Raw genomic sequence first — 64803 nt, forward strand, 5'->3', positions numbered from 1 at the left:
TTTCATGACATGATTAACACTGGTTAAAAATTATCAATTTTAGTGATGGTTATGTGGAACAAAAAGAAGTTAGACCTCTTGGAGCAGAGAAAATACATATTCTGACAGACACTGAAAGGAACTTGTTTGGTAGACAACATGTAAATCAAGTTTCAAAGTATCATCGAGTGGAGACAAATATTGGAGTTATATATAGTGAAGAATATAAAAGAACACAAAACAGAAATTCCTATTCCATCATGTACATTGATGAACAACAAAACAAATTATTTGGAAGTGTTAATTTTTTTGTAAAATCAGATGATAACCTTTTTGCTGTTGTGAACAGTTTTTCTCTCACAGAAAACTCGCTTTTAAACTTTAGTCAGCTTAATGCCAATGAATTGAAAAAATATAGGTCCAAAAATCTATGTTTTCAGTTAAAGCAACTATGCCAGCAGCAAAATGAATACTTGGAACTTGTTGATGTAGCTAATATAAGGTTTAAATGTGTATTAATAGATTGTCAGATGCATAAAAAGTTTATTTCAATGCCACCAAACATTTTAGAACATAATTAAGAGAAGATCAATGTGAGATGCATATAAAGTTAATTTTAATGCCGACAAACATTTTAGATCATACTTGATTAAGAGATGATCAACATATTAAGTGTTTTTATCTTAATGATATTAAATCATGACTATTTACTGAATTTCAGTTTATGCATATTTTTCTTGCTTTAATGGGATTTGTAACTTTTAAAATTAAGATACATTAATGATGAAAGAATCATTATAGGTCTACCTGAGTATAGTTTTTTTTTTACTTAAGTTTTTTAATCATAACTAGCATATGATATTTATAAAAACTATTAAAATTGGTAAGATCAGAATTATTTTAATTTCTTTCAAATTTCTAAACTTTATCATTTTTAGATATGTAAAAAAAAATCTGGGATTACAATTTCCCAGTTCACCGGGATTCCGGAAATTCCCGGTTTAATGATTTTTCCCGGTGTATGGAATCCCACATCAAAACCTGAATCCCGCAAAATCCCGCCCGGGATATGCAATCCCGGTGGGATCCCAGGAATATCCCGTTGGGATCCCGCTCATATTTTCTCTTGGGTTATTATTGTATTTTGTGTTATTATATGTGGTAATTGATGAAGATTTTCAGTGTATTTCTTAGGAAGCTCTCCACTGTTGTACAAATGCCTAAATATCTTAAATCTTGAATTAAATACATATTAAGAGGATATTGAATGAGTGTAATTGTTTAATACTAAATTTATTCAACAAGTTAAATAAAATAATATTATGTGAGCCTCTGGTGAGCATACTATTATTTTATTCAACAAGCTCAATAAATTTAGTATTGAATCTACACAAATAAAATGTTCTATAAAATAAGAACAGTAAACTGTTAAAAAGTTGTTTTTCATTGACGTGCCTATAGTGTAACGCTAACATTAGCGCACTAAATTTAATGCTATGTTTATATATAGCGCAAATGACGTCACATCAAACTGTTTTATCATGCAACTGCTATGGTAACTGCTCGATAACACTTGCCCGATAATTATTTTTGATATCACGTCAGTAGCCTGATATCAAAAATTAGCCCCGCCCAATATAACGGACTTTTTTCAATTGCTTATATTCGAGCATTTTCATCAGCATGTGAATTCTACAATGTAATCTCATACCCTTACAAGTCTTGAATCAATATGCGAAATTTATTTATTATTTGGATTTCAATTACGAATAAATTAGATAGCGAATAATTTTAGCACCAACTTAATGAAGTGACGTCATAATTTATATTGCAAATGACATCATCGATGTTCACGTCATACTATACATGTAATCATAACAAACAGGCTGACGATTTTCTTTGAGAACTTGTAAATGTTTACTTTATTTCGCCGGATTATTATTTAATAAGTGAACAAATTGTTTCGTTAAAAAAATAAGACGTAGTCTATGTTTGTGTAGCTTGTGTTTGATTGCCGATTTCACTTTTCTTTGATTGACATTATCGTGAACTTTTGAATTTGACAATTCAAGACAAAAATTGCAGTAAAGTTTAGTTTATGTGATTCTAAGCGGATTTTTGGATCGATGTTTAAATTAAAGGTAAGAATGTTATCGTATTAGGCATACATTCTGTTGTATCTTTTATCCGAGTCGAAAGAAAAAATGGCCGCCAATTACAAATTCTAAGTGTCAGGGGCGGAGGAATTTGTTTTCAAGAATTATTTCTTTGAACAAAAAATCCCCTTTTTTTAAACGAAATTCGCTATATAAAAGTAGATTATTTTGTTATTTTGACAGTTATTATGTGTTACATGATAAATAAAAAAACATGCTACTGTCTTTTGATATCAATGTTATCAGACTCGGCTGATATGGGCAGAAAGGGCTCGGCAAGCCTCGCCCTTTCTAGCCCATAACAGCCTCGCCTGATAAAATTGATATCAAAAGACAGTAGCATGTTATTCTCTATATTTCACACTAGTGTAATTTCATTTTTATTAAATAGCTTTATTACAATCCTGTGCTGGGGTTTATGTGATAAAGAATGATTATGCTAAAATATGTGAATTAAAATTGATCCAATTTTTTAATGTTAAAATTTGAAATTGATGTGCATGCACTGGCTTACGCCGAGCCTATATATGTATTTACCATACTCTAGTTTGTTTTATTGCAGTATAATAACTGAAATGTACATTGTGTACATGTATGTGACCAAATTTAATTAATGTTAAACAATTGACTTAATGTTTCCCCATGCAAATTTGTTCAACTTTTGCAATTATGAGCAAAAAAATGTTGAATAATTGACTTTATGTTTTTAGTGCAAATTTTGTATGATTTGTGCATGTTTGACCAAAATAATGTTGATCAATTAACTTCATGTTTCTTGTGCAAATTTTGTGTTATTAATGTGATCAAAATAATGCTGATCAATTTACTTTATATTACTTGTGCAAATTTTAGATGATTTTTGCATGTATGACCAAAATAATGCTGATCAATTGATTTCATGTTTTTCGTGCAAATTTTGTATGATTTGTGGTCCATGTATGACTGAAATAATGCTGATCAGTTTCAAACATGTTTCTTGTGCAAATTTGTGCAAACATTTAATATGCATGTGTTTATCAATTTTGTAAATATTTTTGTTTCTCTGTTGCATGTTTTATCATGTTGTGAGCTTGACTGTCTGTTGGGATATCTCACCTGTATTGTGTACAGTATTGTCTCTATTTAACGCCCCTGGGGGCTTAAATTCTTTCAAAGGAGGGGGGGGGGGGGGGGCGCTTAATTAGAACTACAAAAATCTGCTTTAAATTATGTATATCCAAGATATAATTCAATTATAAAAATCATTATTCATTATTATGATCTAATATATAATATACAGGATTATATTTTTAATAATTTACGGTTTAATATAACGCAATTCATATATAAGCCAATTACACAGTTGATAATATTGTTTTTGTGCCCCCACTTTAGTGGCGCGCATTTAGATTTACCTTGTCCGTCCGTCCTTCTGTCTGTCCGTCCGTTCACTTTTGTGTCGCACATCATAAACTCAAAAAGTATTTGACCTAGAGTCATGAAACTTTACAGGAATGTTGATCAGCATGTGTTGTTGTGCACCTGGGTATTTTCGTCAGGATATTTATAGGATTTTTAGAGTTATTGCCCTTGACTTAGTAAAATTTTGCAATTTTCAACTTGTGTCGCATGTAACTCAAAAAGTATTTGACCTAGAGTCATGAAACTTCACAGGAATATTGATCAGCATGTGCAGTTGTGGATTTATTTAGTATTTTTAGAGTTATTGCCCTTGACTTGCAATTTTCAACTTGTGTCACAAGTTACTCAAAAAGGATTTGACATAGAGTCATTAAACCTTATGGGCAGGTTGCTCAGCATATTTAGATTTGCACCTGGAGTTTCACTTGTGGATTTATCCAGTATTTGTAGAGTTATTTCCCTTGACTTAGTAAAAAGATTGACAGAACAGTGGTGCGGTGGGGGCACCCGTGTCCTATGGACACATTTCTAGTTTTTTTCTGTCTGCACTGTACACATTTTTTAGTCTTACTGATGGATTCTGCTGTATTACCATCTGCAATTGAGAAGACATTGCCATAATTTATAACAAAACATTGTGTTGAAAAACACTTTTAAATGCACTCTCCTTTTGAATTACAGCAATCATACATTCTTAAACACTTATTTTCATCCTGAATGCAATGTCATTTTTGTGTCGCCTTCAAAAGGCGACATATAGGGGTTACTTTTGTCGGCGGTGTCGGCGGCGTCTGTGTCGTTGTCGGCGTCCCCTAAAGCTTGTCCGGAGCATAACTCAGTCACTATAAGTCTGGTTGACTTCAAACTTGGTATGCATGCTTCTTTCAATAACCCGAAGTGCAGTGCACAAGGACCGGTACTCTGCAGTTCTTAATTTTTTAGTTATTGCCCTTTGTTAATTTTCATACTTTAATTTTGTCCGGGCCATTTCTCTTCAACTAAAAAAGCTATGGACTTGAAACTTCATAGGATGATAGATCTCATTAAGAAGAAGTGCAGTGCACAAGAATCGGTACTCTGCACTTCCTAATTTTTGAGTTATTGCCCTTTGTTAATTTTCATACTTTATTTTTGTCCAGGCCATTTCTCCTAAAGTATAAAAGCTATGGACATGAAACTTCATAGGATGATAGATCTCATTAAAAAGAAGTGCAATGCCCAAGAACTGGTACTCTGCATTTTTTATTTTTTGATTATTGCCCTTTGTTAATTTTCATACTTTATTTTTGTCCAGGCCATTTCTCATAAATTATAAAAGCTTTAGACTTGAAACTAATTATCTTATTGATAAGAAGTGCAGTGCACAGAAACTGCTGCTCTGCATTTCTTATTTTTTGAGTTATTGCCCTTTGTTGATTTTCAAATTTCATTTTTGTCCTGGCCATTTGTCCTAAACTATATTGTTCACAAGGCGACACATCCGACTCGCGGAGTTCTAGTTCATGAATGGTTTTCAAAGCTATTAAGTTGTCACTTTTCATGAATCATCAGAATGGTTGCAAAAATGTATGGTTTTCATTTTTCATGAATAGTTTCAAAGATATTTGGTTGTCACTTTTCATGAATGTTTTTCATAGGTATTAGGTAGTCACTTTTCTTGAATGGTTACAAAGATATTTGGTTGTCACTTTTCCTGAATGGTTTCAATTTCATGAATAATTATGCATGTATAATTCTAATAATGCATGTGTCACTTTTATGATACTTTCATGATTTACAAAGTCACTCTTCGTGTATTATTTATATATGTAATAGTCTCTCTTATCATGAATTTTTTTCAGATATATGTACATTTTGTATCCTTTTTAAAATAGATGAATTTACTGAATTAGCACAGGTCACTCTTCATAAACGGTTATAACAATATAATTTTCTGTCCCTTTTCATGAATAAATGGAAAGGGCACAAGTATCAGTAGCTTCCTGAATGTGTGTGTCACTTTTCATGAATGTATTTAAGAAATATGGAACTTGTCACTTTTCCTGACTTATAACATAGATGTAAAATGGCACTCTTTATTAACGATTTTAAAGAACCAATATTGTGTCACTTTTCATGAAGTGTTTCAAAGAAATATTGCTGTCACTTCCATGATTGATTTTCATGAATGTTTCTTAAAAACATTAGTCATGAATGATTTTTCTAAATGTGTGTCACATTTCTTGAATGATGATAAAGATGAATGTGTCACTTTTCAAATGGACATTTTATTTTTGTTCACAGTTCACCGCTCTGTACCTGTGGCAAGGACAGAGGTTTGGGAAGAAGAGCCAAGTTCTGCTAGACTTCGATGGCATCGCGCCTATATCCCTCGCTATTATAGTTCTACACCAATTAGTTACAGGTAATAAATGTATATTTATATTATAATTTATTATAACTTTCATGCTGTAGAAATATACAGATATAAAATGTGTGTCGAGTGGTCTTCAAATCTTAATCTTGAAATTTCTGAATTTCTTAAATAGAATTGTCCAGCTTGAGGTTATTACTATAAACTTGAGGTTAAGAATTAATTTTCTTATAATCTTGAGGTTAGTAATAATTGCCTTATAAACTTGAGGTAAGTATTAATTGCCTTATAAACTTGAGGTTAAGTATTAACTTTCTTATCAACTTGGGGTTAAGTATTGATTTTCTTATAAACTTGAGGTTCAGTATTGATTGCCTCATAAACTTGAGGTTAGTTATGAATTGCTATATAAACTTGATGATAAGTACTAATTTTCTTATAAAATAGAGGTTTAATATTGATTGCCATATAAACTTGAGGTAAAGTATTTATTGCCATTAACATTGAGGGTTAAGTATTAACTGCCTTATAAACTTGACATTATGTATTTAATGTCTAATAAACTTGAGGTTAAGTATTGATTTTCGTATAAACTTGAGGTTAAGTATTGATGGCCCTATAAACTTAAGATTAAGAATTGATTGAATTTTACATTATATGACAGGTCTTGAGAAGTTCTTCCCAAAACATTTTATATTTTCTTATAATTGGCTTCTCAAAAAGCTTGCTTATGGTTATAAAATTCTACCTACATAGACAACTGTGTCCCAGTGTTTGACGATAACAATATATGAATTATATGCACTAGTTACTACAGTTAGTTCAATCCTGGCTGAGTTTTATTTATCTGTCTGAGTTTTGTATGCTACCAAACAAAATACACATATGTGCATAGCATGTCAAATATATGATAGCTAAATTACTGTAGACATTTCTAGCAAATGTTGGTAATAAATGTTTCTTGTCTCAAAAGTGATATTTCTCTGTGAAACCTTGGCATTATATATGATATATGAGAGTGAAATATTAAAGCTGCATGCCTCCAGATGAACCAAAATATTTCAAGAAAATCAAACTTGACATAAAATGTTTGTTATACGTTCCGTTTGCAATGAATAAAGTATTTTCTTTGTTCATTTCACAATATTTCACTTGTTAATACATTTTCAAAATTTTTGTGAAAACTATATCAGGAATTTGAACTTTAAAGCAAACTATCCATATGTTAAGATTAGAAATACTTTTTGTTGAGTTATTTTTAAAGAAATATTCTATGTTTAAAAAGCTTTTTCTTTACATTATATAATATAAAGTAAAATGTTTTAATTTAAAAGATGTATGTATGTATATATATATATATATATATATATATATATATATATATATATATATATATATATATATATATATATATATATAATTTAGAAATGTTCTTTTTTAAGAAAAATTTTTTTTAGAAAAAAAATTCTATATTTAGAAAATATTCTAATTTTAGAAAATGTATTTTCTAGAAATGTTCTGTTAATAGTAATGTTCTATTTTTTTAGAGTTGAAATGCAGGAAGCAGGGGAAATTGACACAGAATGGAAGTCAGTTGCCACAGATATAAGGACATCAGACTACACAGTGAAGAATATTAGTCCCCGCAAGGACTATAGGTTCAGGATCCGAGCTCAGACTGAAAATGGCGACGTCAGTGACCCCACACCACCAATACAGTTTTATAGAACCAGGGGTAAGTTTGTCTTATAAAAGAAGTTTTGTTCATATACACTTAGTACAAAGATGTCTATAAGCTTTATATGGTGAACTATAAAAGTAACTGTGGGCTTATATTTCTCAAGCCACTGGGAAAAATGTAATGAGTGTAAAAGTGGCAGTTTTATTTAAAAAAATATATATTAAAGACGTTTTCTGGAGTTTTCATATAGGCAAAATTAAAACTGTTCAGTAGAATTTCTTTAAACTTGGCATGTTGTTAGAATATGATAACAAAAACATTTTAAGCAACAAAAAATTGGGGTCACCGTTCTCATTTTTGAGTTATCTGCCCTTGAATTGGACTTTTTTGTTAAATTCAAGGACAGATAATTTACAATGAAGGGTAACAATACAATTTATTTTCTTATTTTCATGAAGCTTACCTTCGTTTTAGTTGATATGCAAAATTTCAAGAACAAGTTTAGAGTGGGTAGTTTTTATTCCCACTTCTTCTTTTAACCTGTGCCTTTTTTTAAAAATTTAAAGTACCTCTATTTTCATTGAAAAAAATTAACAGAAACGATGTAAGGAATTGCTTGTTATTATGTATTGTACTCAACAATAAAAAGAAAAACATAATTCAGAAGTAAAAACAAGAATTCATTTAAGTATGTATAAGTTATCTGCCCTTGAAATGACAGCAAATAAGTAGAAAAGTCTGATTCAGGGGCAGATAACTCAAAAACGAGAACGGTGACCCCAATTTTTTTTTCGCTTAAAATCTGTTATCATATTCTAACAACATGCCAAGCTTAAAGGAATTCTATAGAACAGTTTTAATTTTGCCTATATGTCTATATGAAAACTCTCGAAAACATCCTTAAGATAACAAACCACTTTAATGTACATGTAGGATTTTTGATGGGATTATTTTAAAAGCCGGATTATTTATGTTCATAATAATTATTTTATTTGATTGTTTTTCAATATCTAAATTTAAACATAGAATTAATAAAGAGGATATTCTATCTTTTTCAAAAAAAAAGAAAAATAAGAAAATTGTCTTGTTTTCAAACTCAGCTTATTACCGCTTTTATCCTAAGCACTGCCATATTGTGTATGTGTGGGGGGGGGGGGGGGGGGAGGAGAAGGGAATTGGTTGAAGGCCACATTTGACTGATGCATTACCTTCTTGTTTATCACCAGTTATATCATGTTAATTCCTTTGGGTTTTTTTTTTCTGGATTTTCATTGTAATTATATATGTTTTTCAGTACCTCTACTCAAGGACAGTGAGAATGCCCTGGCAGAATTTAAGCCTGTGGAATATAAGGCAATTTTCCTCAAACACCCATACTACGAACAACTTACAAAATATGGTAAGAAATTGTTGGTCTCTGTTTTGTTTTGCAAGGGGGTTGGGGAACTGGTTGAGTGTGTTTTGTTGTAAACAAAAAGTGAATTAAGGGAACAGAGCCGGTGTGTAAAGAGTGAAAAAGGATGAACAATATGATTTGGGATTATGTGGGGGTGATTTTTTGGGAGTATGGATTCAGTGCATTACAAACATAACTGAATGCAATCTTTATAATATTAAACATACATTTTGGAAGTTGAGAAGTAAATAATATTATTTTACTGGACATAAAAGTTTAATTGAAATTGTTTAATTTATGATATATGTAGCATGATGTCACTTAAATGCATAAATCATGTATATAAGAATGTAATATAATACAAGTTGATAGAAAATTTGGTCAGTTATTTAACTTAAAGGAAATTGAAGTCGAAATTAGTTTAATTTCACTTGTTCATGTTATCAAAATATTTGAAAAAAAAATTTCATGATGTTATTATCATATTAGACCTTTAATGTACAAGTAATAATAACTTACAGTGATGAGTACCTGTTATAAACTATTACATAAATCTCAATCAAGTATGGCTCACAAATTTTTTAATATTTGTTGCAATTTTATTATACTATATTATTTTGTAACTAAATTTAGCACACAAGGCAATACATGATGATGCAATGTTTATTTCAGTACCCCCAACAATGCCTATCCACAAACCTGACATGATCATTATAGACCAAGAGACCATCGAGCTGAGTTGGAGACCGGCCATAGTTGCCGAGGCCATCCGAGGACAGTGTAATCTGACCTACACAATTGAGGTAAGGCATAAACCAGTTACAGTCCTAGCATTACGATAATAGTGATTTTCCTATCCCAGCAGTATAGAGTCAGGCTATGCTGTGCATGCATGCAGTCTGAATCTTAGCTTTTTAAAACTTTTGAAACTCGCAGATTCATATTTGCATGACTGTTTCCGTAAAGCATTAGAAACTTGTCATATAGCAATTATAACCTCCGTTGGCCACCATTTTGAGGGTCATTCTAAATATATTATATGCCTAAGATAAAATAAAAACCTTTTAATTCTATCATCCTCATGAAAACTGATAAAAATCTTACATATTCGTGCTATAACAAAAATGGCTTTCATATGTATAAAATATTTTGACAATTCACCTGAATCAGCTATAATGAGTTTTTTCATATTTTGTCAATAATATTATATAGGATATTTGCTTTTGGGTGTTACAAGGCTGTTATAGATATTGATGACAAATTTCTATAAGAACACTGCTTACATGGAGGGCGAAAAATGTTTGCTTCAGAACTTTTACAAACTACTCTAGTAACTCTACCTACTTTTCCAATGTTACACAATCATGACATATCTTGATTTACGTCATATGTAATTTAAAGTAACTATTTTTACAGGTACGATGCCCGCCAAGCTTTGAGTGGAGACAGTTGGTAACGGGATTGAAGGTTTGCAGCCATACGGTACAGAAGCTTCATCCCCGTATAGATTACATCTTCAGGGTTCGAGCCTGGAACGAGTACGGTTGTTCAGATGCTGGCCTACCGGTCTCTCTCTACAGACCAGCAGGTTGGTTTTATAGAATATAATACCTTATTCCGATGTGAATTTTTCAATAGAAGGGTGCCTTTGTGGCTGAGTGGTTAAAGGTCTTTAACTACAAATGACTTGCTCTTCTGCTCTTCACTGCTGTAGGTTTGAATTCCACCACTACACTAGTGTAATATCACATTTACACGAGTCATGTATTTGAAGAAACTTAAGCTGTTACAGTCACCTATTTGTGGGCATTTAAATGGGCATCCCTGTGTTAAGATTTTACATGTAAGTCATCTCAGTAACTACTGAACAGACGCCAGGGGAGGTCTATATTAGAGACATAGGCTACTTTTGTTTCCAGCATCCTAAGGGGTATAACAGGCAAAGGTTTTACTCTAAGAATGAATAGTTTAACATTTTATTGTGGTTAGTTTGACAAGCACCTGTCTATGTTATAATGTAGATTATTTTATATAAGGATCACAAGTTTATTGCAATTGCTTTCAGAAATAGCATCAAGTGGCTTTGTGCAAAATAACTTCTTTTTAATATTGTTATGTTTTTGTTAGTAAATCATCATTTCTGAGAGCCATACCTTCTAGATTAATTAACATTCTGTGTAGTCTGCAGGAGTAGAAATATTTGTGTAGAATGAGAATACTCATGTGTGAGAATAATGATGTTGAAGAAACCTTCATGTTTGAAGGAATACACTCTGAGTAAATACCAGAGATAGAATTTGTCTGTAATAACCATTAGTCATTTTTATAAAGACAAATTTGCTTCTAATTTGTTCAGGTGTAATAAATAGAAGTACAAAGTGCTGTATAATTATACCCCCGCACAACAAAGTTGTAAGGGGGGTATACTGGAATCAGCTTGTCCGTCCGTCCGGCTGTCCGTCCGTCCGGCCGTCCGTCCGTCCGTCCGTCGGTTTTTTCTTGTCCCCCCAATAACTTAAGATTCCTTTGACCCTTAGTCTTCATATTTGGCATGGAGGTTAGTCATGATTAGTAGATGACCCCTATTGATTTTGAGGTCACCAAGTCAAAGGTCAAGGTCACAGAGGCCTTGACTTCAAAAAGCTTGTCCGCCCAATAACTTAAGATTCCTTTGACCTACAGTCGTCATATTTGGCATGGAGGTTAGTCATGATTAGTAGATGACCCCTAATGATTTTGAGGTCACTAGGTCAAAGGTCAAGGTCACAGGGGCCTTGACTTCAAAAAGCTTGTCCGTCCAATAACTTAAGATTCCTTTGACCCACAGTCTTCATATTTGGCATGGAGATTAATCATGATTAGTAGATGACCCCTATTGATTTTGAGGTCACCAGGTCAAAGGTCAAGGTCACAGGGGCCTTGACTTCAAAAAGCTTGTCCGCCCAATAACTTAAGATTCCTTTGACCCTTAGTCTTCATATTTGGCATTGAGGTTAGTCATGATTAGTAGATGACCCCTATTGATTTTAAGGTCACCAGGTCAAAAGTCAAGATCACAGGGGCCTTGACTTCAAAAAGCTTGTCCGCCCTATAACTTAAGATTCCTTTGACCCACAGTCTTCATATTTGGCATGGAGACAAGTCATGATTAGTAGATGACCCCTATTGTTTTTGAGTTCACCAGGTCAAAGGTCAAGGTCACAGAGGCCTTGACTTCAAAAAGCTTGTCCGCCCAATAACTTAAGATTCCTTTGACCCACAGTCTTCATATTTGGAATGGAGGTTAGTCATGATTAGTAGATGACCCCTATTGATTTTGAAGTCACCAGGTCAAAGGTCATGGTCACAGGGGCTTTGACTTCAAATAGTTTATCTGCCCAATTACTTTAGATTCCTTTGACCCACAGTCTTCATATTTGGCATGGATGTTGATCATGATTTGTAGATGACCCCTTTTGATTTTGAGGTCACTGGATCTAAGGTCAAGGTCATAGGGACTTTGACTTCAAAAAGTTTGTCCACCCATTAACTTAAGATTCCTTTGACCCACAGTCTTCATATTTGGCATGGATGTTGATCATGACTATAAGGTGTCCCCTATTGATTTTGAGGTCACTGGGTCAAAGGTCAAGGTCACAGGGACCTTGACAAAAAAAGCTTTTATTCTCAATTGCTAAAGAATGTCCTGTCCGCAATGTATTGATTTTGACATTTTCACATTTGAAGCATGTAGAATACATAACTTAGCAATGCACTGGCTTAGTAACCTCAGATTTGGCAGGGAGGTTGTCCTTGAGCTCTAAATGGCCACTGTTGATTCTGACAAAGTGGTATGCGGGGGTATTCACGCCATGATAGTGGCAGTTCTAGTTATGATTGGTATTATGAAGTATACAGTAAAACCTTGCTAGAGCAACCACTAGCTGGACTTGGCAACAATTATATAGAAAAACCTTGCTAGTGCAACCACTAGCTGGACTTGGCAACAATTATATAGAAAAACCTTGCTAGTGCAACCACTAGCTGGACTGGGCAACAGTTATTCAGTAAAACCTTGCTAGAGCAACCACTAGCTGGACTTGGCAACAATTATATAGTAAAACCTTGCTATAGCAACCACTAGCTGGACTGGGCAACAATTATATAGTAAAACCTTGTTAGTGCAACCTCTAGCTGGACTGGGCAACAGTTAAATAGTAAAACCTTGTTAGTGCAACCTCTAGCTGGACTTGGCAACAGTTATATAGTAAAATCTTGAAAGAACATCCATTTAATCTGAAACCTTTAAAAAAGAACCACTTAAGCTAGACTGTAAAGGTTTGTTAAGACAACATCCATGCAGTAGCACCACAACTCTATATCCACTTTTCTTAAACAAGCATTAGACAGTACAATTTTTAAACAACAACTTTACAAAAATTTTATTATTATGACATTCACAGTAACAGTCATAATGAAAATCTATGTTAGGACAGCCACCATACAGTGAAATCATGTTTAAACATGTACCATACAGTAACAATCCATTAAAATGGCCATGATATAAACCAGCACAGTAAAGCATGTTTTTGGCATTTTTACAATACAGACTTAACCCATCCAAACATCCGTTTGAAATTGTATTAATGAATATGAAACATTGTAAAATAAATTCAATTCAAATATTATGGTTAACACAAATGTTATGTCCATGTTTTTGTGTAAATGCAAATGTTATTCTCATATTATCATGTATATGCAACTTTTATGCCAAAATTATTGTGTATTTGCAAATTTTATGCCCAAAATATTATGATTTAAAAATTAATATGCAAATTTAATGCCAATATTAATGTGTATGTAAATTTTTATGTCTATATTTTGTACACAGTACATACATGCAGAACACACATATAAGATGCATATATTATGTTTTTTCAGTGTATAAAATAGAGGGTGAAGACTTTGATGATGAAGAGTTTGAAAAGGAGTGGGAGAGAAAATATGGAACAAAAGGTTTGTTTACAGCTTGTAATTCTGATGCCTTAAGAAAAAAAATACAGTTAACCCCGTTTTTTCTGACATTTCTAAATTGGTAATTACTTGTTAGTTATCCAGGAAAGCCTGTGTGGTTGACTGACTGATGAGACTTGTCAAAAAAAAAATGTATTAAAATTGTCATAAATACCGGAAAACCATACCAAACAAAATTTTAATATACAATGTATTTATTACTATGTAGGACAAAAAACAAAGAAGAAATCTGTATGAAAAAATAGTATCTATTCTGTCTCATACATTTTTTAAATCACATTTAAGGATATTGAATTTAATGAGACCTGAAAATGAAAACTTGTTAACAGAAATCAAAATATTTTTCTGGCATTTTCATCCAATGGATGCCATGCTTTGAACTAATTAAGATAATGAAGATTGAAAAGTGGTTAATGTTGCTGAATTTGGTGCACTTGTCCTAAACTACTGTGAGTTTGAATCCCGCCAGGGACTCTGATTTGGTCTTTTCATTTTTCCTTTTAACCTTTTCAGCTAGCTTAACAAAGGTTGGTCGGGTTCTACTCTGCTGCCCTCTGTTGCCTGTAATAATGCACAGAGGGTTACTGGTATCTTAAAGACACATAATAATATATGCTTCAGAAACAAATAAATTTTTACTATAGCGCAAAATTATGATGTTTAGGAATGGTAAAATAATGGTTTTAGAGCATGTTAAATGCTTGTAACCTGAAGAAAGTAGGGCTTAAAGTGAAATAAATTGTCATTAAAGAAGCAAAATGGGCCTTTAAGTCTTACTCCATCACTGAAGCTATAAAGTTGCCATATGACCTTCACTATGTAAGTGTGTCTTAAAACAAAACATTTAAACTGTACATACAAGTCATGTTTTTAATTTATGACAACTAATATTTGTTAAGAAAAATTACATTATCTCATGTGAAAAAGAACTTTTCTAATAGAAATATAGAACAAATCTTGCGACATTTTTAAAACAGGGTTAACTGTATTTAGCCAAATCTAAGCATAAGCTGTCTCCTTAATGTAATTATGTCCTTCTTTGCCATTTCCTCCTATTTCATTTTATTATATATCACATTTTGATTTGAATTCTTTTACATAAATTGTTTTAGAATAATGGATATGTAATGACAGAACATTTTGTTTCAAATCTATACAGGTAAATAAGATACATTGTACATTTGTTTGGTCATAATGAACAAAACAGAATTTTGTTGGCAGACTGTTTAATGCGTCAGACTAGTAATCTAAGTATTGCTGGCCATGTAGATTCAAACCCTGTTAGGAGCGAGTCGTTGTTTCCTAGAGCATGAAACTTTTTACATTCATTGCTTAGTACTGGTTGGTTCCAGGAACGGATTCAAAAAGGTCTCAATAAGCTTAAAGCTTCCAACACAGTTACACAAAAAAAATTGTATGAATCTTAAACAATATTAACAGAATTTTGTATGCAGCTAATCTTTACAATATTCTAATAGATGAATTTGATTTTCTTTATAAGTATTAAAGGCATTTCCTAGATTAGTGCCTTTTCTTTACAAAGGCAGTAGATGAAAAATTTGAATTTATTAAGAGCTGAAAATTTTCATAAGGAAAATAATGAATTAAGATCCTCATGATTAGCTGATCTCTCTAAAAATTTCAAATTGTATGTTATAAGGCTTTTGAACATCTGAGTTGAGTTCCTTAAAAGAATGAGGAACCTAAACACAAATACATTAAAATAAAACACTGTCATTACAAATCTTATTTTATTTTATTTTATGAAAACCACCTTTTATTCAACTATTATGTATAAATAAACCAGTATGACCTTTTTTTTATTTTTTTTTTCCTGTTATAATTTAAACATGTATAAATTATTTTTTTCATAGCTACATGTACATGTATTACCCAAAGTTTTCCACAATATCAACAAATTTTATGTTTTTCTGAGTCTTATTTGTTTGTTTTCGACCATGTGTTATACTGTATACAATGTTTGACCTTTTTTTGTGTTTGTGACCTCTTTGTTTTGCATAAATGTTAATTTTTAGATATTGAGAAACTCCTACAAGAAGGTAATTTCAAGAATAGAAGTGTTTTGTTTTACATGAATTAAATAGAAACAGTAATGTCCAAAGGAATTTCATGACCTTTAATATCTTTCAATGATGAATAAATAATAATATATTGCTCTTCAAAAAGTATTATTTATTTTTAAATCTGTTCTATGCCTATGCAGGTAATGCTTTTTAAAAAATAACTAGTACCCTAAATGGTTTAATATTGAGCATATCTAAAACAATGCTATGTAACTTGGCCCTGGAATTTTGAAAAGGATATCTAACATACAGTAAATGCTAAACTTAGCATTCCTAATCAAAAACTTCAAGTTAACCAATCAATATATAAAAGTACTTTTTCAGTTGAATTTTATACAAATATTTATGAAATAAAATATTACATATTTTACATTGAATTTCTTGTGTTTGTAAATAGAATAATTTAAGTGAATAAAGATAAATATGGCAAAAAAACCCTTGGACATTACTGTTTTACTAAGCATATATTGTAATGTGTTGTAAATTGTTTTACTAGCTTTTGCTCTTCAGCCTCGGCAATAGACTACTAAATTCATCTGATCTTCAGTCTTGGCAATAGACTACTAAATTCATCTGATCTTCAGTCTTGGCAATAGACTACTAAATTCATAATTTTGTCAGTCTTGGCAATAGACTACTAAATTCATCTGATATTCAGACTTGGCAGTTGACATCTTAATTCATCAACACTTCAGTCTTTGCAATATATCACTAAATTCATCTGCAGTCTTGGCAAGAGACTACTAAATTCATCTGCACTTCAGTTGCAACAGTAGACTACTAAATTCATCATTTCAACAGAAAGACTAATGAATTCATCATTTTACCATTCCACTAATGAAAAACATTCCACCAATCAGGGGATAGATTTTATTTTTGTCACTCATCAGGATAGTCATAAACGTAAAAGGACATCATCAAAACTAATTATATTAATAGAATAATTAGATCATTATCTGATACTGTAATAATATTAGAATTGTAATATCTTTATTTCCTTTATTTCCATAGAAATGAAATAAAAAAATTGTAGAGAATTAAAAAAATAATACAAAAATATATTTTTTCACTTATATGGTTATAATTTCAAGTGTGTGTAGTAAATTATTTACTCTACTAACTAACTGTTGACAATAGTTTTAAAAGTTTCAATATTTAAATGACAGTGCTGATGATAACATTACATCTATTTATTAATACTTTAAATCAAAACTGTCAGGAGTTATCTTATCTTGATTATGAAATGGATCTTATCTCATAGTCAAAGTCACCCACAATAGTTGCAAACAATTACTTTAGAATTTTAAGGCCAATATGGCTGAATTTTTAAGGTAGCCTGGTTCAAAGCACCTTCTCCTCATAGCTGTCAGTTCGGACCCCTTCAATGTCTTTTGATTCTTTCATGTGTGTCCAGATAAGTTACAGAAAGTAGGTGGTCTAACTCAGTGTGTCTAAATTTATGCACAAAGACGTCTTTCTCCACCAGTAAAGTTAGGAAGTTGCCATGCAACTTTACAGTGCTGATGTGACTTGAGACCTAACAAAACTTGATTAACTACCATCAATATAGAGCCATACAGTCCTCTCTTGAGTGTAGTATGACTTAAATCTTAACTGCCTTAGTCATCGATTGTTATATAACTAAAGGTATCTCTTTCCTGGTACATGTAATAGTTATGTTTTTGTTTTTTTCTTTGTTGTAAAACATGTATGTCAATGTAAATTGATGTGTGTATGAATTAATAAATAACTGTCAATGCAAAATAAAGCTGATATTGATTTACAATATCAATGATTAGATTAATCTTTTATCCTGTGATTTACTGCAGAAATATTAAGACCCACAACATTTTTCTTTAAAACATAGTCAGGGGAGAGAAGACTGAATGTAAATTAAGAGCAAGTTACCAAGAGTTTGCCCCCTTTGAAGAGTTAAGCTGAAGTTTTTGCTATGATTGTCTGCAGTTGCTGTGTTTTTTTTTTACTATAAGAAATTACCTTTAAAGGGATTGACATTTATACAGGTTAGGTTAAATTATGGAGTTACAATGAGTACTTTTAGATTTACCTTTCATGCAGATGTTAAAAGTTTCCTGTGCAAAAATTCATTACAATACTTTTTTGTAAGTGAATAACTTGACTGTTGAGTGATTTTTTTTCTTGCATATTATAACAGTAAATTTCATGCATCTTTATATTGTAAAGTTTAGATGAATAATTAATGTAACTTCAGGAACATTTTAAAAAAATGGAAGAAATATTTTGCTTTTGCATCGGAAGCTATTTTTGTGACATTTGCAGTGTTGTTTTAATTGTTGTGTTTTTCTATATAAAAAAAGAAAAAAGTGTACAATTTATAATTAACACAAAGATCTAAAAAAGTCGTTTTTTTTTCTCTCGTATGAATGTCTTTATTTGTTACTCCTCAGTTGAAAGTCAAAAATAGTTTGTGTTTTTAAAGTTGTAGATTTATTTCAAACAATAAGAATTAAATGTTTGTTTTGTTTTTTCATAGATCATTTTTTAATGTTACCAATAACTGAAAAACTTCTTATATCAGTTTTCTTGACATGATTTTCATTGTTATTATTCTTTTACGATTTACAGTGCCGCCAAAGTTACCAATTGACACTCCGCGGATTATGACTCAGACCAGTGACTCCATTTGGTTCACATGGTTGCCGGCCAGAATACCGGCGTATGCCACACAGACCAACATCAGCTATGTCGTTGAAATCAAGGTACTACCAGAGTTTATTTTGTGTTCTAGAGTCAAAGAGCTAATGCACTTGTCAATTACATGTATGACCACCGCCCTCCAAACCTGAGTAAGTGTTGACAATATAGGGGTAAATGAGTAAAATTTTTTTTCCTCTGAAATTTTTTCAGGAACCTCCTTCAACAGCTTGGCAACGTGATGCGGCAGACCTAGTGGACTGCCAGTATGTAAAAGAGGGTTTGAACCCCAACCAGGAGTACCACATCAGAGTCCGAGCAGAGACCGAGTTTGGACCAAGTGATGCAACCATGCCTATCATCATTAGAGGCAAAGGTCAGAAACAAAACAAAATATTATCTTAATAAATGATTTCAAAAGAAGAAGCCAATTCTTTCTATAAAAGAAATTCTTTTGAATTTTCTACACAATCCTCTAGATAGTACTTATAATGGTGAAGTTTTAGCATGCACATTAATATTTCCAATACTCTTGAAGGGAATAGCTTGAAACTTCACAAACTTATTTGAGAGCACAATCTAATGTCACTGTCTAAGACCCATTATTGTTAATATTATTACACTATTTCCATTTTAAAGTAGTTTTTTTTAGCACTGTCTACTTTGAACATAAATCTATATAATTTTGTTGACTTCTTAGTGATGATATTATTTGAACTGTCCATATTATTTGTATAGCTGATAAGCCATGTTTACAATTTGAACAGTACTGTTCATTTAAAACAATTACAAATGAACTTGTTTCATGCTATTTTTAGATTTGATAATGAAATGTTTTTCTTTACATTAATCATATTTGTAAAAATTCTATTTTTATATTTTCATGACCTCAGGGTCAAGGTCAGGGTCAAGAAGGTCAAGTGTAGAAAGAGAAGAAAGGGGTTTAGAGGACAAAATAGATCTGTCATATCTTGACAATGTGATGGCAGGAGGTAAATGTATTTTTTTTGTTACCTTTGACCTTGAGCATGCAAGGTCAAAGGTAATTTTCTATAACATATCTACAGACAGCTGATTTTTTAGCTTTAGTAAAGATTTTTATGAAAGTGTGAAATTATGCTCATTAACATCAACAAATTTTATCTTAGGATGATTAAATCTTAGAAGCACTTATCATCACCTTAGTGCAATAACTGGTTAACTCGTATTGAATTAAAACAGACTTAACCCGTTAATGCACTAAGGTGACATGATATCTATAACTTATGTATGATGCAGCATATGACAAAAGGGAGAGAAAAAACATGTTTAAAGAGGAAGTGGGCTTGACCTTTACTGCAGATTGTAAAAAAGTCATATCTAATGTCATTACTAAGGTCATAGTCTTCACATGAAGTAGGTATGGCCTTAATTAAAGATTTTTCATTTTCTGTTAATAATATCAAATATTAAAACTACATGTTGTCAGACTATTCTTGTAAGAAAAAAATAAAAAATGTATGATTTTTTTTTTAAGTGCCACCAAGGATGGCCTCTTCCAGACCTCTGAGCTCCAGTGTTGGTCCTGACAAACTTACCCTTACCTGGAGTCCCTGCAGAACACCATCATATGTCAAAGGTTTGAATCTTTTATTTTTTACTTCCAGTTCAGCATACATTAATAAGATATATCTTTGATAACTATTGATAAGATCTCCCTATGGTAAAATCAGAAAATTTTGCAAATGATTAAATTTTCTAATTTTGTGAATTGAAGGTGATTTTTTAAGGTAATACATTGTTGTTAAGTATCTTCCAGTATGAATATAAAATAACTGGAAATAGAAAATTGTAAATTTGTAAATTATAAACCTGGCCAATGAATCCGAAATGTTGAATTCTTGAAATTTTGGCGTCACAAAAATATCTGATCATACAGTATGCAAGGTGAGCAGGGTCATCTATGTAACATACTCTGCTTTGGTTTCCTTTGTATAAATATGTTTTCATTTTGGTGATTTAAATAGTATTATGAAAAAAAAAATTGTACAAAGATTTAATATATTGTATACTTAATAAGGTAAAGTAATTAAGAATGGTAAGTAAGTACCGGTAAACAATAAAACACCAACCATGTTAATACAGAATATTTAATTAATTAGTATATATTTCATTCTCAAATATTAAATGTTTATGCTTGAAAATTTACTTACACATTGTCACAATTTCAGCGTCCAGTGTGATTTACATCATTGAGAAGCGCGAGCCTCCAGGGCATGTCTGGACAGTTCTTGCCAAAGACATCACAGGACACAAGTTTGAGATCACTGGTTTGAACCCTGAACAAGATTACATGTTTAGAGTCAGGGCGAGGAACGAGTTTGGACTGAGTGACCCCACACTTCCTATGACACTCTTTAGAGATAGAGGTAAAAAAAAACACTTTTGATTGTCAGTTTGTAAATAGATCCATGCAGAAATTACCAGGTCTAGACAGATTATATACAATCTTGACTCATTTGATGTGGAGATTTTTGTAAGGTCTATTTTCATAGAGATATCATGATTATATCATAAACAACATGGCTGCTTCAAGTTGTTTTGTTTTTTGGGGTTTTTTTTTCCATCTGTTTCTCGCAATTTTTATTGTTTGAACATACAAAGATAGCCCTTAATATTAAGTTAAATGTGTGCCATAGGGTTGTCCATGGGCATATGGTCAAAAAAATTATGGAAATTTAAAAACCCTTTCCCCTTTACTAAAATTGTGGGTATTTTCCCCCCCAAGTTCCTTTGAATTCCTTTCCCCTGTGGGGTGGGAAACCCCCAGCTAGCTTACGCAAAAATCAGTGATTTCCCAAATCGGGGGGCTCAATTGTGGCCTTTAAAAAATGCACGGGGAAAGGGCCCCCTGAAAGGGCTTCCCCCTACCAAAAAGCCCGGAAAATCGGCATAAAAATGTATAAACCTTGTAATTTTGGGGTTTGTGCAAAAATTTAAAAAATTTAAAAACCAAAAAAAAAATAGTTGGGGTCATGTAAAAGGAAAAAAAATTAATGATTAAAAATATTTTATCATATTGGCTGAAAAAAATTGTTTTTTTTCCCAGACGACTATGTACCTCCAAGGATAAGGAGTCGGTCCGGCTCCAGGGACAGTATCTCAATGCTGGTATCCAAGGTGATGAGGAGAAGTGCTTCTATTGATTACAATATCCAACCAATGGAAGACGACAGAAGCTCGCAGGAAAGAATACGTAAGATGTTTACCATTGTACAAAAGTTAAAGAATTAAGTAGACTGTAAATTAATTCATTTTGCAACTGATTATTTTTTGTTGTGAAACTAGGACCTTGAAAATTTCTCAAATTCATGGTGAAAATAAGTAGACATAGTTTCAAGTGAGACTACAAAGATGTGCCATGGCATAGACAAATCATGATCTTTTTAGACAAGTGGCCTATATTTGGAGGTTACTTTATTCCATTTGTCTATGAAGGTTTATAAAAAAGTGGCCTTTATTTGCAGGGTTATCTTAATTCAAAAAGGTGGTTCTTTAAACACAGGTTTTTACCTTTAAATTTTGGTTTAATTTGGTTTTTGGGAAAAAAGCTCACTTTCCCCATAGGTTGAAAAGGGGAGAAAGCTTTCAATTTTGGTATTCTTAGAATCCCTAAATTTGAAGTCCATGTTTTGGGTTCACAATTTCCCCCCAAGTGAAAATAAATTTGGGAAAAACAAAACAACCTTTAAAAAAAATTTTGGGTTTAAGAAACATTTAACCAAAATTTTTAACACAAAGTTTAAATTTTTAATTTGACTTACCCCCCGGAATTAAGGGGGATTTTTGGGGGTTTTTTCCCGGGTTTTAATTTAAAGGGTTTTAAAAAAAAAAACTTTTACAGTTTACAGGGCTTTTAAATTAAAAACAAAATTGTTAATTTTTTTTGTGACCCCATTTGTGCACCTTGAAGTTTTTAAAGGTAAAAAGTTTGTTTGGACCGGTGATAAGCATGGGAAAAACCCACATTTGCTGAGCTCCAGATAACATCTGTTGTCCTGATTTAGTATTTAAACTCAACCTACACATATTAAATAGATGATAATAAAATCATGAAATTAATCATGAAGACCTTGGTAGTAAAAAAGTTAAAATAAGAGATGTTTTGGGTTCGAGATTATTTTGTTTTAGAGATTACTTTGTTTAAGAGATTAATTTTTTCTTTAATCTTCAGCATGTCAACCTCAGTATATAACAACGACCTTTGACACTCAGTATGGTGTGCTCGGTAAGAAGGGAAAAATACAACTCGAGGTTCGAGGCTACCCTCTTCCCACGGTGCATTGGTACAAAGGCGAGGAGAAAATTGAATATGGTGGTCAGTTTAACGCTTTCGTTACCCCATCCGGTAAGTTGACCTACTTTATTTTTTCAATCTTCAAAAGAAAAAAAAATATTTAAAAAATGAAAAAAAAGAATAAAATTACATTTCCAGATCTTATTACTTACAATTTGACTTTAAATTTGAATTTTGCTATATAAAACTTGTGTTTCAGAAATTTTATAAATGTGAAAAAGAACATCTTTATATTTTCCATCAAATCAAACATCTTTGATGTTTTTTAAAGGGGAATAACTTAAAACTATAAAAAATTTTTTAAGTATTTTCAGGGGAAATTAAACAAAAATTTTAAAGGGATTAATTTTATTTTTATGGGGGTTTGGGGGGGGGACTTTTTTTCCTGGTTTTTTGGGGAAATTAACCTATTCCCAACTAGTAAACTATTTCTGTTTTAGGGGGAAATAACTCTTGAAAATCAAGAAATTTTTGGGGGCTGGACAAATGTAGGAAACCTTTAATGTTATGCCCGAAAATGGGAAATGGGCTGGGTGGGCAAAAGATCACTTTTTGAATTTTGAGGTAGATTGAAACCCGCGTCACGAAAAAAAAACCAAAAAACACGCCGGGAGTTTTGATCAGGATCCCATGGGGTTTCGCTTTTCAAACCCTAGTACCCAAAAGAAGAAATTTATAGGGGAAAGCCCCGGGATCCCGGTCAGAAAGCAAGGATGCGCAGGCTCAATTATGAGGGTTGAGGAAAAAATTAAACGGACTTGATAGATGATTCAAAAGAATACACAGAATATAAATTAGAATCTATCCCTGCATGAACCAAAAAAAAAAAACCCCAAAACACATAAACAAATGTAAATAGCACATTTTGATAAGTTAGGATAAAGACATCATATAATTTTTTTATGGAACATACCAGTATGGTTACATATTACATATATTATATAACTTAGGTAAAGAACTATTGATTCTGAAAGGCAAAATTCTAAATTAATCAATTATTATTTATATTTCCTTCAACTAAATATTGTAAAGTCCTACTGAAAATAGATATATTTAGTAAATTATACACTATGAGTAACATAAACATTATACATTTTTTTTTGCATATCACTTTGAAAATCAAGACATTCCCTGACACAAATAAAATCATTGAATATAAATAGTTTGCATATCCTTTGATTTGTGCTTAAAAATCATTGGGAAAAAAATTTTTTTATTTTTTAAAGAACCACCAAAATGTCCTTGAAAAACCATCAAAAGGGTGTCAGCTTACCCAAAAGGAGAAACCCGCCAAACTATTGTGGGGAGGAAGTCGAACGGTTTCCCCAGCCCCAAACAGTGAAATGGAAAAGGGAAAAACTTTGGGGCCCCCTAGCGGGCTGGCACACAACCAAAAAAATGGTTTTAAAGTACCTCCCCGGGGACGCTTTAAAGGCCCCAAAAAGGGAAATTAAAAAACGAAACGAAAGGGGGGAAAGATTTGGGCTAATTTTCGCGTGTACGGTAGAGAATATGGCCGGGGAAAATCACGGTGACCGGCCAGGGCCAAAAAAGTGGAAAAAAGGTCAAATTTATAAATTTTTTTTATTTGGTTTTAAACCCTTTAAAACCAAAAAATTTGTGTTTAAATTTTTTTAAACAAAACATATTTTGGGTTTTAACATAATTATTCCTTAAAACGATTTGCGAAAAAAAATTTTTTGCAACTTTTTATTAAAACCCCCTTTTTGGAAATTTGGGGTTCCCGGGCCAAACCCGTACTTGTTTTTAAAGAAAAAAAATGGTCCCTTGCCCGACTTTTGCTAGATGCCATTAAAGGTTTTAATTTCATCCCAATTTTTTTAATTTTTATTTTTTAATAAATTTTTTCTCAAAAGATTGGTTAAATTTATTTGGGAAAAAGGGCAATTTAGTTCCCTTTTTAAAAAAGGACTCTTTTGATTGCTTCCCTATTTTACAGAGATTGAAAAAGGTCAAAATATTTTTTTTTTCAGAATTGTTTTATTAATTCATCATTGTGAATTCTCGATACATGTGTAGACAAAATTTTAATTAAATGGATATATTTTTCAAAAAGAAACTTAACTGATGCTTGATTGTGAAAATTTGGAAAAGTTACCTAAGGAACAATTGAAACAATTGAATTATACATCTACATTTGTATTTTGTAATTTATCACATTTGAAGAGTACGAACTTTTGCATCAGATATTTTTTTTGCAATTTTTAGATTCTTTCCCTGAGTCTGAAATTAACATCAGATCAACTCCTATAGATGAGCATTACCATGTCCTTGAGGAGATTGGCAGGTAAATTTCACCTTTTGACTTTGTGGGCATAAAAATATTTTGTGTTATAGATTATAAATGTTTTCTATGATTATTGGTGCTGTAAACTCAACTTATAATGATATACCACTTATAAAGATATACTACTTATAAAGATATACAACTTATAAAGATATACATCTTATAAAGATATACAACTTATAAAGATATACAACTTATAAAGATATACAACTTAAAAAGATATACCACTTATAAAGATATACCGCTTATAATGATGCTGCAGTCCAGACTCTTGTTTTCAAACTTGTTGCCTCTCGGATATTATATGACGATATCAGGATATAACAATGTAAATTTGGTGGTCCCCTGAATATCAATATGAGCAGAGTTTACTGTATATATATTACTTAAAAGAACAAAGAATTTTTGCAAGCTATTGTGATCATTCTGTATTTGAAAACTTTTGTTGGCTAAAAATCAAAAATAGAATTAAGTATTTAAAACCTAACTTAATGGTTTTTTAAGAGAATGACCCTTTCTTACAAAAATGGGTAAGCATTCCACAAAAAGTTGTTTAAGTTTTTTGTTTTTTGATTGGTGGGCTAGAATTGGGAAAAAAACCAAAACACAGAATTAAAAAGTTTAAAAAGAAAAAATTTTGATTCTAAAAATATATTATTTTTGCAAATAACCCGGGGGGGAATATGGGAGTTGTGCGAAGGTTGATTGAGTTCAAAATTTGGAAGAACTAACGGGTGCCCCAACCCTTTAATGGTCCATGAAAAGGGGGGAAAAGCTCCCGAAAAACTTTCAGAAAAGAAGGGTTTTTTAAATGCCTTTGCTCTCCAAAATGGGGGGGGGGGTCTTGGGAAACTTTTTATGATGGGCCCCCCCCTTTGAAACCCCCGGGGAGGGGGCCCCTTTAAAACTTTTTGTCACCTGAAAATGTATCCTTTTATGATGTAATTTTTATGCTGCCATTTTTATCGATGGACTTTGGGCATGTTTTTTCTGTCTATCTCTAGATGTGGAATATAATATTAATTTTTGTGGAAAAATCTTTAGTAACATGATTGTCATGTCCCCATTTTGATGGATGGATTTTGGGTAAACTGTTTTTCTGTCTGCATGTTTGTCCTTGGAATACGTTGACCTTTACGAGAATATCTTAATGTAGATTAAAATTACATGCTTCCAGATGACATGGATGAGTCAAAATATTTCAAAAAAATCAAACTTGAGAAAAATGATTTTAAGAAAAGAGAAAAGTAATAATTTGTATGTTACGTTTCTATCACCACGTTACAATTGTGTGATGCAGTAAGGTCTGATATTTTGCATATTTTGACCTCATTTTGGTTCTTTACATGGATTATTAGTGTTTGCAGTGTGTAAATTACTTTCTTTGTTCACTTCACAGTATTTTACTTTCAAATGTGAAATATGTCCATTATGTAACAAAAGCATAATTTCAGACATAGACACTTGCTTTGATACATGTAATGGGTGAATGTTGATAATTTCAAGACATTTAGAAATAAGTCGAAATTATTGATTTATTTTTTCCAAATGTGTACCCATTATTGAACAACAGATTTTTTTTTCATTCATCAACATCTTTTCTATTGATGACAGCTCATAAAGTAAAGCATTATTAAAATATTTAATTGTTTGGCCCTTAACCATTATAAAGCTTGTCTGAGCCCGAGTTACTGGAGAAAATCATTACAGACGGATCCTGGACAGAGGCTAGGGTAGCGGCTATCATCAGGAAACTATTGGGTATTTCTTAAGGGGGCTTTGCAACTTTAACATTCTAACATTTTGGAAAATTTAAAAAATTTAAGGGGTATAACATGTAAATATAAGAAACCCTTGGGTTAATTAAATTTAAAAAAAAAAAAGTAAAAAATTTCAAGGGCATCCCATGGCAGAAATGGTTTCAGTCTTGGACTTAAACCCCACCTTTTTCCCAAACCTTAAATTTAAACCGGGGGGGGTTCGAAATTCCGGGCAGGGAATTTTTGACAAAAAACATGAAAAAACCTTTTACCTTTAAATCCTTTCCCCCTAGGGCCCCAAATTTCATTGTTTGCCCTGTATGAAACTCTACCTTTAAGGCCACAGGGTCAAAGGGGCAAGGTTTAGCACTGCGGGAAACATGGTGTTGGGTTTCCCAAATAAACAAATTTTTTTAAAATTGAAATTAAATTTAATTCTGACAGGCTTTGGAAAAGGTTTTATGATTATCTTTATGTGATTTTTTTATGACTATAGTTACAACTTTGTTTTGACCTTGAATGACCTTCAAGGTCGGATTTTTTAAAATTCCTATAGGAGGGGTAGATCTACTTTATGTTTTATGAACACATCTTGTTTTTGTTGTAACCCACTTATCTTTTGTTTTAGCCCAGCAACATAAGGATGACGGGAGCAGACCTAGATGATATCAAGTTGCTTGGTTTCGGACTGTCCCGCGTTCTTCAACCGGAGGAAGATATAATGCATAACTACGGCAGCGTGGGATACGCCTCTCCAGAGCAAGTGACCAATGAAACGCTCAAACCCAACACCGATATGTGGTCTGTTGGAGTTCTCTCCTACTTACTGTAAGTTCTAAGTTTTTATTTTTTTAGAACAATTCTTCAACTTAGTGCAATAACTGGTTAACTCCTATTATTAGCAGGACTTAACCCTTTATTGCACTAAGTTGACTAAATTTGTTATATATCAGTTTGTATCCACTGTTACAGAGTTTTTTTTAATGTTAATGCCTTTTTCCATTTATACTGAACCCCTTTTTGGACCCAATCATAGTGCTTAAAATTGAATGAGAAGATTGCTTTGTGAATGCCTCAACCAGAATTTGCACCAATGTAGAAGAAACAGATCTCGTATCTAGTGGGGTCAAGGTTATTGACCTGGTTCAGGGAATCTCAATTCTGGTAGAACTTGGGACCTCATGTTTACAATTCCAATGCTTTACCTTTGTTCTTAAATGACATTTTATATATATATATAAAACATGTATTTAAATTCATGTCTTGTTTCAGCTAAACATTTACCTAGGAGCGAGGTTTTCCTATCTTTGATGGCAACCAGTTTGATTTTTTTTCAATCTCATTATATATACTCATTATATATATTTATCACACACCCGTGCCGATTTTGTGACTCTGTAAATATGGTATTGCACGGCCGTGCATATATTTTGACATGACGTCATTAGCGTTATACAAACATAGTGTAAAGACGCGCTAAATGTTAGCGTTATACTATAGGCGCGTCAATGAAAAATGACTCTTATTTCACTTTAAACGGTCTTTATTTTTGGTATGTGATAAGAGGCTCGCATAATATAATTTTATTCAACTTGTGCAATAAATTTAGTATTGAACTTACACTCATTCAATATCCTCTATATATCATGATCATGGCTTTGAAAGGAATAACAAAAAAGATACTTTTTACTGGCACTGTTTCCACATTGTAGCTTGTAAAATAATAAAAAACACCTTCATTCATAGCAAAAGTACACACATATCTCATAGTCATAAAGCTGTCATAATGATGTCATTTAAAGCCTGTTACTCATCTTACACCAGGTATAAAGATTACATTTTTCTGTTAGAAACTCAAGACTGATATATAAAGTATTGAATGGAATTAAATAACACTTTTATGTATATATGTTTTTATTTTCACAGACTGTCGGGTAACGGACCATTCACAGGTAGCAGTGAGATTGAGATTCTAAAATACATGGCAGAGAGTAGCTGGACATTTGAGGGGCGGGGTTTCGAAAAATTCTCCAAGGAAGGACTTGACTTCATCAGCAAACTGCTTGTTAAAGATCCAAGGTTTGTATATATTTAACTTGGATGTCAGAAGTGGTCTTGGTTTGAATGTAATGTCAACATTTTTGAGTCACAAGAGGTCTTGGCTTGAATATAATGTCAACATTTTTGAGTCTTATTTCTAAACCATTGTATATAATATGACATGATATGCATTTAAAATTTTGGAATATACTATTGATTGAGGATGAAGCATTCTATTTAATAAGAGGTTATTAAAATTTAAAATGTCATAAGTGTTTGTATAAGTGACTTTTATTAGGAAAAATATGCCTCAGTGTTTTTTTAAGAATATGAAGTTTTAAGTCTGTTTTGTGTGTCCGTGGTCAAGTGGTTACCGTCTCTGACTTGGAGCTACTTGCCTTCCACTGCTGTGGGTTCAAGTGCCACCAGGGGATGAGCTATCTAGCTCGCTTAGAAGGTCGGTGGTTCTACTCAGGTGCCGTCTTGTGCCTTAGATAATTGACAGAAGGGGCACCTGAGGTCTTTCACCACAAAAAATACCAGAAAGTGGCCATATTACCTTCAAAGATCCTGTGTGTTGTGATCAAAGTGGTAAACCACACTAAGTGAAATTATTATGTACATAATAATGCAAAATAAAACAATTTACAAACATCAAAGAATATGGAAAATATGTACTGCAAATATTTGTGCATATTTTATGTAATCATCAAAATATATGCATTCATTTCTTATTGTAAAATTTGAGTTAAACTTTTTAGAAAATAATTTTTATATTACCACCCTTTATTTACATGAATTGTTAAATTCAGTAATATCTTTATAAATAATGCTTTTGGAACCTACAATATTGATAAATCTTAATTTGAGCATCATATTTATGATTTAAAACCATAAAAAATTGTGTTACAGGATCTTTAACTGTGTTGACGTGACTTTAAAAAATTTATATCTGTATGTCTGTTTTAGAGATAAAATTTGTTTTATGTCTGTTTTACAGATAGCATTTGTTTTATGTCTGTTTTACAGATAGCATTTGTTTTATGTCTGTTTTACAGATAGCATTTGTTTTATGTCTGTTTTACGGATAGCATTAATTTTGTTTTATTTCTGTTTTTACAGATAGCATTTGTTTTATGTCTGTTTTACAGATAGCAATTTTTTTATGTCTGTTTTACAGATAGCATTTGTTTGATGTCTGTTTTATGGGTAGGCTATTTTGTTTGTTTTACAGTTAATGTATAATTATGTCTGATTTTACAGTAAGCGTATGACAATAGGAGAGTGTATGAGTCATCCATGGTTGTCTACAAAGAGCGACACAAAAATCAACACGGAACAGCTGAAACAGTTCTATAATGCTGAAAAACTTCAGGTATGGAAAAAAGGATTTCTTTCATTTTTGTACCATCAACTGATGTATATTTGTGATAATAAATAATAAGCAAAATAAGCAATAAGCTGCCTATTTGAATGTGATCTATGGCTGTTTGATATGCTATACAGGCTAGACACACTTCACAAGAAATACGAGCATATTGCATCACTTTCGGGCAGGTGCAACAAGATTATAGAAGTGTTAACAAAATCTGCGAATTGAAAAACATCGCGAATTAAGAGACATCAAAGATATAGAATTCATTGATTATGTAACCAAAGTAATTCTGCTTTTAAAGCTCCCTGCTTCCAGATATATTACCAAATAACCAAGTTGAATTTATTAAAATAAGAAATATTTAAAAAAAAAGAAAAACACAAACAACAAATTTTTAGCAGTTTTGTAACAGTATAATTAGAACAAAATGCTTTTTTGACCAAAGATTTATTTTCAACTCATAACATTTCATTCATTTTCATCTTCAGACAAGGTTTTAGAACTTGCAGTAAGATAAAGAAACTTTGGGTTGATAGTAAAATTTGGGTTCATTTATATTCTTTTGCATAGTGTTTTTACATAAGATGTATCAAAAAATGTTTATGTATATTTATTAATAGAGACAGACAGAGAAGGTGTTTACAACAGTACAGCTTCAGAGTTTTGCTAAGATTATACACGGAGCCAAGGCATTGTACCAGCCTGCCGTAGATATAGAATCAGGGGAGATAATCTTCCCCGACAGTGATCTTTACGGAGACTATCTTGATGAAGATGCTTGGTATGAATGGCAGCTTCAGGTAAGTTGTCTCCCTTTGTTTTTGTGTCTTTTTATATAATGAAATTAATAGATAGTTTCCTAATTCATAATAATCACGAAAATGAAGGTTCTTGTGTAATCAAAGGCTACCTGGAGCTATGCTTACTCTTTATCCAGAGGCCTCTGTGGCTGACTGGTTAAGGTTGTTGATATCAAATCTTTTGTCCCTCGTCACTGTGGGTTTGAATCTAGCCCAACAAATTGTGGGCTTAAGGGCTTAGATGATGATCGCCCTTCATAAAGACAGACATCTATGAAAAATCAGATTATAAAATCGGTCGGTCTTGCATTCGAAATATTGAGACTAGGTTTGAATCCTGTCAGGGACTTTGAATTCTTTGATATGTGAGGTCTTCCGATGCCATTAAAGCTGAAAAATCTCCATTCGACCGTTAAAATGTCAGTCTGACCTAAAACCCAGTTAACAAATTCTTTTCCCACAATATTATATGGTACGGATCTTCCTGGCTTAGTATATATATTATTCTTTTACTACCTATAGGTGGACCTTGAACTTTTTCTACATCTTTTTACAGTACCTTGATGACCCAGACAGTCAGATTTTCCCGATACAAGATAAGAAGTTTACTGTAAGGGAATGCCGCCATGCTGGTGCACCAAAATATACAAAACCGAAACAAACCGAGAGGTCGGACAAGGATATTTTGGATACTGGTAACGATACCTGTCATAATTGAGATAAAATGTTGTATCTTTACCCCTGCCACATAATGTGGAGAGTGTGTGGGGGCTGTATTGAAATCAATTTGTTGTGTCTGTCAATCGGCCAGTCAGTCCTACAGTCAGTTCGTCTCCATTATGTCTGCTCTATAAACTCTATACTCATTGAACAATTTTCTTCAAACTGGCACTGTGCCGGCTCAAGGTCAAGGTCATCCTTGAAGGTCAAAATTTGAACATTTTGTGTCTACACTATAAATTCTATAGACTCTTTCTTTTATATTATGAAAAATGGTGATAAAATCAAAAGCCCAGAATTACTTTAGTTGTAAATACTACTTAATTTCTATGACGATGTTAATGATGACAAATAATGTTTCTCTTCAAATTCAAATGCAAATTTGTCTGTAATTTTGTTTTTATAAAAGATTTCAATATCAGCATTCAATATTGAAGATAAAACTATGGTAACCCTTAACTTACTGGAACCGAAATTGATTAGCTTCCATCACCTGTCTGGAGCCACGCCAGCCTGAACCTCTGTGCCCTCTTGGCTACAAGCCTAAAAAACAAGGCAAGCCTGAACCTCCCTCCTGGCCACCAGCATGGAACCAGGACAGCCTGAACCTCTGTGCCTTCCTGGCCACTAGCCTGAGCCCTCATACCCTCCTTGCCACCAGCCTGGAACCAGACCAGCCTGAACCTCTGTGCCCTCTGACCAGGATTTAATCTTTGGGTTGCTCAATTTTTGTATATTGGTATTGAACTCCCTTAAACTTAACATGGATTGTTTCAAATACAAAGCAGGGCTAATAATTATTATTACAAATAATTCCTAAATTATAATACATATATTTGCTTTTGATATTCCCCTAATAAATAATGAACTGTTCCAAATCAAAAACTATACAAATTCTGCAGTGAGAATGTTAATATTTAACCTATTTATGTTTTTTCCTGACCACATTGAACTTTAACATTATGTTATGCAGGTACTGGGATTTTGTTCCGGGACAAGATTCAAGCCACAACATTCCTTGTTGGTGAAGACGTAACTTTCACAGCTAAAGTCGTGTCAGAGACAGGCGAGATACCCGTGGTCACATGGTACAGAGACGAACAGCTTCTGTCCGATGATTACAGGTAAACCTAAACCCTTTTTGCAAATTTTGTCCTGAAAATCATTTAACTTATCACATTGACTGTGAATATCAATGTATATATATGTTTTTTTTTCATTGTAGCAAATATTTAGAAAATAGAAATACATGTACATGTACTTATTGACTAAATTAGTATAGTTTTGGAGCTAAATTACATACCTTTTATGAATTCCTTTCATCTAATGCATACATGTGACAAATGAAATGGGCCAAATCTGGATTTTCAGCTGGATTTTGAGGCTCAAAACTGGATTTTTTATCGACTTGAAATTCAATGCGTGTTTGGCACATTTGATATTTTTGTAATTAGGTAAATTTCTGCTTACATTTACCACCTCATGATCCCTATAGCATAATAGATAATTAAATGTAATGAGAATTTGTCAAAACTTATAAACGACACAACCTTATTATGTTAAATATCACATTTTGTACATGTATTTTGGGCCTTGCCCTTTATTTACTGAATAAATCTTTTGACTTGACTTGACTTAAACCATTCTAGATTTAAAAAAGCGAGAGCATCAGATTTCTAATTTCTGGTAGCTGGTTCAATCCTTGGGGGAAGGTGAAATGTCTCAGTGAAAATTGACTTGGGACATTGATTCTAATGGTCATTTGTCTTTCACTACTATAGAAATCATTTGGGATTTATTCAGTAGTTGGTTACTTGCTGGGAATTTGGTATTTACTGATCAGTTATCCAGGAAAGCTGGTAAGGTTGATATACCACAGAGAGATGACCAAACAATTTGTAAATATAGGCCTAGGAACGCTTCAAACAAACACTTGTCACAGGGTGAGTAAAATGTTCAGTCTGCCCTGACTTCAAGGTTTTGTAAAACTTGAGTCTAAATCCTGTCTCAAATCTCAAGATTTTCATTGGTCAGTGTACATTCTGTGACAGTTTCTGACCAATCAAGTACCTGAGATCTGAGTTTGAGCTTGGAGAATTTCTCAAAACATTGGTAGAAATAGCCCTGGAAACACTACAAACACTAGTCACAGTGTGAGAAAATGTGCTGTCTGATCAGGACTCGAACCCACAGGACCCTCAGGATACCATTGAGGGCAGAGCTATACGACTGCTTACACATTTTCTTCCCTGAATAGTGAACATCTCTGAACTGTGACACACTGATAATTCTAAAGTGATATTATGAAAATATTTTCATTATGCAGGTTCAATATTTCAGGGCGGATGCTTCCTTTAATCCAGAGACAGGACTTGCTAAATTAAAGATAATTAAAAGTAAGGATTATGATGCGGCAGTGTACAAGTGTGTGGCCAGGATCAAAGAGGGGCGTGTCTCATGTGAGGCGAGGTTATTTCTGGGAGGTAAGACTATATGACTATATATAGCATGAAAAATAACAGGCAGAAGAGCTGTGTATAGCAGTTTTAGTCCTTTTTTGTTTAAAACAATTTTCTTTTCTAAATTTAGCAAAATTGTCAATAAGCTGCATGGAATTTGTTCTAGCATCATAGAAAACTGATGATTACTTTATATGGCATGAAAAATAACATGCAGAAGAGCTGTGTCTAGCAATTTTAGTCCTTTTTTGTTTAAAATAAGTTTTTTCCAAATTTAGCAGAATTGTCAATAAATTTTTCAGAAATAGTTCTAACATCTATGGTCTTAGAAAATTGGTGATTACTTTGTGTATGACATGAGTCTATCTCTGGAAGACTAGAAAATTGGAGATATCTTTGTATATGACATGAGTCTATCCCTGGAAGACTAAAAAATTGGTGATTTCTTTGTGTATGACATGAGTCTATCTCTGGAAGGCTAGAAAATTGGTGATTTCTTTGTGTATGACATGAGTCTATCTCTGGAAGACTAGAAAATTGGTGATTTCTTTGAGTATGACATGAGTCTATCTCTGGAAGACTAGAAAATTGGTAATTTCTTTGTGTATGACATGAGTCTATCTCTGGAAGGCTAGAAAATTGGTGATTTCTTTGTGTATGACATGACTCTATCTCTGGAAGACTAGAAAATTGGTGATTTCTTTGTGTATGACATGAGTCTATCCCTGGAAGACTAGAAAAATGGTGAATTCTTTGTGTATGACATGAGTCTATCCCTGGAAGACTAGAAAATTGGTGAATTCTTTGTGTATGACATGAGTCTATCTCTGGAAGACTAGAAAATTGGTGATTTCTTTGTGTATGACATGAGTCTATCCCTGGAAGACTAGAAAATTGGTGAATTCTTTGTGTATGACATGAGTCTATCCCTGGAAGACTAGAAAATTGGTAATTTCTCTGTGTATGACATGAGTCTATCTCTGGAAGACTAGAAAATTGGTGATTTCTTTGTGTATGACATGAGTCTAGAAAAATGGTAATTTCTCTGTGTATGACATGAGTCTATCTCTGGAAGACTAGAAAATTGGTAATTTCTTTGTGTATGACATGAGTCTAGAAAAATGGTAATTTCTTTGTGTATGACATGAGTCTATCCCTGGAAGACTAGAAACATGGTAAATTCCCTGTGTATGACATGAGTCTATCCCTGGAAGACTAGAAAATTGGTAATTTCTCTGTGTATGACATGAGTCTATCCCTGGAATAGAAAATTGGTGAATTCTTTGTGTATGACATGAGTCTATCTCTGGAAGACTAGAAAATTGGTAATTTCTTTGTGTATGACATGAGTCTATCCCTGGAAGACTAGAAAAATGGTAATTTCTTTGTGTATGACATGAGTCTATCCTGGAAGACTAGAAAATTGGTAATTTCTTTGTGTATGACATGAGTCTATCCCTGGAAGACTAGAAAATTGGTGAATTCTTTGTGTGTGACATGAGTCTATCTCTTGAAGGCTAGAAAATTGGTGATTTCTTTGTGTATGACATGACTCTATCTCTGGAAGACTAGAAAATTGGTGATTACTTTGTGTATGACATGAGTCTATCTCTGGAAGGCTAGAAAATTGGTGATTACTTTGTGTATGACATGAGTCTATCTCTGGAAGACTAGAAAATTGGTGATTTCTTTGTGTATGACATGAGTCTATCTCTGGAAGACTAGAAAATTGGTGATTTCTTTGTGTATGACATGAGTCTATCTCTGGAAGACTAGAAAATTGGTGATTTCTTTGTTTATGACATGAGTCTATCTCTGGAAGACTAGAAAATTGGTGATTACTTTGTGTATGACATGAGTCTATCTCTGGAAGACTAGAAAATTGGTAATTTCTTTGTGTATGACATGAGTCTATCTCTGGAAGACTAGAAAATTGGTGATTGCTTTGTGTATGACATGAGTCTATCTCTGGAAGACTCAACAGTCTTACAGAAATTACTGTTTTTCAGCATAAAATGCCTTTTCTTTAAAAATCAATTAAATAATTTGAAAAGAACAATGGTCTGAAGTGTAATATTTTATTATTGTAGATGTACCAAGCAAGCCTGGACGCCCATTGGTAACTCAGACTTCCGGTACAGAGGCCTTCTTGACCTGGACCGGACCAGTATCAGACGGCAACGCTTATCTCCTTGGTTACAGAGTGGACTATAGGAAGGAAGGTTAGTTCTTTTATTTTAGTATGAATTGTATACAAGACATACCTACATGTATGCCACCTGTCTGTCCACTTAGCTTAATAGAGAGTGCACCAGATTAGAAAACCAAGGCTTGCTGGTTTAGACCTTGAGCAAGTTGAAAATTCCCTGTGACATGTGATCTTGGACAGAGTATGTAATTGTAAAAATGATTGGTTTTTTCATAAAACAGAGACACAATAAGTTTACAAACCATAATGGGTCATATAACTTGTCAAAAAATCTACTAGGTCAAACACCCAGTCAATGGAAAAATATATTAGGGCATTAAGTCTATCAAAAGTTGTTATACAATTGAAAAAAGGTCATATAACATGTAAAAAGTTGTATTTTAAGTTATTTAACCGGTCTAAGAAAAATTTACAGCAGGATATATAATCTTGTCAAAGCATTTAAATATAATAACACATATGAATATACATTGTAACCTGGCATGAAAAAGATGTAACCTGGCAAAATTTTTATGGTAGGCCATATAACCAATACTCAAAATAATGATTGTAACATAAAATATACATTGACTTGCAGATTTTATGAAATTATTATGATAAAATGATTTTTGCAGGTGAAAAGAAATGGACACAGGGTCCATATGTTACAGAGGAGTATGCATTACTGTCTGGACTGGAACCAGATTCTACCTACATATTTAGAGTGTCTGTGCATAATAGATATGGAGCCAGTCCATTTAGCTGGTCGTCATTGGAAACAAAAACACTTGCAAAAGGTATTTTTGTTCAAGCATATTTATTCTATTTTTAAAAATATATCTTAATTCTTTGTGTTAAATATCTAATGACATACATGTAAATGCTGTTTTTAGCATTTTAAGAATTAAAAAATTTACTAGTAAATTGTAAAATAAAAAGCCAAATCATTAGTACCAGATTTAAAAGGATTCATTGAATTTTCTCTAACTTGAACGCAAGTCTGTGTTAATTTTGTAACTTACAAGTACAGAAGTATTGATATGATGATAATAGGTGAAAAAAAAGTACAGTGCATGTTATGTTTTCTATAGAGAAGTAACACGTCTTTAATGCTGAACTATCGTTTATTAACTGATTTGATACAGAGCGTGGCATGCTAAGATAGGGTTAGTAGGCGGGGCTTATTAGTAATACATTCTGACCAATGAATAACAGAGTTATACACAACAGTTCTTCCTTCTTAACATTTTAGTCCATTATCATATAATTAATACTAAAAATATAATCAAATAACAAGAAAGAGACAACTGGTTGAATCATTTAACAACATGAGATATACGAGATTAATTCATTCGTAAACCAGATCAAACTATCGACCTATTGTTCGTAATTCACCTTTGACTTTTACTACAGTTCACACGAGTTCATTCAGTGGTATGTTTTACAACAAAATAGTGTAATGTTTAATTAGATAGCACATTAACTGTCTGTACGCTCTCGAATGTTTATACAGTTACGTAGTCAACTCAGTATGAGAAACGATTAGGTGGTTTGCGTTCTCTCAATGGGTATCTTCGTTCCATTAACATTTGATCTGATCTTTTATTTTCATTTAATGATGGCATTTTCTCAGGATTACCAGTTACTAACAAAGGGTCATTTCTCTCGGTCATAACTGGCATTTCTGACAAATTAAGCGGGATCATGTTTAACGGTGAACTTTCTCGGCGAGAAAGCTCATTATTCATTTCTGATTTCCGTAGCTGGTCAACATGCCTTCTCCAGACTTGATTGTTACCGATATCAATTTTATACATGAGAGGTCCCTCGCGGGATAAAATTGTACCGATAACCATTTTTCGGTTGAAGTAGGCCTATAGTCTCGCGCTATTATTGAGTCTCCTTCTTTAAACTCTCGGAAATTTCGCGATTCCGATGTTGCCAGTTTCATTCTTTGTTTTTCGACATAACCGTCTATATCCGGTTTTAATAAGTCTAACTTGCTTCGCAAACTTCTGCCCATAAACATCATTGCAGGACTTTCTTGTGTGCTTTGATGTACAGAATTGCGATATGTTAACAAGAAATTTGCCAACATAAGATTTAGGTCTCCTTTATCAAATTTCATTGCTCGAATTCTTGACTTAAAAGTGCCGTTCAAACGTTCCACTAAACCATTTGTGGACGGTTTAGCAACTGCGGTTCTTATATGAAAAATACCGTTATTTTTCATAAATTGCGCAAATAAATCTGATGTAAATTGTACACCATTATCGCTTACCAATTGTTTTGGTATACCATAACGACTAAATATGGTCCTTAATACATTGACTGTTTTTTCGGCAGACGTACAATTTCCCATATCCTCTATTTCAGCCCATTTGCTTCGAGCACAAACTATTACTAGGAACATATGACCTTGAAATGGACCTACAAAGTCTACATGAACGCGTTCAAAATTAGAGCGCGCATTTTCCCATGGGTGAAGTTGAACTTTTTCTGGCATTTTCTGCTGCATCTGACAGCCCTGACAATGTCTCACCATGTGTTCAATGTCTGAGTCAATGCCAGGCCACCAGACATAACTTCGCGCTAAATTTTTCATTTTAACTATTCCACTGTGGCTACAGTGCAGAAGATCTAAAACTTGACCTCTGAGTTTCTCAGGAATAACAACTCTAATTCCCCACATTAAACAGCCTCTTTGAATAGTTAATTCGTTCCGGCGCGTGTGATAACCTTTCAGGACAGGGTCATTTAAGTTCAGACTCCAGCCCTTGTTTACATTTTCGTAAACACGCGATAAGATAGGTTCTCGCTGCGTTTCACGCTTGATTTGCGCGCTAGTTATAGGAAGTTTATCAAATTGTTCATTGAAAAATACTTCCTCAAAATTACTTTCATTTTCTAATATTGATGGCGCGGGCAAACGTGACATTCCATCGACATTAGTATGTTTCTTAGTACTTTTATATTCTATATCACAATCAAAGCCTGACAAATAAACCACGTATCGTTGTATTCTCGCAGCAGAAGTGGCAGGAATGCCCTTGCTCGGAGAGAATATAGACAACAGTGCTTGACAGTCTGTTATCAGCGTGAATTTTCGACCATATAGATACGGATAATATTTGTGTACTGCCCAGTATATTGCAGTAGCTTCCCTTTGTACTTGCGCGTACATTCTTTCAGACTTTGATAGCGAACGGCTTGCAAATGCAATTGGTTTCTCACTGCCATCAGGCATTACATGTGATAATATTGCAGAAATACCGACAGGGGAAGCATCCGTTGCTAACCGTACGGGTAATTTCGGATCGTAATGCGTAAGGACGGGTTCTGACGTAATCAAATCTTTTGACTTCGCAAACGCGTTTTGACATTCTTTAGTCCAAACAAACTTACGCCCCTTTTCTAGCAGTTGATTTAGCGGTTTAATTACCGTGGCTAGGTTATTTAAGAACCTATGATAGTAATTTAGTAATCCGAGATATGCCCTGAGAGATGTGACATTTTGTGGACGTGGTGTATTTAAAATAGAATCCACCTTATCATTACATTTCCACAGACCGTTTTCATCAATTTCATGACCACAATATGTAATCCTCTCTTGAAAGAACTGACATTTTTCTTTATTCACTTTTAAACCATATTTTGACAACCGTTGCACTACTGTTTCTAAGTTATTTAAGTGAGCTTGATCATTTTCTCCTGTAATATCATCGAGAATGCACTGTACTCCTTGTATTCCTTGAAGAATTTGATCAATTGTCCTTTGCCATATTGCAGGTGCTGATGATACTCCATATGTCAATCTATTATAAGAATATAGACCTTTGTGAGTGTTAATCGTTAACATTTCTTTTGTTTTGTCATCGCACTCCAATTGAAGATATGCTTGGCGTAAATCCAACTTTGAATATTTCTTTCCATTTGCCAAATTCGCGAAAATGTCCTCTATTCTCGGGAGTGGGTATTTATCTACATTTATAGCTTGATTTACGGTGACTTTGAAATCTCCACAAATTCTTACTCCTCCCGAAGATTTAACTACGGGCACAATAGGTGTAGCCCATTCTGATGTATTCACTTTCGTAATAATGCCCTGTTCTTCTAGAATGTCTAATTCCTTTTCTATTTTCGGCTTTAACGAATATGGTACTGGCCTAGCTTTTACGAATTTCGGTGAAGCATTCTCTTTGACAGATAGCGTTGCTTTAATATCTTTAACTTTCCCGATACCGTCGGAAAACACTGACTCATATCGCTTCATAATATCGGCTATACGTGTTTGTGTTGAGTGATCATCAATTGAATTCACATGTACAATACGTGACCAGTCCAATACAATTTCATTCATCCAGTCCCGTCCAAACAATGCGGGACCGTTGCCCATGACAATACACAGTTTCAGCGATTTTGACTGTCCATTGTACCTTACATTTACCAGTTTTGTTCCGGCTTGCTGTATTTCTTCACCAGAATATGTCTTTAACACTGATGTGGGCCTATCCAATGTAACATTTCCAAAACACTTCTGGAACTCTTCTCTTGACATCAGAGAAACAGCTGAGCCCGTATCGACTTCCATTTGTAAGGGTCTGTAGTCTATCTCTGGTGTGATGGTGATTTTCCTGCTCGAACCTTTGGTCACGGAATTTATACTCATCACAGGAACGTCGTTGTTGTTCATGGCATGTACGTCTCGTGCACGTGCTTTCAGACAAATACTTTTTATGTGTCCATGTGCATTACATGCATGGCAAATGGCATTCTTAAATCGGCATTTGAAAGATGCATGATTATCTTTACCACAGTGAATGCATTTTCCGTTTTGTTTCCCGGTCGAGTTTGCGGTCGCCGGTTTTTGCCGTGGCCTGTGTTCAACTCTTCTCGAAGGTTTCCTTTTCTCAACCTTATTTACACTTGCGGTCAACGACTGAAGTTCTGCGGCGTCCCTCGTTGCTGTTTCCATAGCAACTGCTGTTTCAACAGCCTTCTTTAAACTTAAGTCTTCCATCGACAATAGTTTACGCTGTATGTGCTCATCTTTAAGTCCACAAACTAAGCGGTCCCGTAACGTATCGTTTAGGCTGGCTTGGAAATCGCAATCTGCCAATTTCCTCAGTGTAGTTACATAATCATTTACACTTTCACCCGCCGCTTGGTTTCGTTTGTGAAATCTAAATCGTTCAGCTATAATCAATGGCTTTGGGTTAAGATGTTTATTCAATAATTCACAAAGATCGTCATATGACTGTGTTGAAGGTTTGTCCGGTGATGTCAAATTTCGAAGTTTTTTCTCCAAGTAAAGTTAATAAAGCTGGAACTTTTTTCTCATCGTCTATTTCATTTACTAAAAAGTACTGCTCTAAACGTTCTTGATAGCATGTCCATGATTCTGAATTGCCATCAAATCCAGATAAATGTCCAATTAATGCAGCCATTTTAACACTTATAAATTAAATCCAGAATTTTACACATATTATGATAATAACATTAATATCTAATAGATAAAATCCCCGAAATTTAATGTTCAATTATCCTCGTCGCCAGATTGTTATGTTTTCTATAGAGAAGTAACACGTCTTTAATGCTGAACTATCGTTTATTAACTGATTTGATACAGAGCGTGGCATGCTAAGATAGGGTTAGTAGGCGGGGCTTATTAGTAATACATTCTGACCAATGAATAACAGAGTTATACACAACAGTGTATTTAAAGCTGCATGGGTCCAGATAAGCCAAAATATTTCAAAAACAAATTTACAAATATTTTAAAGGAAAGTGAAAAGATTAAAGATTCAACTAATAATTGACATGTTATGTGCGAGTAATGACTGTATTTGTAGCATTTTTTACCGTATTTCTACTAACACATTTAAGGCTACTTTTGTATATTTTGATCTCTTCTGGGTAATTTAAGTGGATTGTAAGTGCCATTTGCATTGTGTAAATGAATATCTTTTTTTTACTTCTCAATATTTTACTTTTAAATACATTTTGGGAGACTTAATATTTTGGTTATTGTTGAGAGGTGATTGTTATAGAGAGGTTAAATCTATTATGAACTTTTAGTTTGGAAGATGTAAAGAGGTAATTGCTTATTAGAGGGCCACTCTATAGAGGTTATTCTGTATATTGTCTTTGTGTTCAAAGTCTAGGTGAAATATTTTAAGTGTTGTTTTTTTAACTGTTGTGTGTCCCACATGAAAAATAAACATCCAGCAACTAACATGGATTGAAAATTTAGGGACAAATGTCTTCTCCATTCGCGGAAAAACGGAAGAAGTTTTGAAATTTAAGGAGAAGTGGTGCTAAAATGTAACATCTCATAAAATCAAACTATAACTTTTGGGGTTTTTTTTTTTCCAATTTTTTTTTCACGATATAATAATAACATAGTGTAACAAGTAGGCCATCAATAAAGCACCCTATATCTTTTAGTATCAGAATTGCCTTTAACATTGGTCAAAATTGATAAGGTTAAATATATTTTTTCATCAATTTAAAATTTATTTCACCAATTTCCAAACAGATGCACCAAAAGTCTCAGTTGCCATGGATCTTCAACCATTGATGCAATTTTCAACATTTGACAAACAGCAGTTGATCCTCCCAGCAGAAAGCAGACGGCCATCTCTCACTGTAGCCGAGGAGCCAAAAATAAATGAGATTGATCCAAATGAGAGCTTCACTTTTACAGATACCATTTCTAAGTATGAAATTTCATATTTAATAAATCTTTAAAGGTGCTCCACTGAAAGCCTAAAAGTATAAAATTTGAATGAAAGCCTAAAAGTATAAAATTTGAAATTTTTATGGATCAAGTGAAGCAATAAAAAGTGGAAAAAACCTGCAAAGAATAATAAAATAATATCCAATAAAACAAACATACATTTATTTTCTAGTTGTTTTTGTCAACTGATTAAGCAACTTGCAAGTCTTTTGGTACTTAATTTCTAAATCATACTGTTAATGAAAACTGAAATTTTTTATCATTCATCAAAAGATGAAGTAAAACAATGAGAGATTAATAAACTTATAAACGATTTATAACGAGTAATTTACATAAATAATTTATGTATATTTACAGGGGAAGCTATGGTGAATATAAATTGTGTACAAGTAAATCAACAAACCAGCAGTGTGTGGCAAAGATAGTCCCCTACAATAAGGACAAGAACGCGAGCATCACGGCTGAGTTCGAGCTCCTGCGTACCTTGAGCCAAGCCAACGTTGTCAGCGTTCTAGACAGTTACATAAGTGTCGATCAGTTTTATGTGATTTATGAACATCTCTCTGGAATTAATATTGTGCAATATTTCTGTCTACACAAAACATACAAGGAAGAAACAGTTGCTCGCCTCGTGCGACAGGTGCTTGACGCACTTCAATACCTCGAACATTTCGGAATCGTTCACCTCAATCTTCAGCCAGCAAGCATGGTGATGGCGACAAGGAGAAGACCGCACGTAAAATTACGCGACTTTACGATGGCTCACAAGGTCGAGGATGATAAAGGAGTAAAAGTTCCGCTGGCTGGTTATCCTGACTTTACACGTGAGTATTGAAAAAAATGAAATATACGAAATCTGTGATCATCAAGTGTTATGAAAATAAATATTTCATGAGTAGCAATAGCCACAAGTACAATATGATAGTTTTTATAACACAAGATTGAAAAAAAAGTTCCATATTAATAGGAAAAACTTGAATTTTCTGTTTGTTTTAGATTTTTTCTCTTTTCTTTTTTAAACTTATTGAAAATAATTCGTATTGGCTGAATTTAGCAGAAAGTAGTCCGGCAAGACACCAGAGAAAATACAAAAATATGTTTCACTGCAGTGACTAATATCATGAGCATAGGGAGACAAATTTTTATTTTTAGTGTATCGATTATCAGCAAAAAATCGTCTGATTGACAAAAATATCAGTATTTTTATGATCTGAAAAATGAAATAATGTTAAGATGGATGCCAGGTAGCATGGGCCTTATGTCATTTTGGTTTCATTATTACAATTTAAAGTGGGATATCTTCTATGATAACATGTTTATTGTTATGCATCTTTGTTAAAGATCTATATATATATTCAGAATTTATGTATCTTAAAAAAATATGGTTATTATTTTAAATATGTTATTATAATGTTGGGGATTTTTACCCTATAACTTTTCCAATTCAAAACAGTGCACATTTATTACATGACAATTTAGCAGGTAAAAGGAAATCCAGTCCACTGAGGTTTTTTTATGATTGAACTAGAAATAATTTTTCGAGATAAATGTTCATGTATTGTTGTATGTTTAGACCAGTAAATTGTGTACAAAATTTCAGATCATTCCATCTCTCCATTTTTCGAAAATGATTATTTAAATTGTGAACAATGACCCAAAATTGAAAAGCATTGCAATGTTTTTCATTTAAATCGGACAAGAATAGCTCAAAACACACTGTTTTCACTTTGTTTCTGAGTATATTCCTTAATCATTTTGGTTACATAGGTGCAAACCCGGGTTATAATATGGTAAATGTCGGGCGGGCGGGGAAAAACTTTTCGTAACAGTTTTCTCAGCAACTACTTTTTCACAGCCTCTTGATATTTCGCATACAGCATTGACACATGGTCCCATACCTTGATTCAATTTCAGGTCTGGTGCTCATTCATTTCCTCTTTATCCACTTAGTTAAATTTTCGACATTAATGGTCAATGGTAAATTTGGTAGGAAATTTTCGTAACAATTTTCTCAGCAACTAAGTATCACAGCCTCTTGATATTTGGCATACAACATTGACACGTGGTCCCATATGGTGGTATTTGAGTACAAGTCTGTCGCTCATCCACTTCCTGTTTACTGACTTAGTTAAATTTTCGACATTAATGGTCAATGGTAGGAAATTTTTGTAACAGTTTTCTCAGCAACTACGTATCACAGCCTCTTGATATTTGGTATACAGCATTGACATGTGGTCCCATACGGTGGGATTTGATTTCAGGTCTGTTGCTCATCCATTTATGGTTTAACGACTTAGTTAAATTTTCGACATTAACGGTCAGTGGTAAATTGTTTTCGTAACATCACATCATCATGATATTAAATATACAAATGCAACCCGGCCTTTTCTGTCTTTGACCTGTTGTAAGTGCCCATGCTGATCTATAAAAGAAATTCAAATTTTATGTTTTTAGGATTTTTGACATCAGTGGAGTTTCAAATGTAAATTTAGATTTACTTATTAAAATTATTTTACTTATATAAATTTTTAACTTCATAATGTAAACTTAAACTTCAAAATTTTATAGGGGTATATATTTTTATCAGAGTAATGTTTTATTAGTAGATTATTCATTGTAAATTTGTGTTATATATTATCAAATAAAAAAGTTTAAAGGCCCATTATGCCTCACAATAGCTATCATATTTATTTTTAAAATCTTTTTATTGTTGGTATCTTTTTACAGATTCCAAAACTTTAAACATTTCCCATATTTATGAACTATATTTTGCTCTTTTAGCTCAGTTGACAATTGATATAATCATCATGATCATAGTGAATAAGTATTTTGTATGGAAGTCTAAATACTATTTTGTCTATATATTGCCACCTTTTTGACTTATTACTGCACATTTAGCGCTACTTTCTTCAGTTGTTAGACATCAAACATGCTGTTAATGCATTATTTAAACATAAATTATAAACATTAATTGATACATATTTGACATTTCTAAAGTATCAAAAAATCAAAGATTTCTGAGGTATAACGTGCCTTTAAAATTCTTCTTTTACAGCACCAGAAATTCTTAAAGGGGAGAATGTAAACTTCACAGCAGATTTATGGACCCTTGGAGCTGTAACTTTCACCTTGTAAGTTTATATTTTCATATGTAATGAATCAATAACTTAATGATATAATAACTCCTTTAATATCTTCTTTTATGATAAATTTTGAACCCCAACATCTGTAGTGATGCATCAGGGAATCCATTTTTGGGGAGGTTAATTGGTTTATTTTCCTCTTCTGGCTAACTGTCTCTGTAATCAGTTAAAGCTGCATGCCTTAGATGAGCCAAAATATTTCATTAAAATCAAACTTGAGAAAAAGTAAACAGATTCAAGTAATAATTTACATGTTACATGCGATGCAAGACTGATTTTCATATACTAGCAATATTTCAACTGAGTGACTAATGCAGTATTTAGGGCTATTTTTCTATATATTTTAATCTCTTTGGTAATTTCATGGGTTGTAAGTGCCATCTGTAAGGTTTTAATTGCTTCCTTTCGGTTATTTCACAATAGCACGAATTTGGAGGCATGCTGTTTTAACATTATTGTTATTAATTTACTTTTTTTGCAATGGTTTAAATTATATGCATCATTTTATGTTAATTAACACCAACTACATTAATTGGCATTATTTTACGTTAATTTGCATCATTTTACGTTAATAAACATCATTTTACATTAACACCATTTTACATAGATTTGCATCATTTTACATGAATTGGCATCATTTACACTAATTAACATTATTTTACACTTTATTTGCATCATTTTACATGATTTTGTTTTATTTACATAGAATGAGTGGCATTTCACCATTTGGAGGGAAGAATTTGGAGGAGACTTTGAGTCGTATTTTGTTTGACAGATACAGCACGAAGGAAATGTATGATAACGTTACTCCAGAAAGTGTGAAATTTGTAGTAAAACTTTTATCTAGACTTCCAAGGTAAGTGTGACCTCTGAATTGTTTCCCCACATCTTCAACTTTATTATACTTCAACATAGATTGATTGATACTCTTAGAATTCTTAAAGTTCACAATTATTGACGGATTTGATATTTGTTCAGTGTCATCTCTTAAAAAGTAGTTTATCTCAATAGGGGGAGGTAATATGGGAAAAAATAGATTTGAACAGTAGCAAGGGAGGTAATTGAAATAGCATTTTCAGGCAAGAGTTATCTATGGCTCAAGATTAGGGCCAGGCTAGCTTGAATGTCCTTACAGTCTGTCAGTCTATATATTGACAGTAAAACGAGCAATACGAGTATATTTAGTTCAATGAAGCTGTCTGTTGTGTATTAAAACAAGTTTCTAAGTTTCTAACAAGCTTCACACTATTCAACTATCAAAGAGATAGGGAAGTCATGTGCATTATATCATGATATATGAACAACATAAATAGGAATGATTACACGCCATTAGAAAAACCAAAGGAAGTCAGGAAAAATTATATCTTCGCTCAATGTAGTTCAGTTATATTCCTACGCACTTGAACTGTGCATTATTCTATGACAATGCACTCAAAATTGATATCTATTTCATAAATATATACTATATGTAACAGATATCTTATGTAACCACAATCACATACTTGTCCCAGAGTACCCCACCTCTGAGTAAATAAATAAATAAAAATCAAAACGCATGAAGTACTCATGTCTTCATTTGTCCCACAGTATCCCAAGTTCCAGAGTACCTCAGTCTTTTTTATATTCATTTTTATCAAGATTTCTATTGATATGAAAATTTATTTTTGTCTCCAGAAATCGGCCAACTGTGACTAAATGTCTCAACTCAACATGGCTTAATCTGAATGAGAGTATGGTAAATGCCAGGAATTCCAGAATGTTCAAGTCAGAGAAACTGAGGGCCTTCTCTGTGGATTATCTGACGAAGAGATCTGACATTGACTACAGTCTAGTTGTTGTTGATATTGAAAAACTTCCAAAGGTGACCATTTGCTTTCAATACTGCATAGATTATGGGTATTTTCATTTTTTGTTTGAGATTAACTGCATATATACCATGTCATGAATCAATGAAGCCAAATTGAGTACTTGATTAGATTTAAATGTAGAACATTGTTCCAAAGAGTATACAGTTGCACAATTTTACCAAGGCTTTTATATGCTTCCTTTGGACTATACAGGTTATGATTGGCACAGACCCCATTACCTCGGTCCAAGCCGCGCCAGCGTCTTTTGATTCTTTTATGTGAGAAAGCTATCCATCTGGCTTAAGTAACATCAGTCGTTCTACTCAGGTGCCTGTTTGTGTCTAAAATAATACACAAATGGGCACATTAGGACTTCCTCCACCAGTAAAGCTGGAAAGTCGCCATATGACCTATACTTTGTTGGTGCGACATAAAACCCAACAAAAAATTTAACTGGCTAATGTTACATAGGTGAAAAACTGTTTAAAGCTAGTGGACAGTATTAAAGATCAAGCTAATGAATTGAAGTGATAGGTATGTTACTCTGTAGAGATTGTACTGTATTTTTGGAATCGCATTATGGGCATACGTGTCTGAATGCTTAGCATTTTATCAATACAAGATGGTAAAACTGGTTTTCATATAATATTTCAAGGCTTGTAGTATGTGAATCATATTTTGTCATAGTAGAACACTTTTAACCTTAGACAGTTTTTTTAGAATTATATATAATCATATTTAGTGGTAGAATAGTCCTAACCAGAGCACATTCTAAGCTCTTAACTTGCTGTAACCGAGAGTGAGTAGCTTTTGCACCAGTATAAAGCCCGGCCAATATTCTTGTCTATTCTATACAATCCGTGACTCAATTTTTGTATTTTGACAGTGGAATCAATACTGTCTGACCAGACTCTGTACTGTCAGTAGTTCGATTTTGTATTTTGACATTGGAATCCCTTAAATTTTGAACAGACTTTCGGTGACAGCAGGATAAGGTTCAATACTTTATGAATGATTTTAGAAATATCTTTTTATAATCTATATTATAACAGAAATGCATGACTGTGCACTGTGCTCAAAAACAAACCAATGGTTACAAAATTAATATTGTAAAAGATGTATTAATGAGTATCTAAAATATTATGACTATGGTTATAGTGCTTTCTTTTTTCAGTATGAAATGTTTTTTTATGTTTATAATAAGAAATTTTCTCTCTTTTTTTGGGGTCAACATGCTTTATTGCTTTTTGCATTTTATATAATATGATTTATTTTTTTATTGTAATTTTCTAATACATTTAATAAAATGAGCAAAATAACAAATCAAGCTTAACTGATTTTTCTTTAGCATTTTCAGCTTTTCCTTTATTGATAGAATCAGCTTAAATTGTTTGCTGAACTATGTTATTAACTATGTCAATCACGAATCTTGCTGATTTGTTACTCAATTTTTTATGGATTTATTTTAGTTTCTTTTTTTTCATGGATTAAATTAAAAAATAACAATTCTAACATAATATTTTTTCAGCAATTTAATGAAACATGTTTTCAAGTTATCGATGGTATTATTCTCCATTTTTAGTCATGTACACTAACTGTAAAGTACGGATGAATTTTGATTATTAATAACAAAAGATTACATTTACAGATCACAACAGGACCTTTGGTTCAACCAATTCTTAGTGACAAAATAACTCAAAGGCTTGAATCCGAAACAAAAGTAAAGAAAAAACCCATAAACCTCTCTGAATCTCTTAAAAATGAAGTTTCTAATTTGCCTGAACAACCATTGCTAGAGAAATTAGTGCATAAAATTGAAAAAGACAACGAAACAAATGACACTGTAGAGGAAACAGTTGCAGATAAGAAGAAAAATGCTGAAACAGAAAAAGACATTGATCAATCTAACACTTCTGAAATTGATGTACTTCCATCAGAAAAGAATGATCTGATTGATGGGTCTGTACTTGGAAAGGAAGAAACTAAAATATCTATTGAAGTAACGAAAGAAGCACCAGCAATACAGAATATTGAAGATGATAAGAAAGACATGAAGGAATTAGCTGCAGAGGAGGACATTGAGTGCAAGATGACAAAAACAGAGGAAGCAACAGTTAAGGAATCAGTTGTAACTGAGGAAGCAAAGAAAACAGAAGTAGTCAGTGACCAAGTTGAGGATTTTGATGCAAATATGTCGCAAGCTGTTCAGAAAACTACGGATGCAAAAACAGAGATTGAAGAAAGTATTGAGCAGAGTTCAGAAAATAAGGTAGAAAATGTTGATACTGAAAAGGAAGAGAAACTCGTTCAGTCAAATCTTACAGATGAATTGCAAGAGACAAGTGCGGACATTTCTGAAAGCAAGGAAGTCAAAACATTGATAAGTGATGTTGGGGTGTCGGAAGTTAACACAGAAAAGGCTGACAGTGAGAAAATTGAGCAGGCTATTGGTATTGACAGTAAAGAAAGTAAAACTGTTACGGAAGCTTCTCAGATTGAAAACAATACAAAGACTGCCGATCTGAAGAACACTGAAACTAAAGAAGATGTAAGCAAAACGAAGGATACAGACAAAGAAGATATACAAGTAAAGGAAAGCGACAAAATACAAGTACATGATGACAAAATACAAACAGAAAATGAAACTCAAGAAGTTGATAGTACCTTATTAGAACAAGCAGAAATTGTTCAGAAAACTGAAACAGAACAAAAACAGGAAATCGACGACAGTTTAGCTGGAGAAGATGAAGCTGCTAATAATGTTACAAAGACAGATGCTGAAAATGTTGGTAGGGATCAAAGTACAGAATTGAATGAAAATATGAAAGACGAAAAAGTGAAATCTGAAGAAAACATTGGTAAGCAAGAGGAAAAGATTGAAGATAATCAAGCCCTAGTTGAATCAAAGGAAAATTCAAATAAGATTATTGAGGTTAAAAAAGAAGAACCTGAGAATCAGGTAATGGAGAAAATAATTGAAACGCAAGAAGTACATGATCAAGTTCAAAAGGAACAAGAAGAAATTGTTTCTCAAGTAGACAATAAAAGCATATCTAAAGATGCCACTGAGACTGCTGCAGCAATGGATCAAGCAGATTCAGTTGATAAAAGTAAAGCAATTGAACAAAAAGAAAATGTTAAGATAGAAATTAAAGACACAATGATTGAAGCAGATTTGGAAAAGCAAAGTTTAGATAAGAACAAAGAGAGTGAAATTTCTGAAACAGTTCTTAAAGAGCAAGAGAATGTTGAGATTGAGCAAAGTATAAAAAATAATGAAATTGTTGAAGATAAAATTGAAAGTGTAAAAGTAGATAAAAAAGAATTAATTTTAAATAAAACTGAAGAAATATGGTCTGAAAATGAAATTGCAAAAAGTGAAAGTAATGAGGATGTTATAAGTAAAATTGCTGAATCTACTGTAGAAGAAATCAAGAAAGCCGCTATGGAAGAACTTTCTTCTGTTTTGAAAGCATCTGAAAATTCAATCCAAACTGATGCTAAAATCTCAACAGAAAAAGAGGCAAGCCCATCTCCTGTTTCAGAAGAAACAATTTCACCAGAATTAAAACCTGTCAAAAAGTCTTCAGTTCAAGATCAATCAGATTCATTAAGCGAGTCATCAGTTGATCACAAAGGAACTATAGCCAGCCAGGATGAAACAAAGTCAGAAATCGTTTCTACAGAAGCCTCTGGTTCTGCAACAGAGAAAAATCTAGAAACATCTGTTGATTTAACAGATGCTAATTCTGAAACAAAACCTGAAATATCATCTTCAGAAAGTACAGATGGTAAGACAGTATCTGAAGATGCTGCATTGAAAGCAGATGTTGACAGTCAAGCAAGCTCTGCATCTTCTGAACAAACCACATTATCTGCTGAAAGCAAGAAAGAAGAAGTATCAGTTTCAGAAACAAAGCAGACTGTTACTGGTTTGGCGGAAGGGATAGAGAAACAAACAGAAACAATTTTTACTGAACAAACATCTTCTACTGAAATCGTTTCTAAGTCAATAAATGATAAAACGGATTCTGAAATGAAAGTAATTGGAGATGGCCGAACCGAATCCCTATCTTCGGAACAAATTTCATCTGATGAGAGTAAGTCTGCGTCTTTGACTAAAGCAGCAGTATCTGAATCTGAAATTCAACAGACTGTTGAAAAAGTAAAAATCCAAACTGAGTCTGTGTCTGCAGAACAGGTATCAAATGCTGAAAACATTTCCATGTCTGCTAGTAAAGAAACAACATTTATTTCGGAAACAAAACAGATGGACACAGTAGTTGCAGAAACTAAAGAGAAAGAGAACGTATCCATATCATCAGAACAGCAATCCTCTATCAAAACTACTTCTGAAACTATGTCTGAACAGGCCGCTTCTAGTTCACAAACGAATCAGACAGGTCTTGTTACGACAGAAGCTGGAAAGAAACAAACTGAAAACATATCTTCAGAACAGATATCATCTGTGGAGAGCGATGGCGTGTCTGTGATAAAAGAGGCAGTACTTGAGTCTGAATTACAACAGGCAGAGTCGGTTTTAACAGAATCTGCGAAGAAACTTACAGTAGCCATATCTGCTGAAGGAACATCATCTGTTGAAAGCGCATCTGCGACTGAGACTATAGAAACAAAATCTGAAACTACACTTGAAAATGCAGAAATAACAGAATTTGATGGAATCACTCCTGAGACTAAAGAAACAAAATCTGAAACAAACCTTGAAAATGCAGAAGGAACAAAATCTGAGGGAAGTTTTTCTGTGACTGAGACTAAAGAAACAAAATCTGAAACAAAACTTGAAAATGCAGAAGTAATAGAGTCTGTCGAGAAAGAGGTATCAGAATCTAGAAGCATTGCATCAACTAATGAAAAGGTTTCAAGTACATCTGCAATGGAAGAGATTATGTCGTCAACAGTTTTTGAGGGTGTCGATGGCGTAATCACTAGAACAGTTACAGTTACAAAGAAACAAGAGACTGTGACAAGTGATGGAAAAGTAGTAAATGATTTAGAAGAAGTATCGACTTTGAAAACCACAACAGAGTCTTGTAACCAGGAGTCATCTAATGTAGTTGAAAGCTCGGAGTCTAGTAACGTTTCGATTACTCAGAAACAAGAAACACTTATAACAGGCGAAGAATCTGTAGGAAGTTCAGAAAGCTTAAGCATGGTTACAACGACAAAAGAAGAGCATGTTCAGGAGTCTACAAGTGTTGAAAGTTCTAATACACAGGAAGCATCTAAGGAACAGAGACAAGAGACCTTAATTGCTGGAAATATTGTATCAGATATGAAAGAGGATATAGCAATGGTTGGGGCTTCTGTTGTAGAAGAATCTCTTGTTACGTCTGCCGTTTCTAGCAGCCTAGAGATGGCAAAGGTAACTGAATCAAGAGAAACGATAAGAGAATTCATAACAAATGACCTTGATATTGAAGAAATGAAAAAAGAGCTTTTAGAAGATATGGAGATTTCTTCTGCTGACTGTGGAAAGTATCTGATGGGTTCACATGAGGATTTGTCAGCAATCAAAGAAAAGGTTGAAAAGAAAGAAGTAAGTTAGCATCACGTGATGCTGGTTTATGCTGCTGGGTGTTTTAACCTGTTCGCCATCGCTGAATATGTTAATGCGGCCTTTGTTCCTGTATCTGTAGATGTAAACAGTGTCCTTTCCAGGGTGATGTATTCATATCTCCCATACAAATGACTTGACCTTTATATAAAATCCGGTTCCCTTGGATATGACCTTGTGGTATTCCCTGTCCATGGTGTTAAAGTTTTGCAATGATGCCTTATATGTACCTATTCTATTCACAAACTCCAACCATGTTAAATGTACCAGTATTGTATTTGCTCCTGTACACAGTTTTATGAAACCTGAGCAGTGTATGCCTGTCACATCCTTAGTATAGCATCATACATTATTGTACTGTTTGATCCGTTACAGGCATGTGTATTTAAATCATACCTACAGTTTCAAAATTGGAAAAGTGAAGAGCCATTTACTATTGATAAGCTATTTTTTCTTTCAGCGTCTCACATTTGCAGATTTCAATACCCGGCATGCAGTCTGAGTGCTAGTTAGTACCTCGAGCAAACCAACAAATCCGTATCCCAACATTTCACACCCATATATTCACTTTTGATTTTGTTTTACTTATAACGGCATAGCAGTGGCGAGAACATGCCACTAAAAATGATTTAGTTTGTACCAAAACCCTGCATTTCATCCCTCTCATTCACTTTTGATTTTGTTTTACTTAGAAGACATAGCTGTGGCGAGTACGTGCCACTTAACACAATTTGGTTTGAACCAAAATCCCGCACTTCACACCTTTCAATTCACCTTTAATTTCGTATTTACTTAAAAGGCACACCAGTGGCGTGAACGTCTCACTTAAAACGATTTTGTTTGCATACTCTTTATTTGTTCCCATTCCTCTTACGTCTCTGTTTACATTCTATTGGTACTCGAAAGTATACCCAATCCCCTGTTTTACAAGTTTGCTTTAAATTACGCATGGGACTCACAGAATGAAAGTTGCATTCCTTTCCTTGATGTTCACCAATTTTTCAAAGAAGCTAACTACCTCATTTACAACTTTGCTTTCAATTACGCATTGGAATCAGTTGAATGTTTGCGGATTGGAAGTCGCTTTCTTTTTCTTGATATGTTGACCCATTTTTCCCAAAGCAGCTAAATATGCGTCTATTAATTCATTTATGAATCGTTACTTCTTGTAGTGATACAGTACTGTGTTTGTTTGTTTGATTTTTATTTTTATTGTTGATTTTTGCGCTGATTTCAACGCCATATATCGGTTGATCTACTTAACTATCTCAAAGGATAACTAACCAGTTATTTCCTATACCAAGTACAGATGTATCAACCCTTATAATTTCGAAATGAACTATGAACTACATGTATTAAACTTAATGTTCAAGATACAGTGTTTAATTATCACCCTTTAATTGGACATTATTGTATGTTTTGTAAAGTAACAAAGTTTGTGTTTCTGCTATCAGAACAAGGTATTTAAGTTTCATAATAAGTAAATTGCTATAAAATCAGGGTATTTATAAATGAGTTTTTATAATAAGTTAATAATAAATTTTATGTCTTTTCTTGACTTATCTGCATGATAATTTTAGGTTTAACTTCTTGGCATATTGAAAATATATGTAAATCAGCTAATATTTTTATGAATTTTTCAAATTGAGTGTTTCTAATTTTCTATGAAATGCATGTTAATAAAACATCAATGTTAAATAAATAATCATAAATATTGACTTTGCTCTTGAGTTCTGAATGCATTCACATACATACTAATAAGGCAAATGCAATAACTTAGCATCTAAATATAAAGATTTCAATAACAGAATATTAATATTTATTGCATGATTAATAAATTAGGATTGATATGTATTTGTTTTGGACAGGTAAGATATATAGTAACATGCCTCATTGTTTCTAAATAAACCCAATTTGTTTTGAATGTATCTATTTGATTAGCTTATTTTCTTTATAAAAATTTTCTTTATCTTGAACAACAACTTTTTATTTGTTGCAGAAATCTTCTAGTTTGTCTATAACTCCGAAGTTATTATTTATAAATTTAAGTTCTAAAATAAAAAGGTGCATATCTCAGTATTGTACCATTATAGGTTTTTTTTTCATATTATTAACTCACTAGCGGGAACCTTGAATCTCTGCTCGTCCACAGCAAATGTTGTCAAATGTTTTAATTTTCATTATTATATATAATATGTTTATATAATGGTTGATGCTTCAACAAAACAATATATTTTAGTCATATTATTACAGTTTTAATTTGATATTGATTATTTTTTTTTATTGACAGTAAAAAATATTGCTTTGATTTTTAAATAAAACTTAAACGCTTAAGTTCTTATAGTAATAATACACTTCTTTTAACACTTCTCTATATGTCAGGCATTTAAGATATCACATAAGGTTTAAATATATATTTTTTTCATAAAACTTTTACTTTTTCTCATTTTGTATTATTCATTGTCAGCGAATGGCTTAACAATTTGTATGATTTATATCAAATGCTTCACAATTTATGACTTGTATGATTTAAGCAATAAGTTTATTTCAACGATTTGCTGTATTAATATATTTTTTACCATTTGTATGATCTATTTCATATGTTTCAATTTACGATTTGTATGATTCTATAGGTTTACATTTATGATTTGTATGATTTGTTGTTAAAGAATATTTTCACGATTTGTATGATTTATTTTATTTCTTTAATTTACGATAAGTACAATTCATTCAATTTGCTGACTTTAATTTTTTAGCTCACCTGTCAAACATAATATAGTGACAGGGTGAGCTTTGCCATTTCCCCAAACCTTTTATTTTGAAAAATTTCAAAAATTTAAGAAATTAAAAAAAATTTCAACGGGAAATTTTATTTATTTAAAAATTGTTAAAAATTTTAATTAATTTTTTTGGGTTTTTGGCCAAAAAAAGAAAAATTTAATTCTTTTTCAAAAAAAACCCCAAAAATTTGTTTTGACAGGGTGAGCTTTGTTTATTTTTTCTTTTTTAAAAAACCAAAAACTAGGGTTAACCAAAAAATCTTTTGGGTTTTTCCAAAGGGAAAAAAGGGGGGTAAAAAAAGGGGGGGGTTTTTTTATTTTTTATTATATATAAAAAAAAAAAAATTTTTTTTAAAAAACCCAAAGATAAGAAAAATTTTTAATTAAAAAAATTTTTAATTTGAAAATTAATTTTTTTAAAATCCCCGGGAAAAAAAAATTAGCCCCCCTTTCTTTTTTTAAAAAAAAAAAAAAGTTTTTTAAAAATTCTTTAGTAATAAGTAAACTTCTTTTAAATTCTCAATTTTTTCAAACCCCTTTAAAATTTCCCCCTTGGGGTTAAAAATTTTTTTTTTAAAAAAAAACAAAAAAACTTTTTCCCTAAAATTTTTGTTTTAACCTTTTGGCACCCAATTTGCCTTTAACCAAATTTTTTTAAATAAAATTTTTCAAAATTCCCCCCTTCAATTTTCCTTTATTGAAATTGAAAAACAAAAAATTTTTTTTAAAAACCCAAATTTGCTGATTTAAATTTTTTTAAAAAACCTTTTTTGGGGGGAACCCTACAAAAGTTTTAAAAAAAGTTTGGGTTCAAAAGGCCCCCCCATTTATGTTTTTAAATATTTGTTTTTAAAAAAAAATTTTCCAAACGATTTTTTAAATAAAATTTTAAATTTCCCTCCTTTTTAAAAAAAACCGGGATTTAAACCCCCCCCTTAAATTTTGGTGGGATTTTGGGATTTTTTTGTATATTTAAAACATAAGGCTGACAATCAGTTCCAAAATAACGCGTGGACGATTTTAATTTTAAAGGCGATATGCCCTTTTAAACCTTTTTAAAAATAACTTTTCGCCCGGGCTTTTTTTAAAATTTTAACCCGGGATGGGGGAGGAGTTTTGAAAAGGAAACAACCAATGGGCTAAAAATGGGATAGGCCTTTGATGTTTTTTTAATGTTTGGCCATTTTTGGTTTTTTAAAAAGAAAGGGAAACTTTTTTTACCTATAAAATATTTAAAAAATGAAATTTAATAAGAAAATTTTTGGGCCCCAATTTTTCTTAATGGGCAAAAAGAAACTAGGAAAAAAATTTTTTTGGTGAAAATTTTTGCAAAAAAAATTTTTCAAATTTTGGGGCAAAATCCCCAAAATCAAAAAAAAAAGATTTAAAACATTATTTAAATTATAAGCTGTGATTAACAAGTGTAATTATTTTTAAATGAAATTTGGGCATTGTTCCCAATTTATTGGACATATAGAAAAAAAACGATTTTTTTCCGTCTGTTTTTTCAGTTTAAAATTCCCTTATGACGTACCACTTGAAACATCCCTTTGCATTGGGATTTTCGTTTAAAAAATGATTGAGAAGTAAATGATTCTAAAATTTTAAAATTTTAAAAAGGGAAAAAATGTAATGATATATAAAATTTTTTAATTTTGAGGAATTTACTTTTCTCCCTTTCAAAAACCCAAATTTTAGAAAGGGACTTTGAAACCATCCTTTTTTTCCCGACTTGTACTACCCTTTTTATTTATCCTTGATAATAAAACCAAAGGTACCAGAAAAGGAAAAGTCAGGTTACCTGTTTGGGCCATAAACATGTAGAAACATATTTTCGAAAAAAACCGGGTCCCAAAGTTTTTGATACCCGGGTTTCCCCGGGCATGTCGGGTTCCCCCTTGAGAATAACCCAAAGGGTAACCTTTTTTAAAAGATTTGGGTTTCCGACTTTGTGTGACTTGTAGCAGGCATTTGAAGACATTAAAAATTTTTTTAAAAAAAATACTGAAAATTTTAAAAGAAAAGTAATTTTTATGTTTTGGGGAAATTTCCCAAGAATTTTTTCAAAGACAAAAAAGATATTTTTTTAAAAATTCTTTGAAATATAGAATTTAAATTTTTTGGAAAACGAGGGGTAGTTTCCTAGAAACTCCCTAACAAAAACCCTATTTTTTTTTGGTTTTTTAAATTTTGTTAAACACAAACCCAATTGTATAACCAATGTAATATATAAAAGTGCAATATCTTATTTTCATTAAAAATTTGGGATTTTTTTGCAATTCCTTTTATTGATTATTATAATTTTTTAAGTAATTTAAACGATGTTTTTATGGGAAATTTTTAAAAATTAAATTGCAAAACCCGACAAAAGTCCTTTTCTTTTTTAAAAAATTTGGCGGGAAAGGGGTTTTCTCTAATGTAAAAGATCGTCTTTTAAAGTGAATTTTTTGTAAATATGTTTTTTAAATTTATTAAAAGGGGCGACACATAAGTAGCTAGTGCAATATTTTTTAAACTTTTAATTTTTGGAAATATTTCTTTTTTTTGCTTTTAATTTTACCCAGGGAATTTTTAAATACTTTTTTAAAATATAACGGAAATTGGGTATATTTTTTGACTGACGTTTTATGTAGAGGACAAGCTTTGTAAAATATCCCATAAAAAACTGTTTGACATTTTTGGCCCAAATTTTCAAAAAAATGGTTCTAATGTTTTAAAGAAATTTTTTTTTTAAAGGGTGTATATGTTTTATCAAGTATTTAAGGTTTTTTTTGAATACATCCAATGTCCCCTTAAAGATGGTGTAACTGCAATGTTATATTCCGTTTTTTAATGAAACACAAAAAATTTAAAATTTTTTTGGTAACTGTCAGTGAATTTTCCAAGTCTAAAACTTTTTCATGTTGTTTTTTTTTTTCGCATCTTTATAGTATCGACTAATTTATTATCATCAGGGGATGGGAGAAAAAAAAATGTTTGGGTTTGTTTTTTTTTAATCCAAAAATTTCGTCGGAAATTTTTCCTTTAAAATGACTTTTCTTTTTTAATTTTGACGCCATTTGTTTTTTGATTTTTTAATGCTTTAAAGGTTTTTAAAACCGATTTCCGGAAATTTAACGGGAACCTGGTTTAAAATAAAAATAGGAATTAATTAAAATCACTTTTTTCAGTCTAATTTAAAAACAAAGGGTTTCCCAATAAATGTTTTTGTACCCCAACTTTGTTAACTTGTTTTTTGGGGGCACTGTTTTTTTTTGCTGGTTTAAGTCTTATAACCTCCCAAATTCATTTAATTATAGGTTAAAGCATACCCCTTTAAGTAAAATATTGTTTTAAATTTAAAAACCCTTTTTTCCACATTTTTTTTCCCCAAAGTAAAATAAAAAAAAACAAAAAAGAAATAAAAAATTGAAAAGGGAAATTTTTTTTCAAAGGGATTTTTATGTGAAAAAAAACCAAAGGGCAATAGGGACAGTGGAAATACCTAGGTCCGGAAGACACTTTTTTTGTAAAATTAAGGTGAGGGAAAAACCGCAAAAACTTTTTTTAAGATTATTTCTTTTATTTTTTTTGTTATTTTTTGGGTACCCCAAAAATTTATTTTTAATTTAAAAAAACAAAAACAACTGTTTTGAATTTAAAACCAAATTGAAAAAATTATTATTATTAAAAAATGCCCCCAGTGTTTTTCCAAGTAAAATTTTTTTTTGGTTTCGGGGTTTCACTCGAGTCTATATCTTTTAGTAATAAACCTATTATTTTTTAAAAAACTTTGGGTTTTTTTTACTGAAATTTAAAAGGGGTTTTATACCAAAAATTAATTTGGGGTAACGTTTTACCAAAGTTAATAGGGGTTAAAGTTAAAACCCAATTTAATAGAAAAAAGTTATACCCCCAAATTAAAAGAGTAACTATACCAAAAATTAAAAGGTAACGTTTTTACCAAATTTATAGGTAAGTTTTACCAAAATTTAATTTTAAAAACGGGATACCCAAAATTTTTTAGAATAAAAATTTTACCAAAAAATTAATAAAAGTAAAATTATTCCAAAATTAAAAGAGTAACTTTTTACCAAAAATTAAAAGAGTAAAAATTTACCAAAGTTAATAAGTAAAATTTACCAAAATTAATAGAGTTTAAATTATACCAAAATTTAAAAGAGTAACGTTTTACCAAAATTAATAGTAAAGTTTACCAAATTAATTTGAGTAAAATTATACCAAAGTAAAGAGGGAACGTTTTTTCCAAAAATTTTTTTTAAGTAACGTTAACCCAAAAATTTAATTAAAAAAGTAAAGTTATACCCAAATTAAAAAAGGGGTAAAATTATTTCCCAAAATTAAAAAATTTAAAATTTTTACCAAAAATTTTAGAGGTAAGTTTTTCCAAAATTTAAAGGAATTAACGGGGGAAACCCAAAGTTTTAATTAAGAGTAAAATTTAAAAACCGGGGTTTCAGGAATAAATTATTTAACCAAAGTAAAAAATTTAACCCTTTTTTTTCCCAAAGGGTTTTAAAGGGGTAAAAATTTTTAAAAGTCAAAAAAATTTTTAAGTTATTTCCCAAAGTATAAATAAGGTTTTTCCCAAAATTTAATATTTGTTTCCCCTTTTTTCCAAAAATTTAATTTTAATAACAAATTTCCCCAAAATTAAAAGGTTTTAATCTTTTACCCAAATTTAAAAAGGGAAAACCTTTTTTTCCAAAATTTTTTAAAAATTTTGGTTATACCAAATTTTAAAAGGTTTTATTTTACCCCGTAAAAATTTAAAAATTTTAAAAGTTTTTTGGCTTATAAAAAACCCAAAAGGGGGAGTTTTTTAAAACTTTTAATTGGGGGTAACCCCTTTTCCTTAATGAAGTAATTAACGTTCATAAAATTTTTGGGAAAAAAACGTTAAATTTTTTTAAAATTTTAAATTTTGAGTGGGCTTTATTTTTTAAAAGTTTAAAAAGTAACCCTTTTTTTTCCGTAATTTGATTTTAACTTTTTCCCAAAGTTTTAAAAGGTAAGGGTTAATTTAAAATTTTTTTAAAATTATTCCAAAAATTCATTGATTATTTCCCAAAAAAATTGGAAAAAATAAAAAAATAGGTGAAATTTTTACCAAAAATTAAAAGGAAATAACTTATTTCAAAAAAAATTTAAATTAAAATTAATTTCCAAAATTAAAAAAGTTAAAGTTATTTCCCCAAAAAAATTTAAAAAAACATTAACCCAAAAAATTTAAAGAGGGAAAGTTATACCCAAAATTTAATTGAGTAAATTTTTACCCAAAATTAAAAAAAAGAAAAGGTTTTTTTCCAAAAAAAATAGAGTGACGATAACCCTTTTGAGTTATTTTAAAATATGCCCTTTACCCACGGGAAAACCTCAAAGAAAACCCTGTCAATGTTTTTTGGGGTTTAAATTTTGGGTTTCAAAATATGGTCAAAAATTTTACCCGGGGGGGTTTGGTTTTTTTGGTAAAAAAAAGTGGCATATTTTTGTATCGGTTTGCCTAAAAAAAAACAAAAAAACCCCCAAAGAAAAAACCGGGACCCCAATTTCATACTGACCAAAAGTAAAAAAAGACAAAACTTCGAAAAAAAATTTTAAACGATTTTATTTTTTATTTTTAAAATTTTTCCAAACGGGTGCTTAATTAATCAATATCAATGTATATATTTTCCCCGGAAAATCTTTCTTTTTAAAAATAGTTTTTTAAGGGGGAAAGATTGGCCCCGATTAAAAACAGAAAGCGGGTTTTTTAAAAAATTTTTTTTTTTTTTGGGAAAATGGACACAAATTTTTCAAACTTTCCAAAATTTATTTAACACTAAACGAAGCAAATAAAAATTAATAAGTTTTTTTAATTTGGAAACTCCCCCCCCGGGGCTACCCCTTTTGTTTATTAAATTTTCTTTTTTTAAAGTCTTATATGAAAACAAGTTTGTTTTTTTTAAATGGGATTTTAAATATCAAAAACCAGTTCTTCTTTCTCACAAATGTTTTCCCTTTTAGGCAAAATTTTTTAGGGGAAAAACTGTATTAATTTGGGAAATGGAAAAATTTTTTTTCCAAACCCCCTACGCACTTTATTTAAGTTCTTTTAATGTATAAGTCCCTTTACTTACCCTTTATTTTAGGGGCCCGGCCCCTATTGTTTTCACTATTTTGGCGTTACTTTTTTCACCTTTTTCCCAAGTTTTTTCCCCAATTTCACGCGTTTGTTTCCCCCATTTAAAACTTAATGTTTTAAAGTTGGGGGCCTATATAGGGGGCATAGCAATTGTATTTAATCCCCGGGAATCTTTTCCCGTGAGGAATTTTAGGGGGGCCCAATGTGAATAATTTTTCATTGGGGATTTTAACCCACGACCGGGAAGATTAGAAGTCTTATGATATACTTTTTTCCCCCTTTAAAAGATGTTAAGTTAAAGGATACCCTTTTGGGTTTTACTAAATTGTTTTAAAATTGCACTATTATTTAAAGGTTTTTAAATTTCTTTTAAAAGTTTATATCAAGCTTTTTAAAAAATTTTTTGAAAAAACAAGGAGGGAATTACCTTTTTACCTTTTAACAAAACGGGGATTAATTCGAAAAAAAAAAACCACAAAAAAACAAAAAAAACGGAACGTTGTTGGTTCTACTTCGGTGCCCGTTGGTGCCTTAAATTATGCACGACGGGGACGTTGGTTGGCAACTGAAGTCTTCCTTCACTAGTAAAGATTGATTGTCGCAATATGACCATTTCTGTGTTAGAGCGATGTAAAAATCAGCCCCCGGAATATATATAGAAATCAAAGTCATGACAAATAAAGTTAAATCTTATTTAAGGTAACATCTTTCAACACACAATGACTTTACTTAAACATGTAAAATAAAGACAATACTTAAAAGTTATAATTGTTTTTTAAAAAAAAATACAAAAATTTCCTAAATGTGCTTTTATTAGCATTAGTAACGTTTTTATATTTTCCCCTTAATTTTTTTTTCATTCAAAAGGACGTTTAAAAATTTTGCAAAACTTGAATTTGTATTTAAATTTGGGTTAAAAAAGGGTTTTTTTCCGGGAAAAAATATATGGTGGGGGAAAAAATTAAAAAATTTTTTAAAAAAACCAAAATGTTACAGTCATTAAAGAATTTTAAAAAAGTTTCGAAAAACCCCTTTTTAAACCTTTTGGATTTTGGAAATACCAAAATTTTAAATTGTTTTAAAACTTTTTCCGGGGGTTGTGAACCCGTGGGGAAATTAAAAGTTTTAATTTTTTGGGTTTTTATTAAGGTCTGGGGTTTTTAAAAAAAAAAAAAAATTTAAAACGAAATTTTAGGGTTTTGGAAAAAAATTTTTTTCTTTGTTTTTTTCTTTAAAATTTTTTTTAAATTTCCCTTTTTTTTCCTTTTGTTTAATTGGGGGGAAAATTTTTTCCTAAAAAAAAATTATCCACCATCTTTTTAAAAAATTTTAAAAAATTTTGTTTAAAATTAAAAAAGTTGAAATTAAATTTTTTAAACGTGTTTTTAAAAATAATTTCCTAAAATTTAAACCGAAAAGCCTTAAAAAATTTAAGTTTTTTTCTGTTAAAAAAGGCAAAAACTTTTCCGAATGCAAAAAGGGTTTTGTTTTTAAAAATTTAAAAATTTAAAAAAGAACTTTTAATTTTTTCCCCCTTAAATTCCCTTTTAAAATTTAAAAAAATTTTTCCCAAAACATGGTTTTTTTGGTTTTTAAAAAAAAGCCAAAGCGAAAAAATTTGGATTCTTTTCAAAAAAGTGGGAAAAAAGTTTAGCTGCCCCGAAACGGGTTGGGAAAACTAAATTTAAAAATTTCCTGCCTTAACATTTAAAAATAAAAAAAACGTCAAGCATTTAAAACTTAAGCTTTTTAAACCTTTAAAAAAAAACTATTAAAATTGTCAAAGAGACTCCGAGAAACTTTTTGAGGACCCATGTTTTTTCCAACCGGCGAAAACGGTCTGGCAAGTTTTTAAAATGGAAAAAAACTG

The 64803-nt window shown here is 32.0% G+C and overlaps 1 protein-coding gene across 1 annotated transcript; it reads left to right on the plus strand.

The window, feature by feature from the left end:
• The first annotated feature begins 5715 nt into the window (after positions 1-5715).
• LOC132725616 (titin homolog) lies at positions 5716-54391 on the plus strand. Its single transcript, XM_060710761.1, has 31 exons — positions 5716-5940; positions 7437-7624; positions 8865-8969; positions 9639-9769; positions 10383-10554; positions 13887-13961; positions 16016-16039; positions 18671-18804; positions 18953-19115; positions 19633-19731; positions 20256-20357; positions 20950-21147; positions 21828-21974; positions 22953-23126; positions 25305-25383; positions 27056-27116; positions 27772-27971; positions 29070-29222; positions 30447-30558; positions 31179-31358; positions 31915-32053; positions 33052-33202; positions 34419-34561; positions 36628-36759; positions 37361-37522; positions 43264-43444; positions 43822-44288; positions 46520-46595; positions 47314-47463; positions 48282-48468; positions 50103-54391. Exons 1-31 carry the CDS (start codon positions 5726-5728, stop codon positions 54018-54020), a joined length of 8418 nt encoding a protein of 2805 aa, XP_060566744.1. The 5' UTR covers positions 5716-5725; the 3' UTR covers positions 54021-54391.
• Positions 54392-64803: the final 10412 nt, after the last annotated feature.

The sequence above is a fragment of the Ruditapes philippinarum genome, unplaced genomic scaffold (genome assembly GCF_026571515.1).
Source record: "Ruditapes philippinarum isolate M1 unplaced genomic scaffold, ASM2657151v2 ctg311_1_1_1_1, whole genome shotgun sequence".
Taxonomy (NCBI): Eukaryota; Metazoa; Mollusca; class Bivalvia; order Venerida; family Veneridae; genus Ruditapes; species Ruditapes philippinarum.

Bases quoted from the DNA above. Each gene is read 5' to 3' on its own strand.
- LOC132725616 (XM_060710761.1), top strand. From the start codon at position 5,726: ATGAATGATTTTTCTAAATGTGTGTCACATTTCTTGAATGATGATAAA. The intron at 13,962-16,015 runs GTTTGTTTACAG...GTTAATTTTTAG, and splicing joins GAGAAAATATGGAACAAAAG to ATATTGAGAAACTCCTACAA. The intron at 34,562-36,627 runs GTAAGACTATAT...TTATTATTGTAG, and splicing joins GGCGAGGTTATTTCTGGGAG to ATGTACCAAGCAAGCCTGGA.